Here is a 72,089-nt window from a genome sequence, read left to right on the forward strand (position 1 = left end):
AGATGATCATTTGATCATATTTTTGACACTTTGATTTAACGATAGATGATCCATAGGATGTGCCATATGTTTGGGTCCCTGGGCTTATTTGATAATGGATCCTAAGTAAAACACTTGAGCTTGTTCTCTTTTTGCCTTTTGTTCTCTTCTTTCTTCTTTGAGTTTTGGATAACTGTGCTTCATGTCTTGAGAGTTTGATTTTTGTATCAACACTCTAATATGATTGCCACATACATTTTGCCTCATGATCACTAACTTGTCACATCTAACCTCCTAACATTTACTTTATGCATTTACTTTATGAACTTTACATTTATGTTATTTACATTCATGTCATTGCCATTCTTATCTTTTACTTTTAGCTTATTTTGTTTTCTTATTTCAAAATAATAAAAACATGATAAAATTGCTAAGACCCTAAAAGATTTAATTTGATCTTATGGACTTTGTGTTACTATCCCTTGCTTGAAGAGTATTTTGGACTTTGGACTTTAAGACTTAGTGTTTTCTCTTGCTTGGAGTATGTATGACACTTTGTGTTTCATCTGAGACCTTGTGATCCTTTTGGACTCTTTGATCTTTAATTCAAGACTTGGATGTTTCCTTGTGGTTTTATTGTTTTGTTCATTTGAACCCTATGATATTCATTTGATCTTGTGCTTATCCATCTTGTGGCTCAATCCAAAGGTAAAGGAATGCTTATTTTGATCAATGTCAAATGCCTGCTCCATCTTGTGGTTAGTACACTTGCACACATAAAGGTTTTCTCTTGGACTGCCTTACAATGAGATCTTTTATTTCATTTCATTAACTTTATGATTTAGGATAGTCTTTTCTTCTCCTTCCTACTTATTCAATTTTCAAAACTTCTCCCTATTTCAAAACCTCTTATTTTCAAACTTCACACATTTTCTTAATAAACATTGACTTTGTCAAGTGATTCAGAAAATATTTTTCTCAATAAATGCTAAAACACTTAAGCATACTTAAACTCTTTTCAAACTTATAAAAAAGATAAACCTCATCAAACTTCTTTTTGTGCCTTTGTTCACTTTTCTTTAAGAGCCTTTTTTATTAAAAAGATTAGATGTTAGTTTATTCTTGTAGTGATGCAAACCACTATACTTCTGCAATATGTTAAGAAATGATTAACATTTTCCACTTAAACATAGAGACATACTTGTGAGAAAGTCCAAGTAAAAGTTCTCCATATCAAGATGATGCAAATGCTCATTTCCTTATACTTGTGGGTAGTAAGTTTAGTTTTCTACTCGAATACGACAAAATGTCTTTTCAAATTAAAATCAATCAATAAGCATCCCAGCTTTTTCATAAACACGGATTTGTAAGTGGTTCCTATGGAGTACCATAGATGTGAGGGGTGCTAATACCTTCCCCTTGCATAACCAACCCCCGTATCCAGGTTTATCTTTTGTTTTATCATTTTATGGGTTTTGTTGGACCTTTTTCCCATTTCCTTTGGAAACAATAAAGTTCGTCCGTGACTCTTGCTTTTCTGAGTTAAGTTAATCAATAACTTAATCTTATTTTTGTTCCACTGCAACATAATCCTCATAACAAAGTGACAACATCTGGTAATCCTCTAATGAAAAAATGAGTTACGATAATCCTCGCAACCATGAGGCGCATTATGGAAATCCTCAGAACAAAATGATGACAACATCTGGTAAACCTCAGATGGAAAAATGAGTTACGGTAATCCTCGTAACCATGAGATGCATTATGGAAATCCTCAAAACAAAATGATGACAACATATGGTAATCCTCAAATGGAAAAATGAGTTACGGTAATCCTCGTAACCATGAGATGAATTATGGAAATCCTCAAAACAAAATGATGATAACATCTGGTAATCCTCAGTTGAAAAAAAAGAGTTACGGTAATCCTCGTAACAAAATGATGAGTTATTGAACTCCTTATAACAAACTAAGTGATGTTCGTCAATCCTCGGACTGAAACAAATGAGATCCGGAAATCCATCGGATTCTCAATAGATTTTGAACTTGTTGGACAAGAACTAGTCTTTATAGGTTTCAAGTTGTAATAGATTTTGATGTTTATGACGTCTATTCTCTGGGAATACAGATGAGCGCCATACATGTTTTGCGCTATGCATGAGGTTTGTGTTTATGTGTGCAGTATGCAATGATGCATGAAATGAAGAATGTTTGATGCATGCAATGTGTTAATTTTTGGTTGTACCACTGAAGGTTGGCCTTTTGATTGTAGATGTTTGATCTTTTGCTTGTGTTATGAGGCTTTTAGGACTTTCATATATGTATGCAAACATGATTGGTTCACGATGATAATTTATATGATGACTTGAATGCTTCAACAATTGCCCATATGGAAGGTAATGGACTGTAATATTTTTTTGCAATCAAGTTTCTTGTCAAGAGAAAATTTTATTTTATAGGTTATTGTGCTAGTAAGATCCCTTGGCACACATGTTGAACTCAATGGTTGTTGATGTATGATAAGTTTTTCGTAAGCAACTTGAAGTATGGAGAGAATATCTTCCACTATTTGTGCAACTTATCTTACCCATAGCTTGTTGGGTCTATAAGAGCCTAAAATGATTGGTTAACGTATCTGATTGGTATATGGGATTAGGTGATCGACTCCATTTTTGGGATCCATGAGTCTTACAAGCATATTGCTCTTATATTGCTCTCACCCAATAATCGATATTCTCCTATTACTCATTGCCCCCCCCCCCCCTTTTGTTAGTCTCTGGACCTATTCATATTTCCAGACTCCCCGTTCCTACCAAATAGTCATGATAAATAGGCTTTATGGCCATAATAAATGTAACCGCTTATTTAACTATTTGTAACTGACTTAATAATTACTTGTAACCGTTTATGGCCATTGGTGATATGTAACCGATTTATTAATTGTTTTGTAATTGTCTCTGATCTTTAACTTGTATCTTAATTTCTTAAGGAACCTGATCGTCTGACATTAGGGGTCGGCCTATGTGTGTCAGTCTGAGGTTTCTACATGATCATCTCGACCAAAGATATATATTCTGGCTAAGTTTGAAATTCTAATTTCATATCTCGGTCGACCAAATAATTTTCTAGATATACATAAGCCCCCTAGGAATGAATCCTAAAAGGGTGAAATTACCGGACAAAAGAAGCCCAAAACATTATTCTCCATTTGAAGATGAGGTAAAACATGATCTACTCTTACTTGCATGCTCTTTTTAAACTGGCATAATGACATGAACGAATGTGAAAAATCTTCTATAACACAGGGCATATCTTTTTTCCAAATTTTATCTCTTTATTTTCCATAATACGTTTGGATCTTATTGAGGTCCTTGTATTTATAACAATTTTTAATTTACTTCCACCGATCTTTGATAATTACCTTGCCTTTAAGCTCAAATCGTATTTTGTCTTGCTAAGAAGGGTAAGCCCCAAGTGTATCTTGGTCAGATCTATGACTTTAATGATGTAAAAAAAACATTATGTCTTTAATAAAGAAGTCGGAGATCTCTAGTGGATTCTTGACCTCATGTCATCTTAGAACCCGATGAGTTATGGTCATAGAGAAGTCGAAGAGCCCCAGTGGGGTCTCGACTTATGGTCGTTGTATAACCTGGTAGGTTTTAGGCATGGGGAAGTTCGGAGAACCCCTAGTGGGATCTTGACCTTTTGAAGTTTTGTTCTATCGTTATTCATCCTTTTCAGATGCATGACATTATGTATGATTTTCCTTGTAACATTTCAAGCCCATCCAAAGTTTTTTGACTGTTTTATTGCTGCCATGTATGTGTTTTATACTGTCTAATATTTGATCATATACATATATCTTCGTTCTCACTTTATATGTTTTTATTATCATATTCTGGTAAGTTTCGTTTTATCCGGGCATGACAGTTGATTTCATAAGCCCCAAGTGATTTTTAGTTTGGTAATTTATGCATCATGCCAGTTTGAGTATTATGGTAATCCGGGCTTTATTGCCGACATTTCTCAAAATACTTTGACTAAATAAGACTTGGTTAGCCCCAGACTATTGAATCCGGGCCCATACATCTTAACCAAAATATATATAGAATAATACTTATTTAACTAGTCAGTGTTTTGTCCTAATCGGACCTCTGATTTAGATGCATGTGTCATAACGCATCCTTGAAGGTACATTATCTTTACCTGATTTGAAGTATGTTGATTTGGTATTTTAAAAGGATATAGGTTTTACTAACCTATCTGAGGTTTATAGCCCCATACGGGTCGACGTCAAATGGGGGCCAGCAGATTTTATTTTGTATGACCGACGTTCAAAGTCCCATGGGGGTTAACGTCAAATGAAGGTCAGAGGATTTTATTTTGCATGATCAACGTTCAAAGTCCCATGAGGGTTGGCGTCAAATGAAGGCCAATGGCTTTTATTTTTCATGATCGACGTTCAGAGCCCCATGGGGGTTGAAGTCAAATGAAGGTCAGAGACTTTTATTTTGCATGACCCAACTGCAACTGATTATGCCAGAGGCTTCAAGTTACTAGGACTTCAGTTTAAGGCCAGAGGTTTCAATTAACTTAGCCTGACCGTAACTGAATATGCCAGAGGCTTCAAGTTGCTTGGACTTTAATTTAAGACCAGAGGTCTCAATTAACTTAGCCTGACCGTAGTCGATTATGCCAGAGACTTTAAGTTGCTTAGACTTCAGTTTAAGGCTAGAGGTTTCAATTAACTTAGCCCAACTATAGCCGATTAAGCCAGAGGCTTCAAGTTGCTTGAACTTCAGTTTAAGGCCAGAGGTTTCAATTAACTTAGCCCGATCATAACCAATTATGCCAGAGGTTTCAAGTTGCTTGAACTTCAGTTTAAGACCAGAGGTTTCAATTAACTTAGTCCGAACGCAATCGATTATGCCATAGGTTTGATGTTGCTTGGACTTCAATTTAAGGCCAGAGGTTTCAATTAACTTATCCCGACCGCAACCGATTATGCTAGAGGCTTCAAGCTACTTGGACTTCAGTTTATGGCTAGAGGTTTCAATTAACTTAGCATGACCGCAACTGATTTCTCCCTATTATGGAGGTCTTTATCGTTCTCGGTCCCTACTTTTATTGGAGGGTAAGTCTTTGTCCGATCTTTGTCCTGACTACTACCATACATAATTTTACAAGTTCGAAAAAGAAGAGGTGTCTTCTGTCCTCGCAGGGAAAAGGAGTGAGACCAATGTGCCTAGTGTAAGTGCTTAATCAGCTTACAAATGATAGATAAATTAATTCGCCTTATTTGACAATAATTTTAAAAGCATTTGTCTAGCCTATTGGTTTTTCCGACGATCCCACTTGATGGTTTCTGTTAGCTTACATTTTGGTACTCCCAATGTGGCGTGACACATTTCGCCTTTATATGGATGACTTGTTATCTTTGACTCTTTTGTGTGATAACTCGATTGTTTTCAGAGCTCACAACCTCATCTTCCAGATTAGTTTGCCGAGTATGCTTGTCGATTAGCTCGCCGAGTCAAAAATAAATATATCCATATTTTAATTAAGTCATTCAGATTGTCATAATAACACATAATATACATGTAAAAGGTAGATGTCTATAAATATGAAATTGTTATGATCCGGTCATTTATAACCTCGCATGGTAAGCAACTTAACATCTTTGCTGGTAGAATATCACATTTATGACGCCGAGATATAACTAGCATGCCTGCTAACCAGTAATCTCAAATAAAATAGATCACAAAACTGTACGAAAGATAAATGCGATTGAAAAGTATAATGAAGCACTATTAACACAGTAAACAAGCAGTGTAAAAATACACACAACAGATGAAAAATATTGTGACCAAGATCCTAAAATATGTTGAGAGGTTTTGGATGAATATGTGGTGTGTCTCTCACAAAGGTGTTGTTCTAGAAAAAGAAGTCCAACAATGTTCAATGCTCCCTAGTGAAAAAATCCCCCCAACAAATGGTATCACTAGCCTTTGGTTCGAGAAAGAGATCGACTTACTTGTATTGAAAGTCAACGGCGCCAATGTGGTGAATAAGAAACGTTTCATTGAAGAGTGCCAACTGCGCTAGTATGGTGAATAAGAAACGTTCTGTGTGGTACAAGAGTTTGTGGAAGTAAGAAGATCTTTCACTTGAGGGGGAACATTGTGGACTCACACTTGAGGGAGAGTGTTGAGAATGTATCAAGTTTGAGTAGTGTGAATAATAGTCTCACATTGGTTGAAAATATGAAGACTTGAACATTTATAAGTGAGAGAACTCGTCTACTTATCACCTTAAGGTTTTAGGTGAATATGTGGTGTGTCTCCCGCAAAGTCGTTGCTTCAAAAAAAGAAGTCCCACAATGTTCAATACTCCTTATTGAAAAACTTCTCCAACAAAATATTGAACTAACAGACATTAAGGTAAAGCAAACATACATTAGAAAAAAAAACCTGAATACTAAAAGAAAAAAATACATGGAGGTGCTCACAACCCTAAAACAATATTGATGTGAGTTGGAAAGAAGTTCAACTCCTAAAGATAAAAATTAGATTATTAGAATTTGTTGTAAGTTTATCCCGTTAAGCTATAATAAAAAGACAAATAAATTGGAAGAATTATTAGTCATTTGAAATAAATTATAGTAAGTAATTTCATATCGAAGGTTTCATAGCAATTAATAACATGGGCTAAAATCAAGATACTACTAGTACTTAGCATTAAGAGTATTTCCAATGAAAAATTCTTAAAACATTGTTAAGCCTCATAACTATTTTTAAAGACTATCACTATTAAAGCAAGTTAAGTTGTCATTTATACAACCGTTATTTGACTAATGTTACGTTACAACATACTTACCCAAACATCAATATTACGTTAAAGCATACTTATTTCTTGCCATTAGACACTTAATTCCAGTCTCATAGCATGCTTAGGTTGCTTTAGACTATATATATATATATATATATATATATATATATATATATATATTAAGAAAGCATAAGGACTATGATAAATTAAATGATTAAATATATGTCACTCTCTACCAATATAGTGAGTTTTGATTTGATCTTATATAAGATTTTTGTTGTGATTCCCCTCTTGCCAAATTCAGATTCCCTCAATAAAGATATTGTAGTCACATTTTTGCTCAGATGTCCTACGTGGCATTGGGCAACTTGTTGGCTGTGTATTTATTTTCACACGTTGCATCAATTTTTGATTTACCCCCGCTAAATCTAGGGCTCACAAATACATTGCACTTTTTCGTTATCTTCTTCTTCCATTCGCATATATGTTCCTCTTCTTTTTCTCCCTGGTAAGAATCTCTTCTTCTTCTTCCTTGTGCGAATTTGCTTAAAAGCTAACATGGTTGGAAGCAACATTGTTGGAAGCAGCAACACACCTTCCGTTGAATTTTCATCTTTACCCAGGCGTGGATGCGATCATGCAATGAAGATGTGGGTCGCTAACACTGTTCAAAACTGTAATAGGAAATTATGGAGATGTCGTAATGTAGGGATAAGAAATGTTGCACATCATAAAATCCAGTCTGTGATATTTGTGTGTAAATGTTATTTGTGTTTGCATAATGGGAATAACTACGACCTGTTTGTGTGAGATGATGAAATTTGGCACTGTATGAATGTGAATACTAATATTCTAACAAGTTGCGAAAACTGTGAGATGGAAAATGTGAAGTTAGAAATCACAGCAAAGAAGATAGAAAAAGCAAAGATGAAGATTGATGTTTAGAAGAAGAAATATTTTAATTTGAAGACGAGAATTGTGATCTCGTGGTTTATGTTTGCAATGTCGTACAAGTTTATGTAATTTTCATCTTGTTGTAGCTTGATGTATTATGAAGTTTATGTAGGAAATACATTATAGTATTTTGAAGATTATGCAAACAGTGTAAAAAGCCTTTGTATTAATAATTATGGTAAAAAGTAATGAGATTAATAGTTCATAAGATGATTATAAAATGGCATAAAAAATATGCATTAGTCATTACAAAATGGCATAAAAAGTGTGCATGAGTCATTACAAAATGGCACAAGGCATTACAAAATGACATAATAAAAAGACATAAGTCATTACATAAGGACATACATTATTAAAAAAAGGACATTATCATATTACAAAAGGCATTACATAAAACTACTTCTTTGATTTCTTCTTTTGAGATTTCTTTGTTATCTTCTTTGCATTTTGAGGTCCACTACCTTCTTGTGTCATAATACCTCATTCATCTTTTGTTAAATACATTGGTTGGTTAGGGTTTGAACCAGACCCTATGACTGGTTTTTGAAACCCTTTCAGCTTAATTCTCTCACTTGACCTTTTCTCATTACTTTGCCTTCTTGTTTAACTTTCCTTTCTTGTTGGCACTGATTGTGTTGATGTCAATTTCTTGTTTGACTTTAGATTTTTCTTTCTTATTGGCATTGGTTGTGTTGATGTGAGTTTCTATTTGCATAGCTGGATTTGTTGTATTGATATCTGTTTCTGTTTGCATAGCTGGATGTGTTGTGTTGATGTTAGTTCCAGTTTCAGTTTGTGTTGATGTTTGTATATGTTTGCCACTTTGGTTTACATTACCTACATTAGCCTTGACCTTTTTCTACAACAATCCAAATGCAGACAATATCATATTCATTTTTTGACAGAGAAACCAAACAATGTGACTGAACAAACAAACAACATATCTTTCTTTTCAAGGCATTTAGATCTTATTTTTTGCTCTTGCATAACCGAATATTGTGTCTAAACGTATCACATTTTGTACACCTATAAGATACACCAAGCAATCTTCTTCTAGCACCATCCTCACCACGCTTCCTAATTCTTAGTTTTCTTGGTCTGGCAGGACCTTTTTTGTACAAAGGAGGTAGAAGCTTTTCACTTTGAACTTCATGCCACATTTCCTATTCATTTGTGGGACTCACAGCAAAACCATAAAAATGACATATTTTTCCCTAGAATAACATTCATCAACAAGCATTTATGGATTTTATTGCCTAAAACCTAAAGCTGTAACAACATGCCTACAAGGAATGCCTACCAACTCCTAGAAATTACATGTACAAGACCTTTTGGCAATGTCAATTATGAATTCGCGTGTGTTATAAGAATGGGTCACCTGAAAATTTTCATCCATAGCCCAAGTTAGCATTCAATGACCACTCATAGCCACCTTTTCATCTAATCTCTTCATGGGAATTGACATAACCTTGTGTTGCCACCTATAAAGTTTGATGGAAGAAGTAGAGCACCTATTCATTAAGTACTTTCTAATCCACTCACACATGGTTAGTATAGGTTTATCCCTAGCTACTAAAATTATCGCATCAAAAGACTCAATAATATTGTTCATCAGTACATCATATTTAGGGTAAAAACTAAATGCATGCTTACACCAAGATTTTGGAGGTACTCCTATTAGCCATGTCCAAGCCTTGAGATCTACTTGCTTCAGTTCATTCATTTTTTGTATCCATCCTTGATAGTAAGTTGTCTTGGCAGCTCCTATCATAAAATCTCTTATTAATGATCCACCTCCAAACTTTTTCTTGAAATTTGCATACAAATGTCTTAGACACAACCTATGCTCTATTCTTTCAAACATTTCTTCAAATATTACTATCAAACCCTATAACAAATATGAAAATTACACACCTTTAAATACAACTAACAGTAGATAATTTAAAACAGAATGAGAAGTATGAAAACCACACACCTTTTGTTGATCTGAAATAAAGACATTTATATTGTCTTGTCCAACATCTTCCATTAACAATTGTAGAAACCACCTTCAACTGTGTTTTGTTTCAGTTTCCACAACACCAAAGGCCAATGGGAAGTATTGGTCATTAGGGTCCCTACCCACGACAATTAAAAGTTGACCACCATATTTTGTCCTCAAATGGCATCCATCAACCCCAACAAATAGCCTGCATCCATTTATGAATCCATTTTTACAACTATCAAAACAAAAGTAAAAAGATCCAAACTTTGGTTGAATTGATGGGTTTGGTCTGTCAACATTGATCTTCATAGTATTCCCACCATTTAGCCTTTGCAACTCAACAACATATCTCTATAAATTTGCATATTTCTTGTTTGCATCTCCTTCAACTATCTTCTTTGTTATCAGCTTTTCCTTTCATGCCCTAGCCTCAATAAATCCTACAGAGTAATTATGTCTCATGTCTTGAATAATATCACAAATCCTAATTGTCTCAGATGTTTGCGTTTTCTTCACAACTGCCTTGGCCATCCACCTTGAGTTTTTAGATCTATTATCCAAACCCTAACACATGTGTGGTTCTTTATTATTGTCTTTATAGCATAAGTGTGCTTATGTCCCACTTTAGAGCATAACATTAGAAAACCACATTTATCCCTGCATTATACTTTTACCCTGTAACTCTCATTTTTCACAAAAGTAATTTCCATACCATTTAATATTTTACCACTCACGAATTGCCTCTCTAAAGTCATCTAGAGGATTGAATTACATACCCCACTTAAACTTAAAATTCTTATTCAATTGGCCTTTCCTAAACTTTTCAAACTTAGACCCATTATCATCATCAGAAACATCTGGATCAGAGTTGTTTTGCTCATCACTAACATGTTTATCATCTTTCCATTTCTTCTTTTTGGAACCAGTTAACAATCCAGCAACTATGGTACCCTCATTAATGGGTAGAGGAACATCAATTCCATCAAATCCATCTGCAATAGCAGTGGTTCTTTCATCCACACTATCATTAAACCCTTCAACTCCCTCATCATCACGTCCATCTAACTCTACCATCCCATTCAGACACCTATGAATATTTACTATGACTTCTATACCAGTGACATCATGCTTCACAAACATTTCCCCATCTACTTCCGTCGCACAAGTGTATGCAGCGAAATTGCAAGCATCATCATTATTCCTAATCTGAAAAAAGTTTCCATCTATGTCAAGAATTTTGGTCCATATTTTGTACGCCCCTTCTATGTAACCCCACCCATTCACCAACTTATGAATGTTAACCATTGACCACTTATCAATGAGTTGCTCATACACTCTAGTCGAAACACCACCGTTGTATATCGTATCACCATCATTCAACCTTACAAATTCCCCTCCATGGTGAAATATAACATTAAACATCTGAAATTACAGATAACAGAAACTTTAAGTCAATGTATAATGCAAAAATAGTTAAGAGCGACGTTTAAACTAAACTTCCAACCAAACCTGTGACATTTGCAATTTGTATGTGTCTTCGCACCACCGTGATTGCACCATACTTCATCTTCTTTGATTTCTTCGTCTTCTTCGATTTCTTCGTCTTTTTTGATTTCTTCGTCTTCTCCAATTTCTATTTTGGGTGAATGACCAATTTTGAGACCGGAGGGGGGGGGGGGGTTAAAAAGAAACTGAATAAATTTGAAGTTCTTTTTTCTTTTAAATAAAATGCTAAATACACAATCAACAAGTTGCACAATGCGACGTAGGACATCTTTTCAGATTCTGAGTGAAAATGTGACTTCATGGTATTGAGGAAATTTGGATTTGGCAAGGGGAGAATCACAAAAAAAAATCTGATAGGGGGTGGAACCAAAACTCGCCACAAGGAGTTGACATATATTTAACCCTAAAATAAATTACTCTTATAAATTTAGACTATCCTAAAGTCACTCATGGTAGGCTAATAACATCATTATCATCCAAAAGGTATTAAAAAAATTCACTAATTTCCACATCATCGCTTAAATGATCTTTGGTAGACTTATTCTACTTCTCCTAATATTCTAGATGAAACCTCTAACTATCTTGATAACACTTCACATCGTATGGTATTTTTGTTTGGTAACTACATTATTGTTGTGTTACCACTAGTTTAGAAAAATAATCATAGTTACAAGCACATACTAATACCTATCAACAAATATACTTAAATATTACTGTGCACATCTCATGTGGTACGAGTGAGTTCAGCGTTTTGGAATAGACACTCTACCATACTTTACAATAGTTTTAATTAATCGACAATTTAAACTCTAAGATGCATAATGCATGAAAAACAAAATTTACCTCCGAGACTAATGTAGTCTCTTATCACACGATGACTATTTCATCTATAATGTTTTCACATTGCCTAACATGTTCATCAATGGTTGCATAAGGTCGCTTGAGTGAAGAGTTTTGCTTTCTAAGGACCTTATCGTTGCATCTTAACTATCGTCGTCAACGTGAATGTCTTGGTAGTTATTTTTGTGAACCCTTCTCTGTTAATGAGTTGGTAGTGCCTCGGGTTGTAGGATAGCTACCCAGAAATTGATTAGAAGATAAATGATAGGTCATTTACTGAGATCTTCAGTTGGTTATTGAGGTGGTGACTCATGTTAGTTTTATTGGGGCCTCATGGTGGGTGTCAAATGTTTTTGTTAAAACATTAAAAGATTGACTTTCTTATTATTAGTCAAAGAAAACCTAAAATGATTGGTTAATGTGTCTGTGATTGGTATATGAGGATGAACTGATCGACTCAGTTTTTGGAATCCCCGAGTCTTACAAGCGTATTACTCTTATATTATTCTCACCCAATAATCTCTATTCTTATGTTACTCATCGCTTAAATGATCTTTGCTAGACTTATTCTACTTCTCCTAATATTCCAGATGAAACCTCTAACTATCTTGATAGCACTTCACATCGTATGGTATTTTTGTTTGGTAACTACATTATTGTTGTGTTAGCACTAGTTTAGAAAAATAATCATAGTTACAAGCACATACTAACACCTATCAACAAATAGATTTAAATATTATTGTGCATATCTCATGTGGTACGAGCGAGTTTTGTGTTTTGGAATAGACACTCTACCATACTTTACAGTAGTTTTAATTAATCGATAATTTAAACTCTAAGATGCATAATGCATGAAAAACAAAATTTACCTCCAAGACTAATGTAGTCGCTTATCAGAAGATGACTATTTTCATCTATAATGTTTTCACATTGCCTAACATGCTCATCAATGGTTGCATAAGGTCGCTTGAGTGGAGAGTTTCGCTTTCTAAGGACCTTATCGTTGCATATTAACTATCGTCGTCAACGTGAATGTCTCGGTAGTTATTTTTGTGAACCCTTCTCTGTTGAAGAGTTGGTAGTGCCTCGGGTTGTAGGATAACTACCCAGAAATTGCTCAGAAGATAAATGATAGGTCATTTACTGAGATCTTCAGTTGGTTGTTGAGGTGGTGACTCATTTAGTTTTATTGGGGTCTCATGGTGGGTGTCAAATGTTTTTGTTAAAATATTAAAAGATTGACTTTCTTATTATTAGTCAAAGAAAACCTAAAATGATTGGTTAATGTGTCTGTGATTGGTATATGGGGGTGAACTGGTCGACTCAGTTTTTGGAATCCCAGAGTCTTACAAGCGTATTGCTCTTATATTGTTCTCACCCAATAATCTCTATTCTCATGTTACTCATTGCTTAAATGATCTTTGCTAGACTTATTCTACTTCTCCTAATATTCCAGATGAAACCTCTAACTATCTTGATAGCACTTCACATCGTATGGTATTTTTGTTTGGTAACTACATTATTGTTGTGTTAGCACTAGTTTAGAAAAATAATCATAGTTACAAGCACATACTAATACATATCAACAAATAGACTTAAATATTACTGTGCACATCTCATTTGGTACGGACGAGTTTTGCGTTTTGGAATAGACACTCTACCACACTTTATAGTAGTTTTAATTAATCGGTAATTTAAACTCTAAGATGCATACTGCATGAAAAACAAAATTTACCTCATACACTAATGTAGTCGCTTATCACAAGATGACTATTTTCATCTATAATGTTTTCATATTGCCTAACATGCTCATCAATTGTTGCATAAGGTTGCTTGAATGGAGAGTTTCACTTTCTAAGGACCTTATCGTTGCATCTTAACTATAGTCGTCAACGTGAATGTCTCGGTAGTTATTTTTGTGAACCCTTCTCTGTTGAAGAGTTGGTAGTGCCTCGGGTTGTAGGATAACTACCCAGAAATCGCTCAGAAGATAAATGATAGGTCATTTACTGAGATCTTCAGTTGGTTGTTGAAGTGGTGACTCATGTTAGTTTTATCGAGGTCTCATGGTGGGTGTCAAATGTTTTTGTTAAAACATTAAAAGATTGACTATCTTATTATTAGTCAAAGAAAACCTAAAATGATTGATTAATGTGTCTGTGATTGGTATATGGGTGAACTGATCGACTCAGTTTTTGGAATCCCCGAGTCTTACAAGCGTATTGCTCTTATATTGTTCTCACCCAATAATCTCTATTCTCATGTTACTCATCGCCTCCCCCCCTTTGTTGGTCACAAAACCTATTTATATTACTAGTCATCCCGTTCCTACCGAATAGTCACGATAAATATGTTTTATGACCATAATAAACGTAAGTGTTTATTTAACTATTTGTAATTGACTTAATAATTACCTGTAATCGTTTATGATCATTAGTGATATGTAACCGATTTATTAATCGTTCTGTAACGGCCTTCGACCCTTAGCCTGCCTCTTAATTGCTTAAGGAGCCCGACCGTCTGACATTAGGGATCGACTCATGTGTGCCGGTCTGAGGTTTCTACATGACCATCTCAACCAAAAATAGATATCTCAGTTAAGTTGAAAATTTCGATTTCATACCTTAATCGGCCAAATAATTTCCAAGATGTATAAGGATAATACAAAATATTGGTGTGAGATGTACATTGCATATAGAGTTACAAAACCATGTGAATGCAAGTCATCTTTGTATATAATAATTTTTTTTTGTATACACGGATCCTTTGGATCATTTTGACCAAATTATTTTTGGATAAGCAAAATTTAATGCTTTTATTCCAAAAAAGATTAATATTTTGATTTAAATTTTTTTCATTATTATTTTTTTCATAAAAATCATTTTTAAAAATATTTTTTTTTAATTTTTAAAACTAAAATAAACTTACTCACATTATTTTAATTTCTTTTTCTTTATTTCTGTAATTTATTTATAGGAAAAAAGAATATAAATAAAATATTGATAGCATAATATTATAATTTTATTGAATAATGATGTAAAATTATTTTAATCATGCTAGAGTACGTTTAATCTGAAATTTTTATTATGCTAGTAGATTTTCCATCTGATTATTCCTGTCCTTTGTTTTTTTCCTTCACCAAAAAAAGAAAAAAGAATATTTGGTGAGCACTTGAATTTGCATTGACGACTAGTGATCACAGTCATCGTCATCAGTAAAACCGTCTCACTCGTTCACAAAATGGCACCGTCTTTCGCACTTGACGGCGGCGAAGACTTTAACAGGGTGGCTCCTCCTCCTTCTGTTACCGGCCGTTTCGCTTCTGGTTACAGCGACGTCCAAAACAGTCGTATCTTCCACACTCTCCCTCTTCCCTCCGTTCTCAAAAGCCCTTTCAAGATTGTCGACGGTCCCCAAAGCTCCGCTGCTGGAAATCCTGGTCTTCATCTCTCATCCAACAATTTTCAATTTCTAGTTAAATTTTCGATTTCGTTTTCATTTTTTTGATTGTATAATTTCTGCAGATGAGATCGCAAAGCTGTTTCCGAACCTGTTCGGGCAACCGTCGGCGGTGCTGGTGCCAAGTGGTTCTGATACTGTGCTGCCTAATCAGAAGTTGAAAATTGGCGTGGTTTTGTCAGGTGGTCAAGCTCCTGGAGGTCACAATGTGATTTCTGGAATTTTCGGTTAGTAAGGATAGTTTTCAATTCAATAGAATTAATCAATATTTGTGGATATATATGCGGTTGGATTTCAATTTGTGCATTTTGATTTTGGTTTTAGATTACCTTCAAGATAGAGCAAAAGGAAGCATATTGTATGGTTTTAGAGGTGGACCTGCAGGCATCATGAAGTGCAAATACATTGAACTCACCTCAGACTTTATTCATCCTTATAGAAATCAGGTTTATTTTCTTAGTTACATGCAAGATTTTAAGAAAACAGCTGCAAAAACGGCCGCGACAAAATGATATTGGAAGGTGCTGATCTGATACCAATACCGTTATTCACTGTTTTTTGCGATGAAGAACAAATTGTGATTAATTCACACCGTGACAACCGCAATCAGTGTCACAACACTTGTACCGACCGAAATTGCGGAAGTCTTTATGTGACTGCGATGCTTCCGTGGTCGATACTTAAAACCCTGGTTACATGTTTTTGGAGCATCAAGCTTCCAACTAGCTATAATTGTAATTTGGTGATTCTTTATTTTTATGTGGCTGTAAACTTGATACATTTGATATGCGTTCTATTTATCGCTCATTTGTATACATATGTTTTCAAATGTTCTAACATAAAAATCTCTTTCTTCTTCTTCTAGAAATTATGATATTGTGACAACTAACAGGAATAAGTTTGGTTGGCAGGGTGGCTTTGACATGATTCGCAGTGGGAGGGACAAGATTGAAACTCCAGAACAGGTTGGTCAATTTATATGCTCTACGGAATGTTCATTTGGTCTCTTATGCATCTTTTAGTATGAAGAATAATGTGTTTTACATGTATAGTTTAAACAAGCTGAGGAAACAGTGAACAAGCTAGACTTGGATGGGCTGGTTGTTATTGGTGGAGATGACTCAAACACAAATGCGTGCCTCCTTGCTGAATATTTCAGGTTTTTTACAAATGAAATTTTATCTTGGCATGATTTATGGCTAGGAACATGGCGGATTTTTTGGTTTTGCGGGGGGCATCATGTAGTCTTTGTTAATGTACTTGTATCCATAGTAGTCAATCCCGGAGAGCAGCGGGGAGCGGCCGACCCCAAAAATGGATAGTGGGATAGCGTATAGAGGGATGACCACTATTTGATCATTTTTGTGATTTTTCTTTGGAATGGCTGAACTGCACAAACATTGGTGAAAGAAGGTTAGGGTTGAGTCTCAACTCAAACTTGATTGAAAAACCCAAAATTACCCTTAAAACATTTTAAACTTTAGGGATAATTTTGATTTTTCAGAGAGGAAAATAATGGCGGAACAAAAACTGCTCCGCCCTTGCTACCCGCTATTTACTCTACAGCGGCGCTATAGTGTTCTGCACCGCTAAGGCTCTTCCCATAGCGTCCGGCCTTGCTCCGCTCTGCTATATCAGGATAGCGCTGCTATTGACCGCTATTGACTACCCTGCTTGTATCTTCTTGTTAGTTTTTGATTATTTACCTTTGATAACCTTCAGCTGTCCATTTATTTATATAAATTTGTTTTGTTTGTTGTACAAATGATAAAAAAAATAGTAATCTCAAATATGGAAGTGGTCCTATTTGTTGAACTATATCTTGTTTAATCTGGGTTTATACAGGAGCAAAGACGTGAAAACTAGTGTGGCTGGGTGCCCTAAAACCATTGATGGTGATTTGAAATGCAGAGAAGTGCCTACTAGTTTCGGGTTTGATACTGCATGCAAGGTGAACAACTATACAGATAGTTTGCACTGTGCATTTATAATTTTGTATTGGTCTGACCTTGTTCACAATTTTATGTACATATTATGCAGATATATGCAGAAATGATTGGAAATGTTATGATAGATGCTTGTTCAACAGGAAAATATTACCATTGTACGTATATGATTGTGTAAAATTTTATAGAACTATTGCAAATTGCATTTAATGAGTAGACTTTACAGAGTTGCATTGAAAATTCTTAATTTCTGATATTGATTTTATATTCAAATATTGATTTCTGATGTCTCAATTTCATCCCACTGCTTACAAAATGGGCCACTTATCCATATAAGTTTTACATATTTTGCAATTCAGTTCCCAATATTAATTCTTGTCATTCTGACATATGAAGATTTTGAAGTAATGTTTTCAATTCTTTGGTTTTGAAATTGCACATACAATTATTGTGACAACAAAAACATTCCAATGCATAAAAAGTTTTTATTTGTGGCTTATGCCATCTTTTGACTCGAATATTTTGTTTCTCTCAGAAATCTTACTCCTATTTGACTTTTGATATAGAAATACCTTACTCATAAAACTTCCTTGCATTGTGTTCTCTTGTAATGGATTTTCCTACTTCTGATTCTCTTTTATTCTGTTTGTGCTCATGCCTTACTTTTACTGAAAGGTTGATTTATTTTCATCATACTTTATTGAGTCATTGGAAAGTTCATTAAAATAAACCAATGCCCTATCTGTTCATTATTGTTCTATTGAGCTTCAAACAGTGGGTGAGATATGGTCACCTGTCTGCAGTTGTGCGGCTTATGGGGCGTGCAGCTTCACACATTACACTGGAATGTGCTCTACAAACTCATCCAAACATTACCATTATTGGAGAAGAGGTTTGTCATAAATTTGATCATGTCATCTAGTGTTTGGACAGTGCAGAGGTTAATAATATCAATATTAAATGCATCAATGTTGATTTTACGATTGAGGTTTGCTAATGGCAATCCACTGATTGTAGTTTTTTTCCAGAACTTCTAATTGAAAGGGAAATAACTGTTTTGTACAGCTTTTTATCCAGAGAAGTATAATTAAATGAAAGGCATAGCCAGAGAAGAATAATTAAATGAAAAACATAGTTCAAATTTTGCTTTAACATGCGAAATTACCTCTTCAATATAATAGTTCAAATTTTGCCTTAACATGCGAATTACCCCTTCAATATAAAAAGTAATGGACCGGCATGATAAATCAATACTAATGGGCTGCTGAAATATTTAGTGGAGGCCGAAGTTACTAAAACATTTCAATATTCATTACTTCCTCCCTCTCAAGCAGAAGATGATTTTGTTGTGCAATTTATCTACTTTTATTTAGTGAATTTTAAGGTGTTCTCTCAAATATTTTATTTGACAAGTAAAATCTTAATTTAGGTTGCTGCCAAGAAGCTGACACTAAAGAATGTCACTGACTACATTGTGGATATCATTTCTAAAAGAGCTGAGGCTAATTATAACTATGGGGTCATTCTTATCCCTGAAGGTCTAATTGATTTCATTCCCGAGGTAGCTAACCCTCTTCATAAAAATATTTCCATATATGATGTTTTGGCATGTGTTCATGTCCAAGAATACGAAATGCTTGCCTACAATAATTGTTATATCTACTATTTGTTTGCAGGTCCAACACCTTATTTCAGAACTCAATGAAATTCTGGCCCATGATACTGTGGATGAAGGTGAGTTATGGAAGAAAAAGCTCACTGATCAGTCATTAAAGCTTTTTGATTTCTTACCTCAAACAATTCAAGAGCAATTAATGCTTGAAAGAGATCCACATGGAAATGTTCAGGTGCTTAATGGTGTTATTTTGCTCTGCTTATTTTGCCCACTATGCAATTCGACTAGACCTCAATGTTGGTATATTCTCAACTAGGTTGCTAAGATAGAAACAGAGAAAATGTTTATCCAGATGGTCGAGACTGAGTTGGAGAAGAGAAAGCAAGAAGGCACATACAAAGGCGGATTTAAAGGGCAGTCTCACTTTTTCGGGTACTCCATCTAGTTTATCGGTCTTGAAGTTGCAAGGTTTGATGATATAAGTTGCTCTGTAACAAAAAAGAGGTTCCGTGGACCCGCTTTATTATTTGCCTATAACTATTATTTATTATTACTCACAATGATTAGTGTTTGTAATTACCCACACTCATTTATAATACGCAGCTATGAAGGAAGATGTGGTTTGCCAACTAATTTTGATTCTACTTACTGCTATGCATTGGGTTATGGTGCTGGAGCCCTCCTTCAAAGTGGGAAGACTGGATTGATATCATCAGTTTGTTCTTTTCCTAATGCTCTTTTCTTTTCATTATCACATTTAATACTTCTAGATTCGTCTAGATGATTGATTGTGGTTAAAATTTTCTTTGGATGTGAGGCCATCAACTCAATTCCTTGATTGCCATTCATATTTTGTTCAGGTTGGGAATTTGTGCGCCCCAGTAGAAGAGTGGACTGTTGGTGGAACTGCACTTACCTCACTAATGGACGTGGAGAGGAGACACGGTACGCTTTATAATCTACAGAAGCTTTCGCTTCACAGCATACCCCATTTCATTTCTATGAATTGTGTTCATATAACCTTTTATCTACTCGATAATACAAAATTAGTATATAGTTATATCTATGCTGTAAAATACATTTAAAATTAGAAATATTTTTTTCTTCATTTTTTCTGTATTATCAAATATTCACAAGCTGCTTCTTTTAACAATGTCTGGTAATGTTAAAATTCCACAGCACTACACATTTCGTTTATTTGAATGTTTTTCTCTAATGTTTTGTTTATGTATTGGGTGCTTTTTCTGTACAGGTAAATTCAAGCCTGTTATTAAAAAAGCAATGGTGGAGCTTGAAGGTATATATATTCATTTGTTCTTTACTCAAAAGTAACAAGCCGGAAACTATATTTTCACCCCCATATAAAGGTTGACAGTGAAATGAAAGGGAGGGGATAATATTTCTTTTTCTATGGGTCCATAATGTGGTACAAAAGATTAGGTTTTTTCCCGTATGTTTTCATTAATCACCATGGGGTTCTTGGTTGCCCACCTATGAAGCACGGACACCGGAAACACGACACTGACACTAACATGTCAACACCGGTGATAATTTGAAAAAATGAATGAAATAATTAAATGTAATCATAAGTGTTGGTGTCGGTTTCGGACTAAGACACATTTTTTCAGAGGTGCCAACCTTAAGGGCATGAATCCGTTTCAGTGTTAGGAAAAGTGGATTTACAAATCATACACTTTAATTATTGCTGTTATACTAGGAGCTCCAATTATTATGTGTCAAATAACTAAATTTCTTGTTGAATTTTCAGAGGCACCCTTCAAAAAGTTTGCCTCCCTGCGCGATGAGTGGGCCCTAAAGAATTGCTATATCAGTCCAGGTATGCATGAATTTTTCTTTCACTTATTGTTTCTTTTGTCTGCACCTAAAAAGGCTATGCTCCTTCACTTTGTGTAATACAATCTTATTAGGTAAAAGTAGTTCTCACTATTTTGTAAATGGTAAAAACTGTGTTGAATGAGTTTATCTAATAAAGTATTTTTAACATTTTACCTGTACTTTATTGTCGATAGCTGGAAATTAGTGCTGCAAGTCAGTATTTGTTTTCTCATGAACTGGAGATTACACTCGTTATTATGATCTTCACTGTAGGTCCGATTCAGTTCACTGGCCCAGGATCTGATGCAATTAGTCACACTCTACTCTTGGAGCTTGGCGCGCACGCTTAGACGTGTTATGAGACAACATTTTGATGGCGGCAATTCACATGTTTTTAAGAACTACTGCAAATATAATAAACCGGAGAACATTTAGTGCTCGTGTTTCTGTTGAACTTCATTAGAGTAATTATGTGAGAAGAGTATCTGTAGATATATAATCAACCAAATGTTTTAAAAACATGAGAGAAAGTACAATAAAGCTTCTCCTGAAATTATTTCGAAGTTGTCTATTTAATTTAGTAAGCCTATTAAGCTTGCAAATATGTAAATCTGAGAATTGTTTTTGGGATTATTTCTCTGCATTATTCTGGTTGGGTTCTCTAAGTATTTTGATACTGTTTTTCCATACTAAACCCAATCACATAACTTCCCATCCTTCGTCTTGGGTTTGGGAACTCAATCTCCTAAAAAAAATCAAGTTTTTGTTTTGGCTCATTACTCACAATTCAGTTTCTATTCTATCTGTTTTGCATCTCTGTATGAAAATTCCGGCTTTGGAAGATGAGTCTTTTATTCATTGTCCCCGAGATTGTAGTGACCAAAAAATCTCAGAATTTAAAATCTTTAATGTAGATATTTTCACTAATAAGGATGACGCTAATTGGTTTAAAAATGGTATGTCGGATCTCAACAATTTGTTTCCTGCATTTGGTGGATTTGGAGGAATAAAAAAGCTATTTGCATCTCGTGAAATCATATTCTTATATACCACATTTCCTTGGTTGTTTGGAGCATATCAAACTCTTTCCTCTTTTGTTTCAGCAACCTCCACCATTGCATTATCGTAAATATTGATGGAAGGTATCTTGGAACCCCAACCTGAGAAGGTTATGCAGTGGCTGCAGCTCTACATGTATTATGCATTAAATATGCACAATCTCCGGTCACAATTATAAGAAAATTAACTATTTTATATTGATTAAGAAAATTAATTAAGTGTAATTATTTTTTTTTATAAATTAACTACAACATTGAATGGTCTTACATTAAATGAAGGATATAAACATTAATTAGGTTATAAATTAATGACTTTTGATTATAATAGTGATCAAATTTTAAAGTTTTTTTTTTTATAATTATGATCGGAAGGTGTATTAAGAGATGAGATACATTCTCTAGATTTTAAATGGTCTTGACACTTAGTATACTTGTTGTCTCTTGTTTGCAAACAAATTGTAAATGAGTTTTGAAAAAGAAGTTAAAACATGACGGCACAAGCCACTATAATGTGTACCTTGTAGTTAAGGATTTTAGGCAAAGAGGAAGCATAGATTTTTTTTGATATTTTTCTCCGATCATGAATTACATCAATATTAATTTTAATTATTGCTACTTATAAAATAATAGTACACTAAATGAATGATAAAACAACATTTTTAAATGGTGATTTAGAAGAAAAAATATGTATGAACTATAAGGGTTTTTGTTTAAAGAAATAAGGTTTGTTTATTAGATAAGGTTTTTTTTTCATAGCAATGGAATAAAAAATGAATGAAAATAATAAATCTTTTTATTATAATTTTGAAAATGACATTTGTATATCATATATCATATGTTCATATGTAGATCACTTACTATATTTGAATAAAACCTTTATGTAGTTAATGAGGTGATGTCATTATTATGTAACAACTTTGATATAAAAGACCTCATAGAAGCAATATTTTTTCTTGGTATCAAAATCACTAGATCCGAAAGAATATTTTTTTTCAATTTCATTATGCAAATAAGTTCTTAAAGAAATATAAATGTTTTGATCGTAAATTTGTATTTGCACACTATGCAGTCCTAGTGTTAAATTATTTAAGAACACTTTAAACTATCTAAGAACACTGTTGACACTGTTAGACCAATTCAATATGAGTATAATGCACAGTCATAGGTACACCACTGATTGTGCTAGACTCGACATTATGTCGTAAGATTGTTGTGCAAATTTACTAGTACACTGAATAATGCGTATTGACAAGTCATTGAGAGAGCCATGAAATACATTAAAAGACCATGAATCTTGATCTACATTATCAGATATTTCTGACTGTACTATTTAAAAACATTGTTGACAATATTAGAACAACTCAATATGAGAGCTTAATTCGTAGTCAAAGGTACACCATTGATTGTGCTAGACCCGATATTGCATATGTCGTAAGATTGTTGTGCAAGTTTACCAGTACACTGAATAATGAGTATTGACAAAGTCATTGAGAGAGCCATGAAATACCTTAAAAGGGCCATGAATCTTGTTCTACATTATCAGAGATTTCTTACTGTACTAGAAGGATACATTGATGCAGATTGAAAACATTTTATCAAACTATTCTAAAGTAACTGGTGACTATATATTTAGTATAGCTGGAGGAACTGATTCTAAAGAAACTAATGACGTTACTTTTGAAACCTTATTTTTTCGAAACATGTTTTGTTGTTGTATTATGTTTGCTGCTACGATATTTATTTCGATTTCAATTTGATTACATTGCATATCCGATATATTATGTGTTCCATTGCAGATAAGTTTCAATTCTGTTTTGATTGCGTGCATTGTGTGGACTGTTGGATTTGTAACTATGAATGGATTTCGTTAATGTTAAGCTTATGTTTGAAGATGAGAATAGATGAATGAGTATATGTTTTAATTTTTGAGAAAAAAAACTCGTTTCTGAACATGAACATGAGTGTTTGAAGTTTTGAATGCTTCGTCTATTGTTTATGTTTGCTCGAGAATTAAATCTCAATTAAGAAGTGGTGATTAACCATGAATGGGGTATTATCCAATGACCGGTGATTAACCATGCATGAAGTGTCTAAACCAAGAATGAGGTATTTAACCACTTAATGGTGATTGTCGCGTCGCAAAAAATATTGGAGCGCAACGCACGCTCAAAGATACAATAGAGTCGCCATCGAACTTTATTTATTTCTGAAGAAAATGGAAAACATCGATAAAACTCAAGAAAAGAGAAAAAAAGGGTAAAGAAGTCGATTATGGAAGGGGAATATATTAACTCCCCTTACATCCGTTATACTTAACGGAAACCATTTTGATTTTTCTTTGCTCAAATAAGTGTTTGTCAGAGTCTGTAACTCCACGAGGCAATGCATGAAGGTTGACAGAGTATGTAATTCCACATGAACAAATAAATAAAAGAGGTTTGTCAGAGTGTGTAACTCCACAGGACAATGCATGATGTTTGCTAGAGTATGTTACTCCATAGAATAATGCAAAGAGGTATTGATTCAAAGATGAATGTTTAACCATGAGGTGATTAATTCAATAATACAAAGAGGTATTGATTCAAAGATGAGTGTCTAATCATGAGGTGATTAATCCAAAGGATGTATGGATGCCAAAAAATGTAGTGTTTGATCCAAAGAGGAGAGTATGTTGATGTTGAATGTTGAAGTGATGAAGAGTTGATGTGATGTTTATGAAAAAGAAGACTTGACAATCATTTTATTTGAATTGCAATAAAGTTTATGAACAGAAACGAATACTCTAAATAACTAGGGCATACACCCCGTACATAGAACTACTATAGACAAGGATATGAATGATCCTCTCATCATTCTTCGTTGCTTAAGATCTGTGGCATGTAATTTTCATCATGATTGCCAAACATTAAAGGAAATTCTTTTTATTGTGCTTTGAAGAATGCTTGAGTCTCTATATCTAAGGTCTTGATTGTGCAATTTTGATTTGACTTGAGTGTAAAATAGACTAATCCATTTATGCGAAATAGAAAAGTAAAAAGGGTATTTCAGTCTAATTACAGCAATCGCAGAATTAGGTTATCGTTTTGGCCTATAAATTGATTCTATAGATCTGTTCCACATTCATCTTCATCCTTTCAAATTCCTTCCTTACGGCGATTTACAACTAGAATAGCCGATTTAGGGTTTCAAAATTCGTTCATCTAAGCTTTGATTTTGTTTCGAGTTACTTTCTCGATCGGTTTCGAATCATAGATCTAACCAATTAGTTCCTCGATTGTTCAAACAGAATGATGAAGAGATTGATAAGGTTTCTCTGGCATCGTTGTAACATTGAGGTATAACAATCGCCGAGTCATCGTTTCGTCCGTCATTTTTCATTGGCGAGTCGATTGTTTCTCGTCTACACTGTGTTTTTCACCTTTCGTTTTCGTTCAATTTTTATTTTGATTATTTCGTATTAGATGTTTCAGTAATTTCCTTGAAGAAGTGCGTGTGATGTTTAAATCACAATTTCTTCACTTTGAACCGAATGGATATGTTAACATATCCTTGCGGACAACGTTCATTTCACTGATGCACTCTCGTTACACTTATGCTTTGATGTTTATTCTAATTTCACTTTCTTTATCCTTGTTTACTCTTATTACGACGGGGGATTTTAATCCGAATCCCTAACTCGATTGGGGGCAAACTGATATTGTGTTTGTATGACTCAAAGTAAACGTCGCAGAATAATGTTTTACTGACGTTGATGGTTTTCTCTTTTCGGAGGGAATTCCTCTGTCGGAACTTGTCTCATATTCCATCGCCTTGTTGAGCAGCGTTGTTGCCTTTACGTCTTGGGACTGGCCATGAGACACACATTATAATCGTTCCATTACTTTATTTTTTCAATACATAGAAACAAAGATTTTGCTGATGAGGATATCATACACCAAATACCATCTTTCGGGACTGAATGGCTATTTGCCTTGTTGATACAATTCTGCAATTCTGAGGCGAAATCTATGTTTCATTTTTTTTCTTTTATGAGACACTTTTCCGATTTATTCAACTTCAGTTATTGTTCTATGCTTGTTTAAATCATATGACTACGACTGTTAATTTGTTCATTCAAACCCTATGAACAAGATAATTCCTTTATTTTTAGGGAAGCCTAACGTTTACAGTAAATTTGCAATTTTTTTTATTGCCACAAAAAGTTTCACGTTTTTATTGATGATATTTCTTTTGATTTTTCGAGATCAACTGGTTGAAGATTTGTACATTCAGATGAGCCACTTGTTGAAGATATGTCTTTAATATGATTGTAAGATTAAATATGATGACTCGGAATAAGGAGAAAACAGGAAAACAATTCCTACTCAATTAGTTGTTGCTATTGAATTTGTGTGTTACACTAGTGAGGGGAAACTTTGCTGACATTTTCTTGTCTTGAATAGAGTTTTCAATTCTAAATATTAGATCTCTTTATGATACATTGAAAAAAGGCGACCAATCGTTTTTTTACTTTGTATCTTGGTGGAGTCACTGAATGGTCTTGAAAAAAGACGACCAATCGTTTTTTTAACTTTGTATCTTGTTGGAGAGGCATATCCTTATGATAAGAAGCTCTTAAAGTAATGACTTAGTAGAAACAAAATTATAATGAAGTAAACTCGGTTTGTTTTATCACATCCTATTAGAAATTGGAATTATTCGTTTTGTTTTTTTAGTGTCATTTTCTAATTTTTTATATATATAAAAAAAAGTTAATCATTGATACTATTAGCCTTGTTGTTACCTTTCTGCAATTCTGAGGCGAATTGCAGGACTTAAAATTGCAAAAAATAAATGAAAACTTTAAAGATATTTTGACCTTCCACATAAAAAATTCCTTTCTTTAGACCAATTTCTTTTTGAAATTTTGGGATTTTTCATATTTTTGAAAAAAATTCAAAAAAATCATTTTATCCGTATTTGATTTTATAGAATTTTGTGTTATTTTATTAATTTAATTTTGAGTTTTTTCCGCTTTGATTTTACTAAATAAGGATATTGATTCTGTTGCATGACTAGGTTCGGTTCCTCTTTTCTACATCCCTTTAATCATGTAACAATTTTTCATTTGCTTTATCTGGTGCAAACATTAGTGATAGTGATTCTGTTACCAAAAATTTATTGGTCTTCCAGGTGAGGATGTTCTACACCACTAAATCCCGAGGGAGTCATAAAGGACTATTAATTGGTATCTTTTTCATTTTCACTGCAATGTTCTGCAAAAGGTTGGTTGCACTACCTTCAACCAAATTATATTAAAAGTTGGAATGATGTGAAGAAATTGTTCCTAAAAAGTTTCTTTCTTTTCTTAAGAGCTGCTTTGATCCGAAAAGAAATATGTGACATTCTAAAAATTGACAGAGAATCTTGAATGAGTGAGTCCTGAGAGAGGTTTAAGAAACTATTGTCTAGTTATCATCAACACCAAATTAGTGAACAATTGTCTTCTAATATTTCTTTGAAAGAAGGTTGTCATCTATGGATAGAAATATTTAAGATGCTGCTACTGATGAGTATTTGTCGATACGACCCTAGAAGTGGCAACTTAAGACACTCTAATTCAGAACTAGAAACAATTAGTAGCATTGATAAGACCAGTCAATGAGATTCAAGCTTCTTTTACTTCAAACAAACTTTTGGAGAATAAAACTCTTGGAGAATAAAATCACATTTAAATTTGATTTGATTATCACAATTTAAATCACAATTGTTCAACAAATCGATTCACAAACATGTTAATAAAAATATGAAAATTATATTATATATTTTGAAACTTAATCATGTTAATATTAAATCGATTCACAAACATCAAATGTGTTTTTATGATGATACACAAAGGTATTTAATTGATTTATCTATGAATTCTAATCTCAATTATTTCTCATAATTTAATCACCAGAGCTTGGTTAGACACCAATTTTAACAAAATCTAACCTTATTTAATAAATCGCTACCAATTGAATAAACGATAAACTATGCTAGAATTGAAATACCTAAGCATGCGAATCTTACAAAAATTAAAAGCAAGAGTAAGGGAGAGAGATGACATCGAGATTTATAGTGTTTAGGCGTTCATCTTTACTTTGTCTATGTGCACTCTTAAATGGTTTCCCATTGGAACATGTATTGTTCCTTTTTGTTTTGACAAATAAGAGTTCATACAATCGCCAATCCACAATAATGTTGAGAAAAATAAAATCTCCTATCTGAATCTTGACTTATACACAGTGTAATGCCAAACTCTTCTGCCTAATCTTTACTCGACTATCGCTTCTTGAATCTTCCATGTTAATCCTTTTGGATTGGATGCATTTTGCAAAACGATAACACAATAGACGCGATATCACATCATGTGGGTACGACATCTGAGCGTTGCTCAACATACTAAATTACTACGTTTTGGAACAAATTTTTTGTTGAAGATTTATTGCTTTTATTTAGAAATATGATTATATGATTTGTTGGACAATTGTGATAATCAAATCAAATTTAAATGTGATTTAAATTTGAATTTGAATTAAACCAAATCACGTCTTTCTGTTGGAGATATTTATGTAACAAATGATATCCATGATTATGCAAATATTCTAGACGAAATTAAATGTAGACCCACAAGAAGAAAAATCCAAAATACTTTTGCTATATAAGAAACTCAAAACCTATATTGGAAAACAAACAATATTCATTGAAGATATTAGAGTGATAGGGTTTAGAGTCCTTTTTATTGCTTTATGTACACCACTATGTTTCAGTAACTTGGCATAATTGCTTTGTCTAGTTGAGTTATAATATTCACCATTGATAACCTGGTTAAAAACTAATCACTATGGTTTAATGATTGAGAGAAAGTGAGAGAAGTTATCATATTTACCGGGAGTCCTAAACTGCAAGTCATTGGGTAGTGTTAGGAAGAGAAATTGAATGACATATGTGGCTTATTGTTTGTTGTAAGACTAAATGCACTAAACTACTGAAAGTGAATTTCCTTTCTCAAGTAGGAAGCCAACCCTCCAGATGTAGGTGTTGTTACATCGAACTAGGTTACCAATTATTGTGTTCTTTATTGTTTTTTTCCCATCATCTTGTACAATTGAATCTATGTTAGTTATGGTGATTCTAGTTTAACTTGCCGAACTAGTTGTCTAAAACATCGTGTTCGATATCTGTCCTCTAAGGAACCTAATTTCAATTGGTATCAGAGCATACATCCTAGCCTATTGGATGAGCTCCAAGGAAGATAAATTATTCTTAAATGGAGACAATTAAAGATGGATGATCAGTCAACAAACCACTCATTTTTGATGGCACCAATTATGATTATTGGAAGAATATGATGGTGGTCTTTCTCAAATCCATGGGCAACAAAGCATGGAAAACTGTAACAAAAAGGTGGAAACATCCCGTGGTTACTTCTAAAGATGGAATTACTAGCTTAAAACCAGAAGCTGAATGGACTGATGCTGAGTATGAGGAAGCTCTTGGAAACTCCAAGGCTTTGAATGCTATCTTCAATGGTGTGGACAAAAACATGTTCAGGTTGATCAACACATGTTCAGAAGCTAAAGAAGCATGGTATATTCTCAAAACTGCACATGAAGCCACCTCCAACGTTCATATGTCAAGGTTGCAGTTTTATACAACTAAGTTTGAGAACTTGAGGATGAATGAAGATGAATCTATTTGTGAATTCCACATCAGATTGCACTATATTGCCAACACTTCATTTTCCTTAGGTGAAAATATGTATGAAGAAAAGCAGGCAAGAAAAATTCTCAGATCATTGCATAAGAAGTTTGATATGAAAGTGATTGCTATTGAAGAAGTTAAGGACTTGCGTAGTATTAAGGATGATGAACTCATCGGTTCCCTGCAAACTTTTGAGATGTCCATCAATGAAAGGTCAGAAAAGCAGAACAAAGGATCAACATAAACCACATGAGTGATCAAAGGTGGAATATGTCCTTCTACAATTCCAAATGCGATGTAACCAAAAAGGTAAATGAGTTCTTATGAAGAAGGTCATATTTGAGGAAGAAGTTAGGGGCTTACAAGGTTTCAAGATTGATAAAGAAAAACCATCCAAGGTGTCTCAACATCGTACTCAGGATTATGAATTATCTCATGAGGATTGGGTCATTAAAGGGAAGGTTGATGGTCAGGCTGAAGGTCCTCCCATTTTTTACAACCTACCGTGTTTAAGAAGAATAGTGGTTATGACTCAAGAATTCCTTCTCATATGGCTGGTAAAAATCATGATAGGATGGTTGGTAAAGCTGGAACTATTAATCCTCACCACAATATTCTTCTTGTTGTTAAGTCTGATATAACTGCTAGTGAAGATATGAGTGATGTTCCACTCAGGTCTGGACCTATGAGAAATCATCATGATATTCTAATTTCTTTTGGTGAAGATTCCTAGGAAACAAATTTGAGTAGTCTAGATGGTGATAATGATGTGTCAGACATCCTGTCTGATATGTTGACAAAGTGTCAAGGGAATAAAGAGAATGATGATCATGTACATGAAGATGTTGAGGCTGATGCAGCTGCAACTAATGATGGTGATATTGATAACCATGGTCATGCATTAGAATATGTGAAGACATGGGTGAAAGAGTGATAAGTAAGAATGAAAACACCTTCTGGTTTGTGCTACAAAGAGAAATAAGTATATATTGATTAGAACATGCACACAATCTATAAAGGATATGTCTGCACATATTAAAGAGAGTGTAGATCTCATGGAACTTGATATGGAGCAAGTTGCCGATGAAGATAGAAGTATCTATGATTCTGTTGTGAGTGCAACTTCCGTTAGATGTATTTTGTATGATGTCAAAACTAAGATACTTTAGTGTTAATTTATATTGGACAAAATCCTATGATTCTCTATTTGCATCTTTAAATTTGGATGCATAAAAGCATTTGGGAACAACTTAGAAAAGGTCTCGTGCATCAAAAATGCATGAAAAACATTTATTTTGTGAAAAGTTACCGCATAGGTCGACACATACGTCGATAGGTCGACCTATAGAAAAATGTTTCCTTCTATAGGTCGACACATATGTCTACAGGTATAGAAAATATTTTTCTGCTATAGGTCGACACATGCATTCCATAGGTCGACACTCATGTTTCCGTATTGAAGCCTATAGGTTCTGACTCATGTGTCGTCTCTTCAGGTCGACACATAGGAATCACATGGTATACATAGGTCGACCTATGCATCAAACAGGTCGGCACATGACTTTCATAGGTCGACCTATGCGACGAAATTTTTCAAAAATTCATAAGTTTTCCAGGTCTTGTGCATTCCTTTTGTCTCCAAACATGCATGCATATAAATACTTCATACATTCTAGTCATTAAAATCTATACGGAATTGGGATTTCAAAGCATTCTCATCATCTCCAACCTCTCTTCTATGCATGCACACAATCAAACTACACGTAATCATTTTTTTGATTGGGTGTCATCTAGATTAGGGTTGATAACGTCAATTTAGGTTGTTTGTACCATTGATATTGGGTTGAGAACTTTGAGGACTTCAAATCAGAAAACCAAGGTGGGGTTTTCCTTCAAGATTGTTAGGGTTTGAAGGTTTTGGAAAAGATTGTGCAATCTGGACCAGATCGAGTGAAAGCCTTGGGACAAGGGGTGCCTCACAAGGGAGTAGCGTGAGATGGTGGGCCGCATTGGAAAATCTTGGGTTTCAAAAAGTGTGCACTTGAAATTAATTCAACCTAGTGAAAACTTTGAAGAACAAGGGGTTTCGTTAAAAGAAGAAGCGTGACAACAGTGAATTATAGCGACATTGTTGGTTACTTGATCAATCTTTGGTCAAGGTTCTTGGAGGTGGTAGAATAAACATCTAACCTAGGGTTTGTAGGGTTAGAATTCTTCATCTCTTATATTCACAGATTTGAAAAGTAAGATATAATATAATATCTCAATTCGAATTCAATTAAGGACAGACGTACCCATAACGATGTCTATTGGGGAACTGGTTAAATAAATCCTTGTGCACTCTCTCTCTCTCTCTCTCTCTCTCTCTCTCTATATATATATATATATATATATATATATATATATATATATATATATATCTTTTATTTTTGATTCATAAATTGTCAATTGCATTGATCGTTTGATCAATACTATTTGGATCATAATTTTGAACACATTTTGAAATTGGTGTTGTTGTGTAGATCACAAACCATTTGGTTGCGATTGGATTTCTAGAACAACAAAACCACATAGAATTCAAAACATTATTGATCGTACACTAAGTGTTAGACAAATTGCCTCACTTGTGTTTTTTTTGTGAGTTATCATTGGAGATAGACTTATCGGTATAACTTTGCATTCAACTAGTTATGATTAGTTGTTGTTGATCGATTTGTGAATTATTATCATACCGTTTCCTTTTATACGCATATCCGAGCATTTTGATAGCGGGTTCGGTTAGACGATTTTTTGATCCGGGATATTTGTAACTTGCTCCCGCGCCATATATTTTTCACACTAATTTTTTGTCAAGTTTTTAACTCAGGATCTATTCATCCTCATATAGATCTAGGCCTATCGTCTAACAAGTGGTATCACCAGCTCCGATTAATACCGTGCTTAAGATTTGCTTATTAGATAATGGCTACCGAACCTAAAAGGGCTTACAATAAAGCACCAATTTTCACCGACAAAAATTATGACTATTAGAAAGCTTGTATGCGTATCCATTTCAACTCGTTTGATAAGGGTGTATGGGACGTCATCATCAATGGTCCTCATGAAATCACTATGACCAATGGTGAAGGCGTTGTCATACAGAAACCGGAAAATCAATGGAATGATAATGATAAGAAATTATGGTTTCACGATTGAAAAGAACAAAACATTCTCATATCCGTACTCGGTGTTGATGAATTTTATCGTGTTTCCCATTGTGAAACCGCCAAGGCTATGTGGAACACGTTAGAAACTACCCATAAGGGAACTAACGAGGTCAAACAAGCTAGGATCAACACATTGAATCAAGATTTTGATCTCTTTCGTATGAAGCATGGTGAAACCATTACCAAAACGCAAAAGAGGTTGACACATCTTATTAACCAGTTGAATGCTCTAGGTAAGCCTATTTCCAATGATATTGCTAATAATAAGGTTTTAAGATGTCTTAATAGGGAATGAAAATCCAAGGTCACCACAATCAAAGAGGAGAATGATCTTAAAGTACTTGATCTCACTACTTTGTTTGGAAAATTGGAAGAACATGAGCAAGAACTCTCTTTCTTAGGTAGACAGGAAAAGAGCATGAGAAGATGGTAAATAAGGAGAAAGGAAAATACAAGGTTGAAAATAAGAAGTCTATTGTTATAAAGACTTCAAGCTCAAAACTCTCATATATTGATCAAAAGTGTTTGTGAAATAAGGGATGACAAGAACTCCGATGATAAGGACATGAGATTGTTTGTCAAAAGATATCAAAGGTACATAAGAAATAACAAAGTCAAACACTCTGACATGAACTTAACCAATTTTAGAAGGGTAGCAAAAGCCTCAAGGGAAGATGAGAGCAAGAAAGGTAAACTTAGAAGTTCTTGCTATAATTGTGGAGAATTTGGTCACTATAGACCGAAATGTCCTAAGATTAAGAAAGACAAAGACAAAGGCCATCATAAGAGATCTAACAAGTCTAGAAGAGCATATGTTGCTTGGTAGAGCGCAAGTGATTCCTTAAGTGATGAAAGCTCTACTTCAAGTGTGGAATTGGCCCGAATTTTCCTTATGGAAAATAGAAAGAAGAAGAAACATGTAAGTCTTTCTAAGCTTGAAACTATTAATGACTTATCCTATCTTCAGTTACAAAAAGCTTTTGAAGATCTTCATAGAGAGGCCTTAAATGCCTTTAACAAATTAGTTTCACATGAAAAAGTCTTTTTACACTTAAAATAAAAAGTGTTAGAATCCAAAAGGAAGTTGGAAGCTATTAAGATATCTCTGATAGATATTCAAAGTTACAAGAATGAGGATGAAAAACCTTCTAGGTTTGCTTGTGAATCTTGTCATGATTGAAAAAAAAGATAAATGCTATTCAAGTCAAATTAGACAAAGCCTTACAACCAAAAATTGAATTTGCTATTGATCCATCAAAGTATGAAAGGTCTTTAAAACATTCATATAAGAAGCATAAATTTGTCAAAAAGGAGTCTAATAGAAAAAGCACATCTCATCAAAACTTGTCTTGTCTCTAGTGTTGCGAAAAATGTCACACTATTGAAAAATGAAAATTTAGGAAACTTTTGGTTCCTAAAGGATATTTTCAATGGTTTTCCAAATGCAACCTTGATTCCACTCACTCTTAAGGACCCAATGAAAATTGGGTACCTATCTCCCTTGTTTGATTCTACAGGTTAAATGTCTTGAGTCTACGGAGAAGATATGGTTTTTTGATAGTGGATGCTCAAGACATATGATATGTGACATATCTCTATTCATTGACGTTGTTACAAAGAAGAAGGATTATGTTACTTATGGAGATAACAACACAGGAGCTATACTTGGAAAAGGTAGTGTAGGTAACCCCTATGTGACAAGGGATTAGTATTTGTCATAAACATAACCTATTTAGCATTAGTCAACTATGTCACAAGGGATTTAAAGTTAATTTTATCAAATCTTATTGCTTGTTTGAACATAATGAGAAGAAGGATTGTATGTTTAAGGGCTTGAGGGTTAATAATACTTATATGCTTAACTTAGATGGTGTATCCTTGGTTGGAACTAAGTATCTTGCTACCATGAGTGAAAACTCTTGGTTATGGGATAAACGCCTAGCTGACATTAACTTTGATTTACTAAATAAAGTGACCTCAAAAGACTTAGTAATTGGTCTACCAAAAATGAAAATTTCAAAATATAATCTATGCGATGCATGCCAAATGGGGAAGCAAATGAGGGTCTAATTTAAATAAAAAAATATTGTTTCCACATCGAGACCTCTTGAGCTTCTTCATATGGATCTATTTGGTCCCTCACGAACCAAGAGCATATGTATTAACTATGATGGTTTTGTGATTGTAGATGATTACTCAAGATTTTGTTGGGTCATGTTCTTGTATAGTAAAGATGAGACTTTGTCGGCTTTCAAGCAATTTGCTAGATTATTCCAAAATAAAATGAATTTTAAAATTGTTGCTATCCGAAATGATCACGTAGGTGAGTTTGAAAATCATCTCTTTGAGAAATATTGTGACAAACATGGCATTGAGCATAACTTCTCCGCTCCTAGAACTCCATAATAAAATGGTGTTGTAGAGCGGAAAAATCGTATTTTAGAGAAGGTAGCTAGGGCTATGCTCAATGAAGGCAATCTACCTAAGTATTTTTGTGCCGATGCCATTAGCACAACATGTTATGTCTTGAATATGATACTAATAAGTCATATTCTAGACAAAACTCCCTATTAATTGCTTAAGGGTAGAAAACCTAATGTGTCACATCTTCATGTTTTCTGATGCAAATTTTGTTTTGAACAATGGTAAGGATAATCTAGGTAAGTTTGATGCGAAAGCATATGAGGGTATCTTCCTCGGATACTCACAATCTAGTAAAGATTATGGAGTTTATAACAAAATATTGCTTATTATTGAAGAGTCGGTTCATGTTACCTTTGATGAGTCTTACCCAAAAAATGTCGGGAAAGGTGTTTCTTTTCATGATGTAGGTGTATCTTCATAAGATATTCTCAAGGAATCTAAACAAGGAATTGATCAGCCTGAAGTGGTGGAACATGAGAAGGAAGAAGATAAGAATTTTGAAGAGAAGAAGGTTGAAAGTCCAGCTGTAGTGGACATACTACCTTTGACTTGGAGAACATCAAAAGATTATCCTATCAACAACATTCTTGGAGACATCACAAAAGGTGTGATAACATGCTCCAAGATAAGTAATTTTTGTTATCACTTTGCATTCGTTTTGCAAGTTGAACCTAAAAACACTAAGGATGCATTACTTGATGAGCATTAACTTATGGTCACGCAAGATGAACTAAACCAATTTAAAAGGAATGATGTTTGGGACCTTGTCCCTCATCCCAAAAATCATTGAGTAATTTGCACTAGATGGTTTTTTAGAAATAAACTCGACAAAAACGGAGTGATAACTAGGAATAAAGCCCGACTAGTGGCTCAAGGTTATAACCAAGAAGAGGGCATTGAATATGAGAAGACTTATGCCCAGGTTGCTCTCCTCGAGGCTATACACCTTATACTAACTTATGCTTGTTCAAAGTATTTAAAGTTATTTCAAATGGATGTGAAAAATGTGTTCCTTAATGGCTCTATTAACGGGGAAGTGTATGTAGCTCAACCTCCCGATTTTGAAAATCACGAGTATCCTAATCATGTTTACAAACTAAAGAGATCTTTATATGACCTCAAACAAGCACCTAGGTCTTGGTATGAGCGACTTAGTAATTTTTTGATTGGTCAAGGGTACTCTAGGGGAAAGATAGATACTACACTTTTCATTAAGCATCAAGGAAAGCATATCTTCTAGTTCAAGTTTATGTCGTTGATATTATTTTTGGATCCACTAATATGCAACTTGCCTATGAGTTTTCTAAGCTTATGCAGGGTGAGTTTGAGTTTGAGATGAGTCTCATGGGGGTGTTGAATTACTTCCCTGGGCTTCAAATAAAGCAAATTGATGAAGGAACATTTGTGTGTCAAACCAAATATTGCAATGACTTAAGAGATTTGGTATGGAAGATGCAAAGTCGATTAACACTCCGATGCCTACACATGGAAACTTGGAAAGGAATGAAAATGACAAGGATGTAGATGTCAAGAAGTATCGAGGTATGATCGGTTCTCTTCTTTATCTCACTGCATCTAGGCCAAATATTATGTTGAGCATGTGCATGTGCGCTCGTTATCAATCGGCTCCTAAGGAATCTCATTTAAAAGCCGTAAAATGTATTCTTAGGTATCTTCATGGTACTTTAAAGTATGTGCTTTGGTATTCTAAGGGAAGCGATTATAATTTGGTTAGGTATACCGATTTCGATTTTGCCAGTTAGAAATCGGATAGGAAGAGTACTAGTGGAACTTGTCACATGTTTTCAAATTCCTTACTAAGTTAGCATAGCAAGAAACAAGTTTCCGTTGCTTTGTCAACTCCCGAGGCGGAATACGTAGCAACCGGTAGTTGTTGTGCTCAAATTTTGTGGCTCAAACAAAAATTACTTGATTTTGATATTAAACTACAACGTATTCCTATTATGTATGATGACACTAGTGCTATTAATCTAACAAAAAATCCGGTGCTACATTCTTGCGCTACATATTGAGATCCGTCCCCACTTCCTACGTAACCATGTTGAGAAAGGAGACGTCGTGTTTGAACATGTTGATAGTAAAAATCAACTTGCAGATATCTTTACAAAGCCTCTTGCAACAAAACCATTTTTCAACATTCGAAGGGAATTGGAGATACTTGATATCTCAAATCTTGCCTAAGTATGATTTGTTGCATGCACTTTATTATTTTTTTTGCTCTAACTTTCCTTGGAAGTTCAATCACTTCAAAGTGCATTCTTCATCAATTCATAAGAAAGGTAATATTGTTCCATTTTCCTCTTTCTCTCTTGTTGTAAGTAAGCTTTTACTTTTGCATGTTGCTTGTGTTCTAAAAAATTAATATTCTTAATGTATGAAATAGTTCATGAATGTTCACTTCCAAAATTCTCTATTGATCTATGTCAATTATATGCTTATAGTGACTTTATAATATTTTCTCCATATGCTTGAAATATGCTTTTGGTGCATTGACTTGTTATCTATTCTTCCATGAAATATGGTTGAACATGTTATAATGTTAGAAAAATTCTTGTTGTGTGTCATTGTTATGATAACATCTCTGTTTTTGGTTTGTGTGGTTGTAAATCTATATATCTCCTGGCTAGAGCACATGTGTCTGCAGCATTTTGGGAGCACCAAAGGCATATGCCACGTAATCGTGTCGCTTTTGTAGCAACTCATGAGTTTTAGATTTCATTGTATCTTTCATCTTTCATGTTTGTGTTATGTTATTTGGCATAAGTTGTGGAAATCATGTTCAATTGTTGCTTTATATGCCTGTATTTATTCTAAAACATTCTTCTTCAATATGAAAATCACTATATGGGAGTGCTATCGTATTGATGTTCTTATCTTTGCAAACCACCTCTGTGTGTTATATTAGTTTATGCTTAATTTAAGATACTTCTCATGTATTGCTTCGTTTCTTTTTGATGTTGTCAAAGGAAAAAAGCAAGATGAAGTTGGGATGCATATGTTAAGGGGGAGCATTTCATTGAAAACACGAAACACATCGTCTCAAGTTTTGCCATCATAAAAAAGGGGGAGTATGTGAGTGCAACTTCCGTTAGATGTATTTTGCATGATGTCAAAACTAGGATACTTTAGTATTAATATATATTGGGCGACATCCTCCGATTCTCTAGGTTCATCTTTGCATTAGGATGCATAAAAGCATTTGGGAACAACTTAGAAAAAGTCTCATGCATAAAAAATGCATGAAAAACATTTTTTTTGGTGAAAAGTTACAGCATAGGTCAACACATGCGTCTACAGGTCAACATATAAAAAAACTTTTCCTGCTATAGGTCGACACATACGTGTACATGTCGACCTATAGAAAAAGGTTTTCTGTTATAGGTCGACACATGCATTCCATAGGTCGACAACTATGCTGAAGTATTGAAGCCTGTAGGTTCTGACTCATGTGTCACCTCTTCAGTTTGACACATAGGCAACACATGGTATACATAGGTCGAAACATGATCTTACATAGGTCGACCTATGCGTTGAAAAGGTTGGCACATAACTTTCATAGGTCGACCTATGCGGTGAAAGTTTTCAAAAATTCATCATTTTTCCAAGTCTTGTGCATTCCTTTTGTCTCCAAACATGCACGCATATAAGTACTTCATACATGCATCATTGTCTAGAAAGGTTTCTAGTGGGTAAAGCCCATACAAAATCAGGATTTCAAAGTATTCTCACCATCTTCAACCTCTCTTTTATGCATATACACAACCAAACTACACATAATCATTTTTTGATTGGGTGCCATCTAGATTAGGGTTGATAACGTCCAATTAGGTTGTTTGTACCTTTGATATTAGGTTGAGAACTTTGAGTATTTCAAATAAAAAAACCAAGGTGGGGGTTTCCTTCAAGATCGTTAGAGTTTGAAGGTTTTGGACAAGATTGCACAATTCAGATCCGATCGAGTGAAAAGCCTTGGGACAAGGGATGCCTTGCAAGGGAGTAGTGTGAGATGACATATCACATTGGAAAATCTTGGGTTTCAACAAGTGTGCTCTTGGAATTAATTCAACCTAGTGAAAGCTTTGAAGAACAAGGGGTTTCGTTCAAAGAAGAAGCGTGAGAACGGTGAATTGAAGCGATATTGTTGTTTACTTGATTAATCTTTGATCAAGGTTCTCTGAGGTGGTAGAATCAACATCAAACCTAGGGCTTGTAGGGTTAGAATTCTCCATCTCTTGTATTCGCACATTTGCAAAGTAAGATATAATATAATATCTCAATTCGAATTTGAATTGAGGACAGATGTACCCATAGCGAGGTCGATTGGGGAACAACCTATATCTTTTATTTTAGATTCATAAATTGTCGATTGCATTGATAATTTGATCAATATTGTTCGAATCATAATTTTGAACATATTTTGAAATTGGTGTTGTTGTGTAGATTACAAACCATTTGTTTGTGATTGGATTTCTAGAACAACAAAACCACATAGAATTCCAAACGTTATTGATCGTACACTAAGTGTTCGACAAGTTTCCTCACTTGTGTTTTTTTGTGTGAATTATCATTGAAGATATGCTTATCCGTATAACTTTGCATTCAACTAGTTGTGATTAGTTGTTGCTGATCGATTTGTGAATCATTATCATATCTTTTCCTTTTATATGCATATCCGAGCTTTTTGATAACAGGTTCGGTTAGACGATTTTTTAATTCGGGATATTTGTAACTTGCTTCCACGTCATAAAATTTTCAAACTAATTTTTGTTAAGTTTTTAACTCGCGATCTGTTCACCCCTTCTAGATCTAGGCCTATTGTCTAACATATGTTTCCCTTCTTGGAACCATCAAATTAAGTCCAAGATTGTTAGGTATTTTGAAGTTCAAACTCTATCAGATGGGTGTGCATAATGCCTCTCTCAATAGGTACTTAAATGTGGAAATTGAAGACCTCCCTTTTGCCAACTTAATGAGGAACATCATGTAAAATAATTTGAATAAAAACATTGATAATGTTGTTAAGAACTCTGTTAGTACTGATGAGGGTTATATCCTCCTGAATAAGGATATTCATGATAGGTCTGGACCATTCAATGAAGGTGTTACTAAAGATGCTAATCTTGGTAATGTGTTTCCCATTAATGAGGATATTGAACCGAAGTATTTATGTTAAATAAGGATAACCCTTGATAAGATACTAAAAAAATATTTGACCTTTAAAGAAGATGTTCAACTGTAAGAGGAAGTCATTATGAAAGACAATGAGAATCTTGAGAGAGCTCTCATGTGTGTTGATATATTTTTAGACAACATGGTGGAACATGTTGTTCATCAGATACAATATGACCTTGAGTTAAGCATGATAAAAGGTGTTAGATGTCTTCCTGAATTTCAAGCAAAGCTAATGAAGGACTATATATATGATAATGAAGATGTTTTCCAAGATGTGACAAATATATTGAGTATCATAGTGGTAACTAAGTCCCCAACTCAGAGGAAGGATGAGAAAGTTGTTCTTGGTATCTGTGAAGAAACTAGATTGTAAAAATTAGAGACAGGTACTGAAGCTAATGAAGGAGAATTGCGGTCCAAAACACAGCGGAAATTAAAATTTTCTCCTTTAGAGATCCTTACGAATGGTCATGATCAGTGATAGAATATTTACCTCTTGTGACGATTGAAACCTTTGGTGCAGATCTTTTGCGACAATCAAAACCTTTGATGCAGATCCACGGAGCGATCACGAACGTTGAACGATGACAACGTCTCTACTCAGTCCACACGAACGGTTTCCTTCAATCTCAGTGCTAGCTGGTACGAATGAAGGCTTTGAGAGAGAGAGAGAGAGAGAGAGAGAGAGAGAGAGAGAGAGAGAGAGAGAGAGAGAGAGAGAGAGAGAGAGAGAGAGAGAGAGAGAGAGAGAGAGAAAACGAAAATAATGCAACCGCAAATAATGCTTCTGCACAAGGGTTCTATTTATAGAACCACTTGTGTGGGCTTCAAGCTAAAAGGCCCACTTAAGTGTATTTTGGCCCATATCTTATAATATGCCCAAAATCACTTAAGCCCATGGTACCTTACCATATTTCATATTCTACTCAAGTACATCGTACCTTACGATGTTCTATAATTCACTTAAGGGCACCGTACCTTACGGTATTCCTTAGATACTCTATCTCTCATCAATCCGTCCTTTGTGTGTGACCCTGTAGGTTTTTGACGTTGGCAATTATATTAAATCACGCATTTAACATAATAAACAGTGAGCGGTATCTAGCAACACATCACTGCTACCCAAGACACGAAAATGTCAAGTGATATGACAAAACCTTATGTGATAATACTTATGTGTATAATTACCCTTTTACCCTTATGTCTATATTGAAGACAAGGCATAGACCGTGTCATCCTTGTCTAGTTCAATATTGGGCCCATAGACATTTATCCTGTTATGCAGGATGGGCAAATTCCATCTAGGTCACTCATGTCCCTCAGCATGCTTCGTGGGATACCCATCAACTGTCTTCATGGTTATCCAGTTACGGACAACGTTTGATCAACAATAAAGCACCCGACTCTACATCTAGGGTCCATAGTGGTTTCAGGTCGAAGAGTGGCATACACCATTATCACCATGAGAATAACTTATGACACTTTTCATAACTTTCTATATAGTATTCTCATAGCGGGTCAATCCAGTATAAATATTACTCTTAATATTCATACCTATGTTTAAGACTTGATAACTCCTGATCCATGATCCATGAGATGTGATCATCAGTCTATATACATAATAGTCTTAATGCTTTAATGTCATCCCACTTCACAATAAAGCTCGACTACAGATACTTTAAGAATAGTGTCCTTATGTTTAATGTGATCTCATGATTAAGTCATACTTTGATACATTTAAACAGACTAGCTATTCTAGGGACTTTATTAAACAAACGTAATAAAGAAAAATCCTTTTATTATTAATAAATAATTCGATACAAGTACCAAAAGTATTGGCCTCTAGGGCTTACACCAACAGCTAATACGTTGGTAATTGTGTTCATCATTCAGAAAAGGATGGATGGAAAAGAACTTCTCTCAAAAGAGGAAAGAACGTTGAAGGGGATATGGTTGTATTATAGAAGAATTGGCCTTGAAGGTAAACTGGTAAAAGAGGTTTTAACATTTGAAGAAGTGGTACAACTACCGAAGGAAGTCTGTGTGATAGACAAGAAGAACCTCATGATAAGCTATAATGGTGATGATGATAGTGATGGATGCTTCCATATTGTCAACAACATGATATATTAGGTAAGAAAGGATCAAATAAATATAACATTATCTTATGATGGAGCTTAATGCACTACTACAGAGAGTCATTGTAAGAAATTACTCTGGGTGAAAAAAATGTTGAAGGAGTGTAATGTGGGACAAGATGTCCTAAAATTTATCTCTAAGATTTTCACTAAGATATTAGATGCATGCCAATTTGAAAAAGGGGTATGTATTTATGAGAATCAATAGCAATCAGTTCTAGGGAGTTGTTCCAAAAGAGAAAAAGTATTTCTCTCTCCTAAGACCACTTTGGCACGAAAAATAAGATGAATTCTTTTATCTCTAATGTGTTATAACTGGGCTACCATACATCTTGCCTTATCCTTCTCTCAGATATTTCAAGCTCTTCCTCTCAACATGAATCAAGGTTCTGATGATTCATCTAAGAAATCTAGAGGGAGTTTACCTATCAAAGAAATCAAGGTTCCTAATGATGTTAGTGATATGTTTGAGTCTTGGTTAAATAAGGCCAAGGAAGCCGAAGATGTTAGGAATAATATCACCATTGTTTAACCTTATGGTGGGTCACCTAGTACTAAGAAGATAATGATCACAAATTTGAGTCCTAAGAAGAAAAGAAAGATAGAAGTTGTTATTGAAGAGCTAATGGAATCATGTGACTCCGAGTCAGATGAAGATTGGGACAACTTCATGGATTCAATTAGGCATGAAGTCTGAAGACCATTCTCTTCTAAGTGATCTTTCTTTGTTTGTGTGGCATTTGTATTTAGGATTTTTTGGGGTTCTATTTTGATTTATTAAAGGCTTTATAACATCTTTAGTCTATGTACAATAAAACAGATCTTATGCATGTGCATCTCTGGATGTTGTTCTGGTTGTTCTACTCATGCTTTGGTTGTGTATGTGCTAACTGTCATACCCCAATTTTGTCCGGTCCTTGGTAACATCAAGTCTTTAATGATACTTTCATCTGTTAAGATCCTTAAGAAAATATTTGCTGCATTTGTTTTTACTAAAGCATGGGATGGTATATGCATTTTTGGTTAACAAGGCCCATTTTGGTTTACCCATGAGATTTCTTTGTTTCAAAAGGTCCATTCACATAGACATGTCCATGATTAATGTTGCAAAGTGTGGTTTGAATCTTTTTACGTCATTGGTCCAAAAGTCCATTTGATTATCAGTAAGTATTAAGAGACATGATTATTTTTATAATCACTTGTCATTAAACTCATTTGCACATTTCAAACAAATACCAAATCTTTAAACCGTTCATGAAAAAAAACCTTAAACTAAACTTGCATCTTTTCTAAGTATGACTATGTTTGGTTTATATCAAGATACCACATATATGAGTATTGGATTGGTTTTTAGGATCAAAGTTTGAAATTGCAACATTTTTGTGGCATGTTTTATTCTAGACCTTTTGGCACATTTTATTTTGGTTAATATTAATGTGTTAAAGTTAACTAAGTTGAAAATCCATTAAATTATATTTTTTTTGACCCAACCCATTTTTAGTTTGAGATATAGTTTAAAGTTTTCTTTTGATTAATACAATTAAATTGTTAAGACGAAATTTAAAATTAAAAAAAAGAGACTAATTGCACAAATAATATTTCAAATAATATTCCAAATAATATTCCAAACAATATTCCAAATAATATTCCAAATAATCCAAAGTTCCAATTAATTCCAAGTTTATATAATAACCCAAAGTATTTACATAATTATCACAATAATTTTTTTTTAAAATTAAAATATATAACATGCCCAAAAGTTCTGTTACAGTTAGGAAGTTGAAAAGTTGGAGATAAGCTGTAAAATACAGCAGTTTGAAGCAACTCTTCAAAAGACTTTTCCAAAAGCTTCTTGAAATTCCCAAGCGCCCAATTTCAATCCCTAATTACAGGGCCCCAAATCCAAAAGCAAACCAATTTTCAATCAATGTCCATTCACTTTTTGCAAACCTGCAAAACCAATTCATAATTTAAAAACAGCTTATCAAATAAGCACTTAAAAAACTAAAAAATAAATGATAAAGTAAGCAGATTAATTGGTTACACAGTAAACCAAGGAGAACACTCACGAACACTTTGCAATATCCACATCAACAACCTTAAATCCATAAGGTAATTATCCCACAAAATTTGGAAAAAGGATAACTTAACAAGTTATCTCAGAACCTCAACATTCATCACATATATAACAACAATAAATTAATAGTAAAAAAGAACGTTTTGAAAAATCCAAGAGAAAACAATCAAATTATTTTTCTCTGTTAACCTCAAACCAAAACAAAGAACAGTCTGGAAAAATCCAAAACAACACAAGTTTTTTTTTAGAATTTACCTCAAACCCTAAACAACAAAACAGAGATGTTTTCGAGAATCCAGGAAGAGATAAAAAAATAATTTTAAACATTTTAACTCATAAGCATTCAAAGAGACCAAGACAACCAACAACAACAGGATTCAAAACCCAAAAGAAGAAGGAAGAATAGAAGAAGGCGAAAAAGATTTAAAAAGAGGAAAAGAACTTATCTCTACAAGCGACGGAAAACTCACGTCGCCGGACGCAACTCAGGGCAAGTAGTCATTCTTCTTTCCTTTCCTTTCCTTGCTTTAAATCCATATGCTTCTTGTTCGTTACTGCAAAACAATTAAAACCCCTATATTAATTGCTTCAAACTGTGACTATTGAAGGTTGAATCACGAATTTAGGTTTAGGTTTTTTCTTCTTATTTTCTTACCGCCGATCCGGTTGATTGAAGCGGATTTTGAAAAAACTGAGGCCGAATTTGAAATCTCCGGCCAAAAACAAGTGGGATTCGTGTTTTAAAGTTTGGGTTTGGGGTGAAGAGTCGCCGGAGAAGAGGGCGGCGCCGCCGCGGTTGGCCGGCCGCCACCGTGTTCTCTGGCAGGTTTGGCCGTGAGGAAAGTAACAGAGAAGAAGAAGAAGTTGATGAGCAACTTTATTTCAGAAGTGAAGAGAGAGAATGAGAGGAGCAAATGAGGCTCTCTCTCTCTCTCAATTTCTGTTTTTATATGGTGTTTGGAATTGCTGCATGGGCCCAAAGACCATTTTGCTATTTAAACCCCCGTTTTGTTCAGTAACGCCCAAATTTGGGCCTTCCCTTGCTTAGCCCATTTTCTTTTATTTTTTTTATTTATTCACTAATTTTCTTTTATTTATATACATATAAAATATATACATTAGAATTTTATGGCTATCAAACAAAAAATAATATTTTATTTTATTTACTTTCTTTCAAAATTATATAATTATATATTGTAATTATTATTATAAATACTTAATGGTAAATATGCAATTACATTGTTATTATTATTATTATTATTAATACTTAATGGTAAATATGCAATTATTTGGTTATATCATCATTTTTCAATTACTTATTATTTAATCAAATAATCTACTAAATATTTAATTAATTAATTATATTATTATTAATATCACTTATAATTTAGATAGTTGTTTATTTTTGTGGAGTGTATGTGCATGATTATTTTGTATTTATCTATTTATACCGAGTCTTGAGTACATATGGATGACATGTTATAACTGTGAGAAGATTATGTTGATTTCACCGATCTAAAATCATTCGAACCAATTTAAAAAATAAATCACATATTTCTCGATTCAAAGTCGAGTCCATTTTTTAAAATACCTTTGTAAGTCGATTACTTGTAAAAGTATCGCCATCAACCTCACATGGCTTACTCTTGGGCCTTCTTTCAATGAGACCTATTCGATTTTAATCAATCGATTAGATGAACTACTCACTAAATAAATTCAATTCATTAACAAAATACAAATTTAAAACCTCGATCCAACATCGAGTATTCTTTATTAAGAATTAAAATACCTGGTCACAATTAACCGTTATTTCACTTAGGAATAAAAGAGGAAATGGTTTTGAGTTTTCAACTCCTCTCCTCGATTATTTAAACACGAACTCTTATACTCTATTAATCGAAAACCGTCATTTCTAATCCACCTAAGCGCAAATAAACCAAATTCTTTTACATTAAGGAATAAAAAGGGAGATGACTTTGAGTCTTCAATTTTTCTCCTCAACTATTTGAGTACAAGTTCTCTTACTTGTTTAGCCAAATAGTTATCATTCCTCTACAAACCTCCAAACCCTGATTAAATCAAAATATTTTTACAGTAAGCTAAAATGAAAAAGGAGTTGACTTTGAGTTTTCAACTTCACTCCTCAATTGGTCGAATACGAGTTCCCTTACTCGCCCAGTCAAACAATCGTCATTTCTCCACAAACATACAACTTAACCAAATCATTTTCTTAACAAACTATACGAAAAAGAAGATGGTTTTGAGTTTTCAACTCCTCTTCTCAAATGCTTGGATATGAGTTGTCTTACTCAGTTATTCAAGTACTTGTCGTTCATTTTAAAAATACATCCACCATATACAACCTTATTTTCAAAATCACTCCGATGAAAAAGAAAGTGGTCTAGAGTTTTCTATTCCCTTTCCCGATTATTGGGATACGAGTTGTCTTACTCGATTATCCGAGTATTCGTCATCCTTTCAAAACACCTTAATTATTATCCAATCCTTTCTATAATTAAGGATGAAAAAGAAGGTGGTCTAGAGTCTTCTATTCCCTTTCCCGACTGTTAGGATATGAGTTGTCTTACTCGAATATCCGAGTAATCGTAATCCAACCAAAAACATCTCAACCAAACAAAATATCCAACATATTAATCCAACTTATCACCCTCGTGTGATCAAAACTCTTTTCAAAAGAACACTATTTAATCCTTTCTGATGCGCACAACAAACTAATGTTTAAGCCTCCGCCGAGAGTAGACAAGCCAATGTTTAGCCTTTAGGATGCGATCTAAACAATTGTTCATTAAAAAACACTAACTAACCGTAGTTCCCTGAACTACGAATGCTCTGATTTCCTTATTTAAGGATACGTAGGCAGGAGATTGTTGTATCTTCGCGAGCACACTAATAAAAAACCTCCCCTTTCCCTCTCTGAGGTTCTCATCCATTTCTATTTTTAATAACCTAAAGATAACAAACAAATATAAATTAACACTAGAAACACACTATTGAACTAAAAGGTTCCCGTTGAGTACAACGGACGTAAGGGGTGCTAATACCTTCCCCTTACGTAATCCACTCCCGAACCCGAATATGGTTGCGATGACCATTATTCCATTTCCTAAAGGTTTTATCGATATTTTCCTATCCCTTTATTGGGATAAATAAAGTTCGGTGGCGACTCTGTTCGAACATAATTTTTTTTCCGCGACCATCGCGAGGAATCGTATTTTTCGAGATGCGACACTAACATACTAACCTATGCATGTCTGACCTCTAGTTGCTATTTAATGTACTAACCTTTTTCCAAATAATGTCAAAAAGGGGAAGTAGTATGATGCTATTGAGGTAACACATGTATTTGTTTAGTATTGACCATCTGGGTAAGTCCTAATGATGTACTTATATGCTGGAGAGTGGGGAAATACACCTGACCCTTTTGGAGTGAACTTTTATTTTAGTCGTATTTTTCATATCTTGATATTAACTACTAATTGTTTATCTTAGGCATGACTAAGTATGCGAATGATTGCATGTTGATAATTGTTAGTTGGTAGGATTATTAACTACTAACTATGAGCTGAATGAGTGTCATGCACGACTAAGTTGTGAATGATTGCATGTCTATCTGATTGATTTTGGAGCATTGTTTTGTGTGGCATGTATCTATGCTACTGACTTTCTGTTGTTGTGCTACAACTCTAATGAAAGTTGTTGTTGATGAAAGTGTATGCTCTGATAGTCTTCTGCGGAATGTTACTTGTTCTGATTGAATGAATGCTATATATCTTGAAGAGTTGTTTTGCCATAGTTTTCTAAAAGGGGAAATTGTTGTTCTTTTTGGATTTTTTGCATTTTGCAAAACAACAACATGGAGATGTGTTCAAGTTTACCTAGCTGCTTCAAGATAATTTTTTGGTGCAGAAGAGACATATGTTGGAGGCGATGTCACAACATGTGGGTACGACATTTGTGCCTTGATCAACATGCCATATTGTTGTGTTTTGGAACAAATGTTTTCTTGAAGATTCAATTAGACTTTATTTCTTTTATTTAGCAAAATGATTATATGATTTGTTGGAAAGCTGTGAAGATCAAATCAAGTTTAAATGTGATTTAAATTTGAATTTGAACTAAACAAAATCACATCTTTCTGTTGGAGATATTTATGGAACAAATAATATCCAACTAATTATGCAAATATGCTGGATGAAATTAAATGCAGATCCACAAGAAGAAAAACCTATAAGACTTTTTCTATATAAGGAGGTCAATACCTACATTAGAAAGCAAGCAATATTCGTTGAATATATTAGAGTGCTAGGGTTTAGAGTCCTTGTTATTGCTTTATGTACACCACTATGTTTCAGTAACTTGGCATAGTTGGTTTGTGTAGTTGAGTTGAAATATTCAACATTGATAATTGGATTAAACACGAATCACCAGGGTTTAATGATTAATAGAAAGTGAGAAGGGTTCTCATATTTATGGAGAATCTTAAATAGGAAGTCATTGGGTAGTGTTAGGAAGACGCATTGAGCAACACATGGCTTGTTGTTGCTTGTAAGACTAAATATACTAAACCACTAATAGTGAATTTCCTTTCTTGGGTTGCAAGTGAATCCTCCAGATGTAGGTGCTATTGCATCAAAATGGGTTACCAATTATTGTGTTTTTTATTGCTTTTCTGCTCTATCATCTTATACAATTGAATCTGTGTTAATTATGGAGATTCTACTTTAAATTGTCGAACCAGTTATCTAGGACATTGTGTTCGAGATATGTCCCCTGAGGAACAAATTTTCATTCCAATATCACAAATATGCTCCAAGCCTTCGTGTGTAGCCATCACCCCTTGATTCTATCGATTCCTTGAGTGATGAATTATCCGAAAATTTGATAAGAACTCCACCTTGTTCGTAGCCTTCCATACAATCACTGCCAAAATAATCTGGAGATAGGGCCTCCTTCTTTTCAGTGGAATTTGTCATCACTAATGACAACAACCTCCATCTTGCAAGCTGCCTGAAAGAATTTACGCAATCTTCAAGAACGATTAGTTTCAAGACAGAGTCTATATAAATCAATTACAGTCTCATTATCAAGATCTGGAATCAAACTAAAGTTTAAGATGAAAGAATTTCGTTGTAAGAGTTTTTGAACTTTAAAAAAGAGAGGGTGTTGGTTTCACAGAAATTCACAATGTTGATTATTAGATTCACACAATTGTTATTGGAAATGAGATGAAAAAATGCCTTTATATATACTTGAGATTAAGCACAAAAATGGATGGAAAATGTTAGTTAGATTCGAGTTAAGTGCATTTCATGATTTGAGTTAAATGAGCAAGTGGTGTGAAATAAGATCTCATAATGAAAGTGACTTATTTTTATGTGATTTGACTGTGATTTTAGTCACACAGGTTCATGATTTGAATCACGTGTTAATCCTGATTTAAATCAGACATGACAGTCGAAAGTAAGAAGTTTGTGATTCGAGTCATGTACAAACTGTAATTCAAATCATATAGTAGAATGATCAGAATCAGGTGTAATATGTGATTCGAATCACAGACACCGAAAATTTATTGTTTTACCTCTGTTTTGATTAACTCGAATCATGGATTGTGGGTGATTTAAATCACACACAAGAAATCTTAAAATATCAAGTTTTTCAAACTAGTTTGAGATTTAAATTCCGACATGACTTGAATTGATATCACTTATGGTTCTTGTTTCACGGTCTCAGGAAATTGAATTAAGCCATAATGATTAAAACTCAAATGTAACAATTGATTTATGCATTCTAAAAACAAATCGTTTCAAAACTTGATTCATAAAGGATGTGCAATTATGAAGGAGACTCAATAGTCAAAAGTAAATGAGAATGAAAGTGATAAGATAAGAAACAAAATCAATGTATTAGGGGCATGCAACTACATTCTCCCACTTTTTGATGATTGACAAACTTTCACTTAGAATTGAGTAGACTTTAAGCACAAAGAAAAAACGCTTGTGCCCCCCCCCCCCCCCCCCCCCCCCCCCGAAACATTGCACACAAACCACAATATAAAACGCATAAAACAATTATATACTCACATTACAATTTCTCCCCCTTTGACAACATTAACAAGAGATGTATCGAAGTGCGTCTAAAAACCAAATAAGCAACCATAAATAAATAAATCCAAATGAGCATATGAGCTAAATAGCTAAGAAGAATTTACAACAACAAAGATCAAATACGGAACACGAAGATAGACATACTATATGCAACAAAATGCAAATAAACATGCAACACCAACATTCAACAACAAACAATTAAGTGATCAAAACTTATATGTAAAGGCATGCATTACCAATCATAAATAATGCATGATCAATTATACAAATGCTCAAATTCACATGATTATGAAAACACATTTAAAAAGACTTAAATGTAAAGAAGAACAATCAAAGACATATGCTAAAGATGAATGGGTAAGGTAAGGAGGATAATAAGCAAACCGATTCACAACTCTAGAGCAAACACATACAATGATATAAAGCCAGATATAGGAGTTATAGAGACATACCAATGTAGTCAATAAAATCTATGATTTTCCTACAAAACAGTGTTAGTTAAAACAAAATATATAGCAAATAAAACTAAATATAAGCCCTCATTCTATTTAAAGCACAAGGAGTCTAAGACTCCAAAATATCTACAAATATTGTGAAAGGGATCCGATAACAATGGTTTTGTAAAAATGCCAGCAAGTATACTTTTAGTGTCAACGTATTCAAAAGCAACATCCCCTTTTTCCACATGATCTCTAAGAAAATGGTGTCAAATCTCGATTTGTTTGGTCTGTGAATGAAGTAATGAATTCTTAGTGAGGCTTATTGCACTAGTACTATCACACTTAATTGAAACACAACCAAGGTTTTAATCATAGTCTAGTAATTGTTGCTTTAGCCCTAAAACTTGTGCACAACAACTATCACCGGCTACATATTCAGCCTACGAAATCGAAATCAGAAAAAACTACTTAGCTATAAGAACTACCTTTAGGATACCAAAGATTGTGATGGCAGGTTCTGTTAAGATACCTGAAAATACGTTTTACGGTCTTAAAGTGAGATTTCTTAGGTGATGCTTGATATCTAGCACACATGCACACACTAAATATGATATCTGGTCTACTCGCGGTTAAATAGAGGAAGGATCCGATTATACCTTTATACCTAGTGATGTCGAAATACACTCATCTTTCATCTTTGTCAATAAGCACATTAGAGGTCCTCTCCATATTTCTATACCCATGGCCTCACTTTATAAACTACCTTTTTTGATATCTCCCAAAATTTGTTCTAATGAATGATCTTTTGTGATTGTCCAGTTTTGAGGTAGCTAGTTTGAGGTCTCTTATTTATCATACTCATGTAAGATTTCCTCTTTATCTTACTTAATGTTATCATACTTTGATGAAGGAGGAGGATCCTCTTTGGATATTTTGTCGTTAACCAACTTCTTCGTTATCAAACTTGAAATATTTGAATAAATGCCTTTCCCCGTCTTTTGAGGTGGGGACTCATCAAATGCAACATGAGTACATTCTTCTATGCAGATGAAAATAAATTAAAAGAAAATAGTATAAATAAATTGCAACTACATGAATATAAAGGAGAATTAAACCATCATACCAATTACGATGATCTAGGACTAAACTTTCAGAACAAGTAACGTTAGCAAATAACAACACTAATATAACAAAAAGAATACAATACGATCAAAAATATGATCAGATACATCTTCATTCAATTTTCTTGAGAATCCATAAATATTCCTAGTCACTCTTGCACAAAACAACAATAGATAGAACTAGGTATCCAATTTTAGTTTGATCCTTTGAGGTTAGTTGAAGTATATTTAGAAATCCATGTCATTTTACCATTGAGAACTTAAATGTTCCTATCATAACAAAGAGACCTAATGTATCCCATATCACCACAAAAATGACAAATAACTTTAGATAAAATATTTTTTCTATTTTTCATAGTGACATGATGGTTTATCTTAAAAATTATCCCTCTATCGCTAGAAGAGCTAGAACAAGTACAAAATAGTGAAGTAGCATGAATTAGTTGTCCTTTGAGAGTTTTAATTTCAAGTTTTAAAGATGGAAAAGTAACACATTATATTTTTTCTATCCTTTCAACTTAAGCATCTGAAACATTATAACGCTCATTAACTAGAGACGTTTACACTTCCGTAAGAGATTCTACAAAACATATTTATCAAAATTTATAGGGTGGCAATCGGTTACACAAATCACATAACCGATTATAGGTTCATTAGGTTTGAAATCTTTAAAACGTCATACACCTTTTAAGTCAGGTAACCAGTTACTGTACTTAAGAAACCGGTTACATGACCATTATTGTTTGAAATTTTAAAATCATTCTCGTTTACCTTATTTAAGAAATTGGATACAAAATGCAGAATTGTGCCTTTTCCATGAACCACTGTCATCATAATGCATTACAAACCTTCATTAATCATCAAAAAACCTATGCATATGATCATAAAGGTTTCTTAATATATATTTGAGGAAAACTCATTATAATTACCAATTACCCCTTTCACACAAATTTTAAATGCAATTCAAATCAATTTTCTAAGTGTTCATTCATTTTCAAAAATATTGAAACTTTGTGCATAACCTTCAAATAATTCAAAAAGTTTTATAAGCGTTCATTCATTTTCAAAAATGTTAAAACTCTATGCATAACCTTCAAATCATTCAAAAAGTTTCATAATATATTATGAGCACTTACAATTTATATATTATTGAATTGTAACATTGAAAGGGAAGATCAGTCTTCATCTTGGAATTCATTCAAGATTTAAGTACCTAAGATTATTCAAAAAAATATGTTGTAATTTAATCACTCAGTTTGTGGTGATAAATTGTTTACTGTAAAAGGTTCTTTCAATTGGTGTAATTCAAAGTCCATCATAGTGTTTGGTGTTTTATAAAAAGATTTCTTTAAATTGGGGTAATTCAAAGTCCACCATAGTGTTTGGTGTTTATCTTAGAAGATTGTAAGAGAGGTATTGGTGTGAGACTTGTACAAAGATCTAACATAATGAAAAATGCTTCAATGTGTGAAAGAACTAGATGTACCCTTGATTGATAAGGGTAACTAGGATAATTTCATGTGTTCATTTATTTTTTAACAATTTAATTTTCTGCACTTTATATTTCTAAGAACATATCATTTTCATATTTGAATAAAATTAAGAACATAACGCTAAATCAAGAAAAGAATGGGCAACCTTAATTCAACCCCCTCCCACTCTTAGGTTGCATCTCATAGTTATACCTATTTAATATACATTTGTGTGTAGTTTTTATTAGTTCAAGTTTCACATAAAAAATATGATTAGTGAAAATTATGGAGAAATTACCAAGAGTATACACATATAAACTTGAGACATAATAACATGATTTTCACCCTTCACCTTGAAACTGACATTTCTTACATTATACTTAACAATTTAAATCCTATTTTGTGAATCGTTATGCCTAATTTCTAATGATGCAAGTCTCACTCTTAAGTAATTCATATAAAAACAACCATTACAAAATCCCTCAACCTAGAGTTTCTAACACACATTACAACTCATCAGTTTCCTCAATAGTTCACCAAATTCATCAAAAATAACTAATTCCTAGAACATGAAAAAATATCAATCAAGTATGAATCTTAACTTGAATTGAAGTACCGTGTGATTTAATTGCGAGATCACTAAAATGTTCTTCATATTCAAATGACCATTTCACCCTTATTTATATAACTCCACTTGTTTATGAAGCAACATAAATTTTAATCAGTCAATGAGGTCAAAATGCTACATACAATTATTGCAATTTCATATCTAATTCTCCAATATAGATTTGCCTACTTTGATTGGTAAATTACAGAAACATGAAATTGAACTAAAATATTATGCTAAATCACACCCGACGAAGAATGGACTAGACGTAAAATATCTATGTCACACATGAGTATGCCCTATGTCTAGTGATTATTAACATTCTCTAAAAAATGTCTAATTTCAATAGCAAAATCCATATTAGCTCTCAATTGCTATCTAAATCTACCCCCTAATTCAGTAGAGGAAAAAACATTAAACATAAAATATTATTTAATAACTATAAAAAGTTCATCTTTATAAATATAAGATCTAAACAGATAGAATGGTTCACATTATTTGGGGAAAATTCATCTATGGAGATTTAATCTAAGGGAAACAAACCTCTCATCCTTAATGGATTCATTGCCATTCCAATACAATAAAGCAATTAAACCTTACAAACCAATATTGATGAATCCTTAATGTTGTCTTGCCTTCTTTCTATGAAGAAGAATTCTTCTTGTCCTTGGTTATAGTTTTGATGAAGACAAACACATAAACAAAAAGAAGTCAAAGCTTGAAGACTAGAGCAATCAAGTTCAAATAATCATAAGCTTTGGAAAGTCAATAGAAGAATCAAGATGGTTGGATATTCTTTACAATTCAAGTATATATACTTTAATTGCTCAGAATTATCACGATCATTTCATCTTGTGCATGCATTTATTTTAACATCATGTGGAACTTGTTTGAAACATAATTTTAAAGTATTTTTCACTTTCGTAGCATGTGTATCCGGCTACACAAATTGGTTAACCGGTTACATAAACGTAAAAATGGTATTATAGAAGATTGCTGAGAACATTATGTTTTTTTTAAAAATTGTGGCATTTGAATCCGCCATACATCACTTTAAAACCACCACAATTTGCATCGGTTAAAAATACCTTAGTTTTTGAAAAAGTATCAGGTGTAACTAGTTACACCTTTTGGTAAACCGGTTACACATTCAAAAATTTCAAATTTTACATGAAAAATCTGATTCCAACTTTTGCAACTTTCAGACAACAAACATGACATTATTTCATGAATATACGCTCTTTCATAAGAGTATATTGCATGCGTATATACTTATGGTTTCTGTTTTTAAAATAGAAACTCTTAGACACAAATATTTTATATTTCAAAATAGATTCTTTGATATACAACTTTCACATCTCATAATCCAAACAAGTTTCTAAACTTTCAAATATGAAACTTTCTGCATGAACTTTCATACATATTCATTAAAAGTTCATTCATATTATTCTGAGAACTTAGGTGTATATGTGTGGATTGTGATTAATATAAAGGGAAGATCAATTGATACGTAATTGATTCAAGAGCCATAACTTCTATTACAAACTCAGATTTATGCATACCTTAATGCCTATGATTATTGGAAACAAGAGAGTGAAAAAGAAATGATTGTTTTCTTTTTCTACTGTGTTGCTTATGTTAGAAAATTGTAGAATAGGTCTTGGTGGAAGACTTGCACAAAGATATGACATAGTGAAAAATATTTCACAGGGATTGAGGGGACTGAATGTACTCTCGGATTGTGAGGGGAACCAGGATACATGTCTGTGTTCTTTTACTTTCTACATTTATTTTCCAACATATTTACTTTCATTTCAATTATGAAAAAAAAACCAATGCTAACACTTCAAATTAAGTAAAGTCCAATAAATCTAATTCACCCCCTCTTATAGACCGCACATAAACCTACAATTGGTATCAGAGCAGATTCAAGTAATCTGCTCTTATGATCCAGAATGGCTTCCGCAAACCCGATGTTTAGAGACGGTGGCAACAATAACATGCCTTCATTGTTCTGTGGTAAATACTTTGATTTTTTGAAAGTTCGCATGAAGGCTCATCTAGAAGTACAAGGAGATGATATATGGGATGCTGTACAAAATGGTTTGTTTGTTCTTACTAGTGTTGTCAATGATGTTGGGACAACAAAGGTTAAAAGTTCATGGAATGGAGTTGATAAAGAAAGGTTCTCCATTACAAGAAAGCAATCAACAAAATTTAAAGCGCACTTAACATGGATGAATTCTTTCGTGTCTCTCAATGTACAACGAAAAAAAGGGATACATTGGTGGAAATTCATGAAAGAACTGTTGAAGTAAAGAGATCAAGGTTGAATACATTGAGTCAAGAGTACGAGTTATTCATAATGCATCCCAGAGAATCAATCCTTGCTCTACAAAAGAAATTTGTTCACTTAACCAATCACCTGATTGCTCTCGATAAGACTTTTACTAACAATGAATTAAATCTTGAAAACCCAAAAGGACCCAAAGAAAATTGGGTATCTAAATGTAACTAATTATTTTGTAGGTATTTGAAGGTCATATGCTAGCATTGTCAAATCAAGATTGATCCTTCAAAACACAAGACCATATATGATATGGTAGTTCTAAAAGTTTCATTGATTGAAAAGATATTTTGAAGACGCATCAATGTTGATATCAACTTTAACATCAGATCCATATGAAAGAGATAAATATCTAATTTTGTGCTATTAATTTTCAATTATAAGAATATATCCTTCCTATGTTTCTTTGTACTTTATTATACTTTTTATTCTTTTTGTTGATTTAAAAAAGGGGGAAATAATAGGTATTGTATTTGTCCTTGTTCATAATATTCTCAGGGGAGAAATTCTTGAATTGCAAAAGCAAGGGGGAGATATACAAGATTAGGGGAGATTCTAGTTGCTACTCAATATTTCATAATATCACATATTGAAGAAATTCATTTATGAACAAGTAAAATTTCAAAGGATGTTTTGTCATCATAAAAAATGGGAAGATCGTGAAGAAGAGTTCTTTGTGTCCTTGGTTATAATTTTGGTGAAGACAAACACATTAACAAAAAGAAGTCAAAACTTGAAGACTAGAGTAATCAAGTTCAAATAATCATAAGCTTTGGAAAGTCAATGGAAGAATCAAGATGGTTGAGTATTCTTTACAATTCAAGTATATATATCTTAATTGCTCAGAATTATAATGATCATTTCATCTTATGCATGCATTTATTTTAACATCATGTGGAACTTATTTGAAACTTAGTTTTTAAGTATTTTTCACTTTCATAGCAGGTGTAACCGGTTACACCAATTGTTTAACCAGTTATATAAATGTAAAAATATTTTTTCAGAAGATTGTTGAAAACATCTGTTTTTGGTAAATTGTGCCATTTTAAACAGACGTAAAAACACTTTATAACTGCCACAATTTGCATCGATTAAGATTTTTGAAAAAGTATTAGGTGTAACCGGTTACACCTTCGAAAATTTCAAATTTTACATGAAAAATCTGATTCCAATATTTTACGACTTTCATACAACAAACATAACATTGTTTCATGAATATACACTCTTTCATACGGGTATATTGCATGCATATATACTTGTGATTTGAGTTTTCAAAATAGAAACTCTTAGACACAAAAAATTTATATTTCAAAAGATATTCTTTGATATACAACTTTCACTTCTCATTATCCAAATAAGTTTCTAAAGTTTTAAATTTGAATCTTTCATACATATTCATTAAAGTTTCATTCATATTATTATTCTGAGAATTTAAGTTTATATATTTGGATTGTGATTAATATAAAGAGAAGATCAATTAATACATAATTGATTCAAGATCTATAACTTCTATCACAAACTTAGATTTATGTATACCTTATTGTCCATGATTGTTGGAAAAAAGAGAATGAAAAAGAAATGATTGTTTTCTTTTTCTCTTGTGTTACTTATGTTAGAAGATTGTAGAATAGGTCTTGGTGGAAGACTTGTATAAAGATCTGACATAGTGAAAAATCTCTCATAGGGAGTGAGGGGGATGAATATACTCTCGGATTATGAGGGGAACCATGATTATGTTCTTTTATTGATGCATTTATTTTTTCCAGCATATTTACTTTCATATCAATTTTGAAAAATAACAAAACCAGTGCTAACGCTTCAAATCAAGAAAACTTTAATAAATCTAATTCACCTCCTCTTAGAGACCATACATAAATTTATAATTGGTATCAGAGCAGGTTCAAGTAATCTGCTCTTGTGATGCAGAATGGCTTCCACAAACCCGGTGTTCAGAGATGGTGACATCAATAACAAGCCTCCATTGTTCTATGGTGAGTACTTTAATTTTTTTGAAAAATTCGCATGAAGGCTTATCTAGAAGCACAAAGAGATGATATATAGGATGTTGTACATAATGGTTTGTTTGTTCCTACTAGTGTTGTCAATGGTGTTGAGACATCAAAGATTAAAAGTTCACGGAATGAAGATGATAAAAAAGGTACTCTACGACAAGAAAGAAATCAAAATACTTTAAAGTTAACTTAGCATGGATGAACTCTTTCGTGTCTCTCAATGTACAATAACATAATAAATATGGGATACATTGGTGGAAACTCATGAAAGAACCGCTAAAGTAAAGAGATCAAGGTTGAATATATTGAGTCAAGAGCACGAGTTATTTAGAATGCAGCCCAGAGAATCAATCCCTGCTCTACAAAAGAGATTTGTTCACTTAACCAATCACCTGATTACTCTTGGTAAGACTTTTACTAATGATGAATTAAATCTTAAAGTGATTAGATCTTTAACTAGAGAATGCCAACCAAAGGTGACATCGATATCAGAAAAGAAGAGCCTTTCTACCATGACATTCGCTTCCTTGTTCGAAAAACTTCAAGAGCATGAAATGGAACTTGAAATATTGGAGAAACATGAAATACAAGTTAAAGATTCAAAAGATGTTGTCTTAAAGACAAGAGTCAAATTTCATGATAACAATCAAGAAGAGGGATCCACTTATTACGATGATGATTTTATCAAAAAGTTTGAAAAGTTCTTGTGAAAAGAAAAGAAAAATGAGTCCAGTAGAAAGAAACACCAACAAGGAAAGTTACATGTTTTGAATGTAGAAAAAAGGGACATGTCAAGATTGAATGTCCTACACGTGAAAAAAAATGGTAAATTCAAAATCAAGAATCACAAAAGAGAAAAAGAGCTTATGTAGCATGGGATGACAATGAAATAAGTTCATATTAAGATGAATATCATGCAAACAAGGCATTAATGGTCTCACACCATTCAAGTAATGAAGAACACAAGATTAGTGATTCCAAAACTGATATTCCATCTTATGATGAATTACAAAGTGCTTTTCATGAATTACATGATGAACTTTTGAAACTTTCTAGAAAATGTTCAAGTCAAAGAAAACTATTTTAAATCTAGAAAGAAAGGCTAATAACTCTCAAGTGGAGTTAGACTTAATAAAAAATTCAGCATGCAATAATTGTTCATCTCTTGAGTCTAAAATTGTTGAATTAAACCAAGTAATTATGAATTTTGAAAAAAATTCAAATTGATTTGGAAAATATGTTAAGTAGTCAAAAAAATTTTAAATGATAAATGTGGTATTGGCTTTAATAACTTTGATAAACCTAGTACAAGTCAAACCATATTTATAAAGGCTACTAACAAATTCAACAATGAAGAATCAAATATAGAACATATTGTAAATGATCATAAAATGCATTATAAAAGGAATCATGGTCTTAGTCCTAATTGTTTCTATTGTAAATTAAAAGATCATACTACTAATGCTTTCTACGTAAGAAATTATGGTATTCCTTATAGTGAGTATGTATGGGTGAGGAAGATATCTAACCCAAAAGTTCCCAAAGAAAATTAGATACCTAAATATAACTAATTATTTTGTAGGTACTTGAAGGTCATATGCTAGCATTGTAAAATCAAGATTGATCCTTAAAGACACAAGACCATATATGAAATGGTAGTTTTAAAAGTTTCATTGATTGGAAATATGTTTTGAAGAAGCATCAACATTAATATCAACTTTGACATCAAATCCTTATGAAAGAGATATGTGTCTAATTTTGTGCTATTAGTTTCCAATTATAATAATATATGCTTCCTATGTTATCACTTTGCTTTGTACTTTATTATAATCTCTTCTTTTTGATGATGTCAAAAGGGGAAGAAATAATATATATTGTATTTTCCCTTGTTCATAATATTTTCAGGGGAGAAAGTCTTGAATTGGAAAAGTAAGAGGGAAATATACAAGATAGAAGGAGATTATAGTTACTACTAAATATTTCAAAATTTCAAATATTAAAGCAACTCATTGATGAATAAGTAAAATTTTAAAGGATGTTTTGTCATCATCAAAAAAGGGGAGAATGTGAAGAAGAGTTCTTCGTGTCCTTGGTCATAATTTTGATGAAGACAAACACATCAACAAAAAGAAGTCAAAGCTTGAAGAACAGAGAAATCAAATTCAAATAATTATAAGCTTTGGAAAGTCATTGGAAGAATCAAGATGGTTGAGTATTCTTTACAATTCAAGAATATACACTTAATTGCTCAGAATTATCATGATCATTTCATCTTGTGCATGCATTTATTTTAACATCATGTGGACTTTGTTTGAAACTTAATTTTTAAGTATTTTTCACTTCCATAGCAGGTGTAACCGGTTACATAAACTTGAAAATAGTTTTTTAGAATATTGTTGAAAACATTCTGTTTTTTGAAAATTGTGGCATTTGAAATCGGCCTAACAACACTTTAAAACCGCCACAATTTGCACCGGTTAAAAATACAGTTTTTGAAAACGTATCAGGTGTAAACGGTTACACCTTTTGGTTAACCGATTACACATTCAAAAATTTCAAATTTTATATGAAAAAGTTGATTCCAACTTTTTGCATATTTCATACATCAAACATGACAATGTTTCATGAACATACACTCTTTTGGGTATATTGCATGTTTATATACTTGTGGTTTCCATTTTCAAAATAAAAACTCTTAGACACAGAATATTTATATTTCAAAATAGATTCTTTGATATACACTTTCACATCTCATAGTCCAAACAAGTTTTTAAACTTTCAAACATGAAACTTTCTGCATGAACTTTCATACATATTCATTAAAATTTCATTCATATTATTTTGAGCACTGAGATGTATATATTTGGATTTTGATCAATACAAATAGAAGATAAATTAATACATAATTGACTCAAGAGCTATAACTTCTATTACAAACTCAGATTTATGTATACCTTGTTTTCCATGATTGTTGGAAACAAGAGTGAAAAAGAAATGATTATTTTCTTTTTCTCTTGTGTTGCTTATGTTAGAAGATTGTAAAATAAGTCTTGGTAGAAGACTTGTAAAAATATCTGGCATAATGGAAAATCTCTCACAGGGAGTGATGGGGTTGGATGTACTCTCCGATTGTGAGGGGAACTAGGATACATCAATGTCTTCTTTTACTTTATTCATTTATTTTTCAGCATATTTACTTTCATATCAATTTTGAAAAATAATAAAGCCAGTGTTAACACTTCAAATAAATAAAAGTCCAATAAATCTAATTCAACCCCCTCTTAGAGACCGCACATAAACTTACACTTTCCTACTCCAATATATACACTTATGCTCGTAAAAATCGGAACCCTAGTGATTGAACGTGACTTAGAATTTATAGAAAAAATTTCAAATTCACAAAATCATGCCACAATTTTGTAATTTTCCCAAGACATTCAGGGATTGTAATAAAAGAAAGCAGGTTACGTGACGAGACATCATGCTTAACTATTTTGTGAAATTGTCATGATATAAGAAGACTCCTTCCACCCACTTGTCCCCCACTTGAAGAGCAAGAATTGTATCCATCTTATCCTTAATATTGAGTAAAATATGAAAGAAGTCCATGTTCACATCACATTCCTTGAGTCACATGGTCCTAGATCTATGTGCTAGAATAGAATTATTGATTTTGAATAAGGACCAGAGGTTTGTAGTTGCCCTTATACATGTATCAATGGCAGCCTTAAGAATACCTCATTTACCAATAATTAAGTCCAAAGGCCTAACCTCCTCCTTAAGTACATTGATTATAAGATTTAAATTCCTAAAAGATATTTTGCTATAGATTTTGAGAGAGCTTACGAGGGATTTATGTTTTCCCTTACGCATAAATGCTTTCCAACTAGAAGAGAAAGAGCTAGTCCAACAAATATGAACCACTTGCCACATAACATCATGATCAAGCCAATGATTACCAAATCTGAAAGGTTTCAAACCCTATAGTTTATTAAGGTAACACGTGTTAAGAAGAAAACGGCCAGACACATCTTTAGAAAGGTTCCAATGAGAAGTCTCAACTAATTGATCCAACAATCATCATGCACTAAATTATTGTCAAGATGACTTGCAACACTCTCATTACGTTAAAACCATGTAAAGTTTCTACCTGATAGGAGAAGATCAATAAGATCCATGAAAGAATTGGAACTCCTAAAAGTGAGGTCTAATAAAGAGGCAATATTATCTTCCAAAGAATGAGAACGAACATCCAATTTTATCCACATGGGTCCTATTAGTAAGAGACTCTTGAAAATGATTTGAAAAGTATTGTACCACCTCATGCCAAATCTCATAAACTCTTTCCACCTGCTTGTTCCCCCTCTTGAAGAGCAATAATTGTATCCATCATATTCCTAATCGTGACACAAATAAGAACGAAACATGTGTTCACATCACATTACTTGAGTCCCTAATCTTTGTGCAATAATAAATTTTTTATTTGGAGTAAGGACTAGAGGTTTGTAGTGGCCCTCATACAAGTATCAATCTAAACATGAAAATGCCTCCTTAATCAACAATTAACTCCAAAGACCTAACCTCCTCCTTAAGTATATCGATCATAAGATCTAAATTCCCAAGAACATTTTTGCTCCAGGTTTTGAGAGAGTCTTCCATAAGCACAAAGTTGTTCTAACCAGAATAGGAAGAGTTAGTCCAACAACCACTAGTGCAAAGAAAAGAATATAATTTTAAAATTTACACCCGTTATACTAAAAGCAGGTGTAAATAAGTAACATAGTGACAATTTTGTAAATAAAATGTCAAGTATTAGCACATGACAATAAAACCCTATTATTAAAAATGGATATAAATTAAAAATATTATTATAATCAAATCTCTATTACTCCCGTTAAATTTAAAACCAGTGTAAATTTAAATGGACTGAAAAAAATTGTTTAATTTCATAACTCAAAATATTAATCCAAATAATTAATTAAGTGATTAACGTGTGTAACTTTTATTAAGTGAACCGACAAGATGAAGACTAACAAGGTTTTTAAAAACCCACATGACATTTATTCTATTTAGATAACAAATGTTCCTTTAATTTGAGGGAGTTAGAAAAAATACCTCTTAAAATAATATTACTCATTCCGTTCCACAATGAGTGACACGGTTGACCATTTCACACAAATTAAGAAAAAAAAATAGAGAGAATGATATTTTTACTAAAATACCCCTTATCATATATTGGAAATGATGAAAGTAATATTAATTAGAGAATATAATTGAAAAAATGCATTGAAAATTAAAATGGATCATTCATTTTAAACACTTATTTATTTCAAATGGATCATTCATTGTGGAATGAAGTACCATTTTTTCATTACCCCTTATATTTTCTAAACGACATATGATTGCTTTTTTTAAATAATAATTTAAGGGTGTCAATAAATTAAAAAGAAAAAAAAATATGTTGTAACAAAAAAAGAAGCTAAAATTGATTTTACTCTTTCTTTCACTCGTGTTTTGAGCAAAAATTACATGTTCAGTCTCACTTTCATAAGGAAACCTTATTTCTGACCTAGAAAACCATTTGTCACGCCTACGATGTCTCTAACTGCGTCACATGTTATTCGCAACTTGCTTTCTTTCTGTCTGTGTTATCTAAATTGCTAGGTAATCCTCTGTCTATCTTTTCATCGGCGCTCCATGACAAAAAGGATTTATCCTTCAAGATAGTTTTGCCCCAATTTGTGTTATGTACTCCATCATCTCATAATGAGTGATACAGTTGACCATTTTATATAGATTAAGAAAAATAAATAAATCAAAGCGAGAATGATATTTTTATTAAAGTATTCCTTATCATGTCTTGAAAATGATGAAAATAATATTAATTAGAAAATAAAATTGTAAGAAAAAATTAGATCATTCATTGTTGGATACTTTTTTATTCCAAATAAATTTTATTGTGGGACGGAAGGAAATATATATTAATTTAATTTCTTTCTCTTTCTCTATTTCTATATTAATCAATGTTTTGGGGAAAATTGCTTTAGTTATTCAATTTCAGTCGTCTCTCAATTTTTTGTTTTATGAAATTGAATTGATTTTTGAATGTTATTTTCTTTTTGTGTGTTGTGAACATTTCAAATTTGCACCACTAATTTGATTTTATCAAACTCCCATCTTAATCCCTAGCATTAATTTGATTTTCTGTTTACACTACAGTTTTTAGTTCAAAAGATCACCGATACATTTTCTTCTTCTCGACTTTATGCAAAAAAACTTTCTAGTATTAATGTGTAAAAGATTAATCGATACATGCATGTTAGAAACATGAATACATGAAATTCATCTTATGCACACATGTAGTTTCCAATTGTTATATGGAGCTGCACGTGTCATGAAACATTTAAGGTTTCATCAAGCTTGTGAAGTAGCCTTTGCTGAGTGGAGCAGTGCAATAAAGGGCTACATCATAGAAGAAGTAATGTTAACTAACTTTTTTTTATTTGTCTCTTAAATTTTTTGTTGAAATTTCTATACGCAATCACCATTTATTCTTAATTTGGCATATTAGTTTCTTTGAATGATTTTAGACTTAGTTATATACCAACCAAAATATTTATCTAAAAAGAAAGTTAGTATTAGAGTAGGAGTATATTTAATTTTTTTTATCATAATACTAAATTGAAAATAAAAAATAACTAATATTTATTTTTCCAATCTGTAGGCTACAAAAGAGTCAAGTTTGCTACCATCAACTGAATGTCTATCGATATATAATTTTTTTTTATGGAATACAATATGGTGTAAATGAAATTAGATATAATATAATTATAAAATATTTTACATCAATGATAATTAATATAGAGTGTGATATATCATATTTTTACATCTATTTAAAGAAAAGAGGGTGTAAAATAGTTGGCATTCATAGTAAATATTATTCATTTTACATCCGATTTTTATCAAATGGGATATAAATTCGTTTGATTTAAATATATAGAAGAGCTGGAAAATAGTCTAGAGGCGCAAGAGTTGTGTCTGATTGAAAGAACCTATGAAAGAGGGGTAGAGCAGGCTCTGAAAGCTTATTTTGTCAAGAAAGACCAGAAGCAATCTTGGTCAGAAGTTAAGAAAAGACATGGTAGATCTCAGAAGTCAGAAGCCTCCAATTCTAAAGAGAAGAAACATCGGAAGGGAAGGGAGAAGCTTGATAAGACAATGGTTCAATGTTACTGTTGTAATAGGTTTGACCACTTTGCTAAAGACTGTTGGTTAAACAAGGAAAGGAAGTTAGAAGAAGAAAACATAGTCAGATGAGATTCTAATGATGAACCTGTACTATTGATGGCTTATGAATCTGATGATAATGAACCTGTGCGATTGACGATTTCTGATCCTGAATGAGACTTTGAATATGAGTCAGAGTCAGAAGAGGACTCTGAAGCTGAAGTTGAGTCAGAAGAAGACTTTGAAGTTGAAGGAGAAGTTGCCTCTGAAGAGGATTCTGCCTCTCAGGTGAGTCAGAATCAGAAAATAAGTCTGAAGGTGACTCTGAAGATGAAGAAGACTCTAAAGGCATGTCTGACTCTAAAGGTGAATCTGATTCTAATTCAGATTATGATGATGATCCAGAATCCGGGGGTAATACAATCTTTGGAAATGGAGCTTCTGGAGGTGGAACTTCTGAAGGAAGAACTTTTAAAGATATTGATTCTGATTCTGAAGATGAGTCAGAGTCTGAAAATGATTCTAAGAGTGAGTCAAAATCAGAAGGTGAGTCAGAAGAGTGATTTTGATTCTGAAGATGAGTCAGAGCCGGAAGATGAGTCTGATCTAAATTCTGATGGTGATTCAGATTCTGGTGATCCAGATTCAGATGATGATTCAGATTCTCGTGGTAGTCTAGATTATGGGAATATTCTAGATTCTGAAGGTGGTCATGCTTAGGAAGTCGGTACTTTTGAAGTTCCAGCATCTGATACTATTCCAGAATCAGAAGGTTCTGAACAAGTTCAGAGAATCAGAAACACTTTGAGAAGGTTGGCAACATCTGATACTGCTCCAGAATAAGAAAGTTCTGAACAAGTCCAGAGGCCACAAAGAATCAGAAACATTCTGAGAATGTTTGCAGAGCTTGACATGCTGCAAGATACTAAAGTAGATTCTGAAGGGGAAGTTATTCAGTGTGTCATGTTAGTAGACTCTGAACCCGTGAGTACGGAAGAAGCTCTCAAGCAGAAAGTCTGGCTGAAGGCCATGAAAGAAGAACTTGATGCCATAGAGAGAAAGAAGACTTGGAAGCTGACAGAACTTCCAAAGAACAAGAAAGCCATCAGTGTGAGATGAATTTATAAGCTAAAGCTAAAGCCAGATGGATCAATTGAAAAATACAAAGCAAGGTTGCTTGTGAGAAGTTTTCTACAGAAACTTAAGTTAGATTACTTTGAAGTGTTTGCGACAGTAGCAAGACATGAAACAATCAGTTTGGTGTTTGCGATAACTGCTAACAGGAATTGGCCTCTGATGCATTTAGATTTGAAATTTGCATTTTTGAATGGTCCATTAGAATAAGAGATTTATGTATCACAACCTCCTGGGTTTGAGAAAAAGAATCAGGAAGGGATGATGTATAGATTACACAAAGCTTTGTATGGACTGAAGCAAGCCCCTAGAGTTTGGAGTCTGAAAAATAGATTCATTTTTCAAGAAGCAGGGATTTCAAAAAGGTGAGATGAAGTATGATGTCTATGTTCAGCAAACTTCTGAAGGCAATTTGATTCTGGTGTGTTTGTATGTTGATGATATATTGCTAACAGGAAGTTGTGAATATGAGACAACTATGTTCAAGAAGGAGCTGATGAATGAGTTTGAGATGTTTGATATAGGAAATATGGTTTATTTTCTTGGGATGGAGATTATGTACTCTGAAAAAGGCATAATTTTACATCAGTTGAAATATAAACTTGAGCTTCTGAAGAGATTTGAACTGCTGAATTGTAAAGTTGTTGTCACACATGATGATACCAATCAGAAATTGGATTCTGATTCTGATGGTGATGATGTAGATGCGACAATGTTCAAGCAGTTTGTAGGTTCTCTGAGGGATTTGTGTAATACCAGACATGATATTTGTTATGCAGTTGGAATGGTAAGTAGGTTTATGAGTAAACTGAAGTGGTCTCATTACCAAGCTACTGTCAGAATTCTGAGGTATATAAAGAAACTCTGAAGCATGGAGTTTTGCTCTCTTCTGGTGCTGAAACTGACTTAGAACTTCTGAATTACTCAGATTCTGATTGGTGTGGAGACAGAGTTGACAGAAGAAGTACTTCTGGGTACTTGTTTAAGTTTCTAGAAAGTCATATTTCTTGGTGTTCCAAGAAGCAACCAGTTGTTGCTTTGTCAACATGTGAAACAGAATATATTGCATGTGTTGTGACTACATGTCAAGCTGCATGACTTACAAATTTTCTGCAGGATCTGAAGATCAGAGTAAACAAGCCTCTGGAGCTGATGATTGATAACAAGTCCACAATCAATCTTGCCAAGAAACCAGTGCTGCATGGGAGAAGCAAGCATATTAAGACTAAGTATCACTTTCTGAGAAATCAGGTCCAGAATGGAGTGCTAGAAGTTGTGCACTGTAGCATCCAAAAGCAACTGACAGATGTTCTGACGAAGACGATCAAGAATGATCAATTTCTTCGCTTGAGAGATGAAATTGTTGTTGTTAGTTTTGGTTAAGATGAATATGAATTAAGGGATGATGTTAGAATTAATTCATTTTCAGAAACTTGTAGATAAAATTTGTTAGAGAGTACTTTAGTATTTTTATTAAGTCCCACTTGTATTTAAGCAAGTGAGTGGTGTGACCAAATAATATCATTATTCCTCTTTGCAGTCTATGCAATGTAGCAGAGTAATGTGTGTGTGTGTTTGCTATAACCGTTTTAAAGTAGTGGAAGTTTGTTATTATTCTCTCTTCTCATTTTTATTTTCATTGTTCATCTTTATCACCTTGTAAACAAATATTAAATATGCATGAGAAAATAAAACTCATGAAAGAAGGACAGGCAGTGGACCATACAGACAACTGGACCCATGGAAGTTGATTAGTTAATTGTTGTATTGATTAAATAGGATAGATGCATGCTATATAAATAGTGAACGACATATGTAGGGTCATCTCGCTTTGGATAGAAGGCAATACGTTTGGATTAATGATATATGTAGTGATTAGGGAGGAAAGTGTCATTAATTAAGACTAGAAATAACATTTAGTTAATGGACTTATCCTTGTCTAAGACTAAAACTAGACATTTATCAATACAACAGTGTATAGTGTCTTCAAAACGAGCAATTCAAGATGTGACTCTCTACTTGTTTTTTCACACCATTGACAATTTGGAACACTCATTTAGTGTGATCACAAGTAACCACTCCAATCTGTACAAATAAATACACAACATTTGACATTTTCAATTTTCATGGTTATCTTCTTTCCTTTCCTACCTTGAGAAAATAGACCTAGTGTCTAATATTTTTTGTATGTACAGACAGAAAGTCCAAAGAAAATAACGGATGTATAAATTTGATATATATATTTTTTCTCTTCAAAATATATATAAAATCGCGTAGAGAAAATTAAAATAATAAATTTGTAAACTATTGATATAATTTTATAAATTTATCGTTAATAAACTATTGGTATAATTTTATAAATTTATCGTTAAGTGAGAAATATATTTAATGAATGTTACTCGATTTTCTTCTTGCTACTTGATTAACTTTTGTGCATGATTAATGGTTGTATGTTTGTATAGATTTAATTCTTGTATGGTGTATGATTTATCCCCCCGTTACGGATAAAATTTACCCCACTCCCATGAACATGCAACAACGTAGGATTTACCTTTCTTTGCCGCTTTCCTTTGCATGTTAATAGACAAGATTAAATCAAAACGATAAAATGAACCTTTTTCAAAAGAATAAAATGAATTTGATCCAACGTCAAGTATTTTTTCAAATCAAATTCAATTGAACACAACACGAGTATTTGATCCAACGTCAAGTATCTCTTCCATTTCATTCACATAATTCTCACACTTTCATATTCCAATTCCAAAAACTTGATCAGACGTCAAGTCCTTTTCAATTTTTTTTGACAATAAACTTAATGAAAAAGGATGGGGTGTACCTACTTGTGCACACCATTTCTCAAGTACTTGGGTTGTCGGCCGTACTTAGCTTGTGGCATAATACTTGTCTTCCATTCAAAAACACTTAATAATAAACGAGTTTAATTCGGTCCTCTTAGGGAAAAAAAGTGGTTAGGATGCAATTGTCCTTTCAGCTCCTGAGTATTCTGATTATCAATCGTACTTAGCATGTGGTTAGATGCTTGTCTCCCTCTAAGTACCAACGATTAAACTCGCCTCACAAATTTCATAAACAAAAACTCTTTGGATAAAAAAGAGAGGTTATGATACCATTGTTCTTTCAGCTCCCAAGTACTCAAATTACCGATCATACTTAGCTTGTGGTCTGATACTTGTCTCCACTTTGAAATCAATCACAACCAACCAAATTCAGTTTTCTGCCTTAGGACATTCCAAAACCTTTTCACAAAGGACATATTATTTTTGTTCTATCATGAACAACTCTTAAGCCTCCCATGCACGAGCATACAAGTAATGCTTAACTACTAGAATGCGATCCAAGCACATTCATTCTACCGCAAACAAACAAACGCTTAAGTCTCAAATGCGCGAGCATACAAGCAACATTTGACTTGTAGAACGCAAACACTAATATCGTTCACAAAAAACAACCAACAAATCCGTATTTTCTACCACGAACTACGAAGCTTTGATTTTCTCATTGCATTATGAGGATACATATGCACGAGGGTCTGAATGCTTGACGAACACACTAATTTAAAACTTATATTTCCCCCTTTTATCAATTCTCTAGATAATAACACCCATTCGCGCATAGAACAAACAAAATGGTTCTTGTTGAGTACATCAGATGCGAGGGGTGCTAACACATTCCCTTTCATAATCGACTCCCGAATATGCTCTTGGTTACGACGACCATTCATTTTGGGGTTTTATTGATATTTTCCCTTTCCTTTGGAATAAATAAATTTCTGTGGTGACTCAGTATTTTTCGCGGTGCGACAATTCTTCACAATCTCCCCCTTTTGATGATGACAAAATCTTTGAATTCGTGTTTTGATAATGATTGAAAAGTTTCTCCTAAGTTGTGTGTCTCCCCTTAATTGGTGAATCTTACAATGACAAAGCCAAACTTTTGATGTCATTGTTTTAGTGCTTGTTTTAATTCATACAAAGATTTAACAAACTTCCACACCTTTTATTCATTACCAGGAAGCACATAATCTTCTGTTTGTTCCATGTAAATCTCCTCATTGAGATCTCCATTTAGGAATGTCGTTTTGACATCTATTTGATGAACTATAAGGTTATGCAAAGAAATTAATGCAAATGGTAATCTAATTTTCATTCTGCTTGCTACTAGTGCATATGTGTCAAAATGATAAACACCTTCTTTTTGTTTAACAAACCCTTGGTCATTAATCTAGGCTTGTAGGTGTTTAGTGTACCATCACACTATAATATTTTCGTCTAAACAAAAGGAGTCCTTTGAAGCCATTGCTTCCTCATAAGTCTTAGGATCATCTCCCACTTGAATAATATTAGAAAATCTTACGAACAAAATTCTTACTATTTCCTTCCATTAGATAAAAGAAATAAATTTATTATTAATTTTATTCGGTCTTAGATCCTTAGCCTTTCGGACTCTCTTGCTTATTCTAAGTTCAAGTTGTTTTTCAATAATCAGTGACGAACTTTCGGTTTGTGTTTCAACAATCCGTGGAGAACCTTCCTCACGAGGTTCTTCATTTGTGGGAATCTCAAATTCCATATCCTTCGTGATAAGGTTCCCAAAATTCCATATTTCGGAAATCAATAATTTCATTAGACTTCAAATTCAAAAATCTATATGTTTTAACGTTAGTTGCATATCCTACAAAAACACACTTGATTCCTAGAGGACCCAACTTAGTCCTTTTATTTCTTTTGGCTTAACCGTTTTGTTTTGGTGTATGAGGTACAAAACATTCATGTATAATGCCATATTCTTTATAATATGCATCAAATTCAATAG

General features: G+C 33.3%; 1 protein-coding gene, 2 long non-coding RNA genes and 2 other non-coding genes across 5 annotated transcripts; 4 read left to right on the plus strand and 1 right to left on the minus strand.

The window, feature by feature from the left end:
- Nucleotides 1-15,204: 15,204 nt before the first annotated feature.
- On the plus strand, nt 15,205-21,583 carry LOC127138333 (pyrophosphate--fructose 6-phosphate 1-phosphotransferase subunit beta). Its single transcript, XM_051064758.1, has 16 exons — nt 15,205-15,533; nt 15,619-15,780; nt 15,878-15,999; nt 16,465-16,518; nt 16,606-16,712; nt 17,399-17,504; nt 17,594-17,657; nt 18,303-18,391; nt 18,929-19,060; nt 19,176-19,346; nt 19,431-19,546; nt 19,718-19,829; nt 19,975-20,059; nt 20,367-20,411; nt 20,883-20,951; nt 21,224-21,583. The coding sequence occupies exons 1-16, from the start codon at nt 15,335-15,337 to the stop codon at nt 21,298-21,300; spliced, it is 1,710 nt and encodes a 569-aa protein (XP_050920715.1). The 5' UTR covers nt 15,205-15,334; the 3' UTR covers nt 21,301-21,583.
- Nucleotides 21,584-25,070: 3,487 nt separating this feature from the next.
- LOC127138334 (uncharacterized) lies at nt 25,071-26,682 on the plus strand. Its single transcript, XR_007808750.1, has 2 exons — nt 25,071-25,343; nt 26,252-26,682. It is a non-coding gene; the product is annotated as an uncharacterized LOC127138334 (long non-coding RNA).
- Nucleotides 25,292-25,414, plus strand: LOC127077622 (small nucleolar RNA snoR111). The gene has a single exon (XR_007787412.1). It is a non-coding gene; the product is annotated as a small nucleolar RNA snoR111 (small nucleolar RNA).
- Nucleotides 25,921-26,010, plus strand: LOC127077155 (small nucleolar RNA SNORD96 family). The gene has a single exon (XR_007787119.1). It is a non-coding gene; the product is annotated as a small nucleolar RNA SNORD96 family (small nucleolar RNA).
- Nucleotides 26,683-44,429: 17,747 nt separating the features above from the next.
- On the minus strand, nt 44,430-45,685 carry LOC127135087 (uncharacterized). The gene is made up of 2 exons (XR_007808413.1): nt 45,427-45,685; nt 44,430-45,325 (listed from the first exon to the last, which is right to left on the minus strand). It is a non-coding gene; the product is annotated as an uncharacterized LOC127135087 (long non-coding RNA).
- Between the last annotated feature and the right edge of the window lie 26,404 nt (nt 45,686-72,089).

This window comes from Lathyrus oleraceus, chromosome 4 (assembly GCF_024323335.1).
Source record: "Lathyrus oleraceus cultivar Zhongwan6 chromosome 4, CAAS_Psat_ZW6_1.0, whole genome shotgun sequence".
Taxonomy (NCBI): domain Eukaryota; kingdom Viridiplantae; phylum Streptophyta; class Magnoliopsida; order Fabales; family Fabaceae; genus Lathyrus; species Lathyrus oleraceus.

Bases quoted from the DNA above. Each gene is read 5' to 3' on its own strand.
- LOC127138333 (XM_051064758.1), top strand. From the start codon at position 15,335: ATGGCACCGTCTTTCGCACTTGACGGCGGCGAAGACTTTAACAGGGTG. The intron at 15,534-15,618 runs GTCTTCATCTCT...TAATTTCTGCAG, and splicing joins CTCCGCTGCTGGAAATCCTG to ATGAGATCGCAAAGCTGTTT. The intron at 16,000-16,464 runs GTTTATTTTCTT...TTTGGTTGGCAG, and splicing joins TTCATCCTTATAGAAATCAG to GGTGGCTTTGACATGATTCG.